Below are 70,899 nucleotides of genomic sequence, written 5' to 3'. Positions count from 1 at the left end.
GGTACCAAGACTGACAGTAATCATCAGTATACTCTCATCTTTGAATACAAAGAACAACTGTGTCTGGAAGATCAGTGCTGCCCAACACAATCCTGTCAATGAGGTTTTCTCATCAAAAGTACCCGCAACTTGGGGCCAGTGCTGTGACATAGCAGATAAAGCCACCACCTGCAGTGCTGGCATCCTATGTGGGCCTCAATTCAAGTCCCAGCTGCTCCTCTTCTGATCCAGCTCTCTGCTGTGGCCTGGGGGAGCAGTAGAAGATGGCCTGAGTGCTTGGACTCCTGCACCCACAAGGGAAACTCGGAACAAGTTCTTGGCTCCTGCCTTTCGATCAGCGCGGCTCCGGCCATTGCGGACATCTGGGGAGTGAACCAGTGGATGGAGGACCTCTCTCTCTCTCTCTCTCTCTCTCTGCTTCTGCCTCTCTGTGACTCTGCCTTTCAAATAAATAAATACATTTTTAAAAATAAAATTAAAAAAAAAACCTGCTCCAATAGCAATCGCAAGAATAATGTAATAAATGGTCTTGCCCATCAGAGCCCTTCCCCTCAGTTTTTTAAGGACTTATTTATTTATTTGAAGGGCAGAGTTACAGATTGAGAAAGTAAGGTCTTCTGCTGGTTTACTCCCCAGATGGCTGCAACAGCTGGAACTGAGCCGATCCATAGCCAGGAGCCAGGAACTTCTGGGTCTCCCATGAGGGTACAGGGGCCCAAGGACTTGGGCCATCTTCTACTGCTTTCCCAGGCCATAGCAGAGAGCTGGAGCAGAAGAGAGCAGCCAGGACTAAAACAGGTGCCTGTATGGGATGCAAGCACTGCAGGTGGAAGCTTAACTTACTACGCCACAGCGCCAGCCCCGTCCCCTCATTTTTTCTTTTTTTACCAAATCCTTTCTTTTGTGAGTTCCTCTATCCTCAAAGTCATTCTCAGCCATTCTTCAATTTCAGATTTCTGCGTGTCATCTTAGTTCCAATCTGCTTCAAACCCAAAAACCACAGTAACTTGTATCATTGTAGAGTGGCTGCTGTGTGCCAACTAGGCCTGTAGCTCTGAAGATGGGTTATGTGCGGGTATTGAATCTTCACAACAATCTTGCTGTGTAGATAGTAGTAGTAGAATTTCCACTTTAAAGATGAGAAACCTGGGGCCGGTGCCCTGGTGTAGCGGGTAGAGCCGATGCATTCTGGGTGGACACTGGTTCCAGTACCGGCTGCTCCTCTTCCAGCTCAGCTCCTTGCTAATGCACCTGGGAACACAGCAGAGGATGGCCCAAGTGCTTGGGCCCCTGCACCGCCTGGGAGACCTGAAAGAAGCTCCTGGCTCCTGGCTTCAGCTTGGCCCAGCCCCAGCCTTTGCAGCCATCTGGAGGTGGGGGTGAACCAGCATCTAGATGGAAGATACTGCTCTCTCTGTCTCTGTCTCTCTCTCTGTGTGTGTGTGTCTCTCTCTCTGTAACTCTGCCCTTCAAATAAATAAATCTTTAACAAAAAGATGAGAAACCTAAGGCTCAGAGAGAAGTGACTTGCAAGACTTTTGAGAGCCAGGAACCGTCTGCAAAGTCTCCACCTCAGCTTTCAGGGCTGTGCCAAAGTCCCGTTTTTCTAGCTCATTCTTAAAAAAAAAAGAAAGAAAGAAAGAAAGAAAGAAAGAAAAAAAAAAAAAGAGCAACAGAGAGATTTATTTATTTTAAAGTCAGAGTTACAGAGAGAGAGAGATTTTCCATCTGTCTTTCACTCCCTAAATGGCTGCAACAGCCAGGGCTGGGCCAGGCTGAAGCCAGGAGCCAGGAGCTTCTTCTAGGTCTCCCACGTGCGTGCAGGGGCCCAAGCACTTGGGCCGTCTTTGGCTGCTTTCCCAGGCGCACTAGCAGGGTCGGAGTGGGGCAGCCGAGGCTTGAACTGGCATCCAAATCACAGGTGGCAATCTTACCCGCCATGCCACAACACTGGCCCCTCCAGCTGACTCTTATAATGACATGATAATCCATTTATACGCGCTCTTGGCCTTCCCTGGCCCATAGAACACCGACAGGAAAGGATCCTGGAGGCAATCTTGCCTGACCCTCACACTTCACAAACAAGGAAACAGAGTCAGCTGGAGTGGGATACTGGTCCAGCTGTGGCCTTCCCGGTTCCGGCGCAGAGGGCCAGGAAACACAGCCTTTGGGAAGTCATCTCAGGCTCTCCCTAACAGCACTGCACGCACCAGAAGACTCTAAGCAGATAACTGATGACTATTCCAGAAGTGAAACCTTCAGTGCAGAACACCTGAAAACCAGAGCAAAGGGAGCCAAGTGCAGGTGGCAGCTCTCTCAGAGAGAAAAAGCAATTCCAGAGGAGTCCCTCGCTGCTGGACCCCAGGGGAAGGCAAGGGTGTTGCTGGGTCTAGGAAGTTAGCACAACAAAGAAAACCAGAAAAGGCCCACTTTGTGGCACAGCGGGTAAAGCCACCACCTGCAGCGCCCGCATTTCCCTATGAGCACCAGTTTGATTCCCAGCTGCTCCACTTCCTATCCAGCTTCTTGCTAATGCACCTGGGTCCAAATGTTTGGGCCCCTGCACCCATGTGGGAGACCCTGATGGAGTTCCAGGCTCTTGGCTTCAGCCCCAGCCATTGAAGCTATTTGGGGAGTGAACCAATGGATGGAAGATCTCTCTCTCTCTCTCTTTCTCTCTCACGGTCTCTTCAAATAAATAAAATAAATCTTTAAAAAAATAAAAAGGAAGAAAAACAAGACTTGTAGAATCACAGCAAAGGACAGCAAAGATCCTGCAGCCTAAGCCACCTAGACTGCAGTGACATGCAACCCAATTAAACAGACAATTTCCAAGAGCTCCACTTTCAGTCCACAGTAACCGTAATGAGCAGAGGACCGACAAATCAGCAACTAATGGTTGGCATTTAGATTTATTACTCAAGCTTGGAGGGCAAGTGACTGCCTTGTTTCAAATGTGTGTAAAAAGTCCTGAATCAGATAAACAGTATGCCTTGCATTGTCCTTGAAAATGCAAGCGTAAAAAGAGAAATTATCTGAAAGCAATAAACTAAGCAGTAAACCAGAGAGAGTATGGTGTGGGTATCATTATTACTGATGCTTATGGACCTTTAGTGTATGACAATAATTGAATAGTCCTTAGAAACAGGAGGGGAGGCTGGGGCCCAGGCTGTGGCACAGCAGGAAGAGCCACCGCCTGCAGTGCCGGCATCCCATATGGGTGCCAGTGAGTCCTGGCTGCTCCTCTTCCGATCCTCTTCCATCCTGCTAAGAGCCTGGGGAAGCAACAGAGGATGGCCCAGGTGCCCTGAAGAAGTTCCTGGCTCCCTGCTTCAGTCTGGCCCAGCTCTATCCATGGTGGCCATCTAGGGAGTGAAACAGCTGATGGAAGATTTCTCTCTTTGTCTCTCCCTCCCTCTCTGTAACTCTGCCTTTAAAAAAAAAATCTTTAAAAAACAAAAAAGGTGAGGGGATGGAGGCAATAGATGTTTGACCTAAGCAGCTGGGATACCCACATCTGAATACCTGGGTTCGAATCCTGCTCTGCTCCCAATCCCAGCTTCTCAATAATGAAGACCCTGGAGACAGCCATAATAATTCAAGTGGTTGAATCCTTGCCACACAATGGGGGACTGGGATTGAGTTCCCAGCTCCCACCTTTGACCCAGGCGAGTCCCAGTTGTCGAGGCCATTTGGGAAGTGAATCAGCAGAGGGGAGCACTCTCTCTCTGTCTCCCTCTCTCTCGCATTCTCTCCGCCTCTCAAGTGAATTAACTAACTAAAAAAACAAAAACCAAGAACCGAATACAGTTCCAATCTCTCTTCTAGAAGAGAGAAATAGTGGAGTAAGAAAATAAAAGCATATAACAGCCTAATTTGCATTTTTATTTTCTGGGTTTTTTTTTTTGGGGGGGGGAAGGTTTTATTTATTTGAAAGGCACATTTACAAGGAAAGAGAAAGAGAGAGAGAGAGAGAATCTTTCATCTGCTGGTTCACTCCCCAAATGGCCAATGGCTGGGGCTGGGCCAGGCCTAAGCCAGGAGCCTAGAACTTCACCTGGGTCCTCCATGTGGGTGCAGGGGCACAAACACTTGGGACATCTGCTGCCGCTTTCCCAAGCGCATTAGCAAGGCACTGAATCTTGAGTGGACCAGCTGGGACTTGAAACCAAGCCCTCATGAAATCTGCTTAACTCATTGTTCCAAAACGCTGGCCCCTGCATTTGTCTTTTCTAAAGAAGACAGCTTAGGGTGGCGCTAATGCTTGTATGTTATTTCTTGTCTCTTCATTATATTGTTAGAGAATATGAAAAACACAAACCATTAAGCTTCCTATATCACATATAACCAAGAAGGGACACAGTGATCAAAGAGCTGGGCTTAATGTCTGCAAGCTTCCCTGGGCTATTTTGGAAATAAATGTGATTCATACAAGGTGATTCATAAATATTCAATTCAAGCATAGACACAAAGGGACTTCCAAAAACTCAAGGACAAGAGAACTTTAAAATAAGTTTATTTTGGTGCAAAAATTTTTTTCAAGTCCATGTTTTTTCATAATATACATTCCCCATAAATTTTTTGAAGTGCTTTCATGTGTGTGTGTGTGTATATATATATATATATGTTTATATGTATGTGAATGTATGTGCACACATACATACATATGTATACATGCACACAAGGGGTCTTCAAAAAATTCATGGAAGTTTATTTTCTCCCTTCTGTTTTTTTAGACAAAATTATGGGAAAATTATGTCTCTCAAAAATGTTTTCACCAAAATAAACATCCCTTAATTCCATTTCTTGCACAAATTTTTCCAAGATCCCCCATATGTAGATCTACATACGTATAGGTGTGTATGTACATGCAATATACAATATATTGAGACCATGCGCCACAGCCGGGTTCTGCGGCTGCTCCCCAGCTGAATCAGGTTGGATCCTCAGCCCTCCCAGCACATGTGCTCGGTTGGCCCAATCTGTAAACACGTAATTATTTAACCTGCCTTCTAAAGTCGCACCACACCCTGGATATGATGCAAAGCCCAGCATTACAAGATAAGCTCTGTCTCAAGTTTCTGCTCGTTCTGGTGCCTGAAGTATTTGCTCATGTGCTCAGGGGCTGAGCAGAAGTAAACAGTCAGGCCAGTGTTATAAGGACACCCATGTTACAAAACCTACTTTCTTATATTGTGAAAGCCATGAATGAAGCTCAGCAGGACTCCTGTGAGAATGCAGATTTGTCCCACGTCGTGTTGGCCAAACAGGACTTCAACCCTGAGGCCTCCCGCCCGACCCCGCCCAGGTCCGGCTCTTTTCCTTGGGTATCAGATGCAAGCTCCAAGTCTTGGGTCCCGCTTTGAGCCCTTGCTCAGTGCTTGAACTCCTCCCCTCTCCAGTGAGACCTTTGAACAGTGCCTTTAGCGTGCCTGGACTCTATCTTTAAAGATTGACAAAAATCTCATCTTTTGTTGATCCATTAATTAAACAAAACATAGGTTCCTGGACTAGAGGCTCTGTACAATTTTGCACTTTGGTTAGGCTTGATTTTTTTAAATATGTATTTATTTTCATTTTATTTGAAAGAGACAGAGAGAAATCTGTCCACCGGTTCACTCCCCAAACACCTGCAACAGCCAGGGCACCCAAGTGCTTAGCCATCATCTGTTGCCTCCCAAAGTGCACATTAGCAGGAAGGTGGATCAGAAGTGGAGTAGCCTGGACTTAACCCAGGTGCTCAGATGTGGGAGGCAAGCAGTGACTGAACTGCTGAGCCAAATACCTGCCCTGGATTAGATTCTTTAAAAAAAAAAAAATCCCTCTATCCCCATCATAGACTAGAAGCAAGAACTCGGGGTACCAGATGGCTAGACTCCGATTCAAGATCCATCACACACCAACTTTGTCTCATTTTCTCTACCTGTAATGGATGGATAAATGGATGGACGAAGCAGCTGGAACCAGCTCTCACAAGGGATGCCAGCATCCCAGATGGTAGCTTAACCTGTCACACCATAATGCTGTCCCCTGTTCTCTAATTTCTAAAGGTAATAAAAAACAAGTATGCTTACAGAAAATATTGGTTAAAATGTATAATGTTATACAAAAAATAATAATCTGATTTGCTGTATTTGCAAAGTCTGGTTGACCAGAGGATTGGGCTATTTCTGACAGCACTCCGCGGAGCTCACGGCTGCTAGTAGCAGTCATTCGCATGTTTAGCGAAGGGAAGTGGGAGAGTTGGCACCAGTTTACAAGGATCATGGCAGAGCACTGAGACTATGATTTTGAGGGAAGAATGAAGCAAGGGCCACCCTCTTCATAAGCAGTACAATGTTGCAAACTTTTAGCCGAGTGAGTGATAGCACATCAAACACAGATGAAATTCAACAGCCGTAAGGACATGTCCTCCTTGGTCGGCTCACTCAACAGTTACTGAGCGTTCCCCGAGTGGGCACTCACGCACTGCCCTGAGGGATGCAAATGAAGCAGTGAGTGACAGTCTCTGCCTTCCCCCAAGCTCTCTTCCAGAAAAGCAAGTTGACTGCACAGCGATGGGAGCATTTATTGCTGATGAAGGAGCGGGAGTTCCCCACAGCGATGCTCCAATCCAAAGGAGTTGTCCTAAAAAGGCAACTGTGTTTCGTGCGGCCCTGTGATACTGCAGACCTGGAGACAGGCGCTTGGCTCTGCCGCAGAGCACAGAGGAGGCAGCTTGGAAGAGGAGAGCGCACGCCAAATCTGACAGCCTGGTTAGGCTCAGACGGGCTGCAGGCCAGGCCTGTCCTCCTGCTGACAAAGAGGCCACAGCCACCTCCTGGAGGCTGACGACTGGTCCCTTCCAGAATGGCTTTAAGAAGCAGCTGGGTGGCCAGTGCCGCAGCTCACTAGGCTAATCCTCCACCTGCGGCACCGGCACCCCGAGTTCTAGTCCCAGTCGGGGCGCCAGCTCCTCTTCCTGTCCAGCTCTCTGCTGTGGCCCGGGAGTGCAGTGGAGGATGGCCCAAGTGCTTGGGCCCTGCTCCCGCAGGGAGACCAGGAGAGACACCTGGCTCCTGGCTTTGGATCAGCGCGGTGCGCCGGCCGCAGTGGCCATTGGCGGGGGGGAGGGGTGGGGCATGACCCAATGGAAAAGGAAGACCTTTCTCTCTCTCTCTCTCTCTCTCTCTCACTGTCCACTCAGCAGCTGGGGAAAGGAGGGAGAGCTATAGCAGCCATAAAAGCTGTTAGCCTTAAATAAGGGAATGAAAGAAGGGAGGACGGGAGGGTGAGCGGGAAGGAGGAAAGGAAAGGAAGGGTATTTAAGAACCATTTGGGCATTTATTCAACCAAAATTTTCATAAATCCTCTCTAATGAAGAAAAGGCACCATGCTAGATACCAGGGAAGTTGGTGGATTTGAGGGGAGGACATGGCTCCTGCCCTCATGGCTCTAACATTCTGGAGAGTTGGGCATTGAACAACTCATTATTTATTTAAAAGTAGAACAATTACCAGGAAGGAGCACCACTGGAGGCTGTAGGAGCTCTAAAAGGGCAAACTGACACAGCATTGAAGACACCTGCACCTCTTCCCCCAAACACACACACACACAGGCATGGCTATGACATCACCAGGCACCTGCTGTCTTCCTCTCCCGAGGGGAGCACTCCGGGGCTGGTGATGCTAAGGGCGCTCTTTCCCTGGCAAACCCATGGCCAACATTCCTGCTGTGAGCTGAGATGCAATTGTATCTAGAGAAAGAATTACTTAGACTCTTATTTCTTCAGAGGTTTTCTAGATCTTTCAGTTGGTGATCCTTGCTCTGTGGATGTTTAATTAGAACGTGCAGGCCTCCAACAGGACCTTGTAGGAGTGGCATTGTTCAAAACACAAATGACTGTGTGTGATTTACAGCACTCACTCTCAGGTATTAAAGTTAAGAGAAACTACAGAAAGTGGAAGATGTCAAAATTAAAATAAATAATAAAAAAGAAGACCCAAAACTTAGGGACAGGCGTTTGGCTTAGTGCTTAAGATCTGGACTTTGAGTCTTGACCCTGCTCACAATTCCATCTTCCAACAGAAAGGCATTCCTGGGAGGCAGGCCTCAGGTGACGCTGAAGTACTCAGTTCCCTGCCAGCCATGTGGGAGACCGAGTTTGCATTCCTGGCTCCCAGCTTCAGCCTGGCCCAGCCCCAGCTGGTGCAATGGGGAGTGAACCAGCAGATAGTACATCCATCTTTCTCTCTCGCAAATAAAATAAATAATTTAAAAATAAAATATTAAAATACAGAATTGGCATATACTGAACTTTGATTGGCTATCAAGTTATTTTAATCAAAACTGTCAAGAGTACAGGCACTGCATTGTGGTGCAGGCTAAGCCACTGCCTGCGATGCTGTCACCCCATATGGGCTCCAGTTCCTGTTCCGGCTGCTCTACGTTCCGTCCAACTCCCTGCTAATGACCTGGGAAAAGCAGTGGAAGATGGTCCAAGTGCTTGGGTCCCTGCACCCACTTGGGAGACCCAGATGAAGCTCCTGGTTCCTGGCTTCAGGCTGGCCCAGTCCTGTCCATTGTGGCTACTTGGGGAGTGAACCAGTGAATAAAAGATCTCTCTCTCCCTCTCTGTCTCTCCCTATCCCTCTGTAACTCTGCCTTTCAAACAAATAAATAAATCTTTTTAAAAAATTGTCGATGTGAAAAAAAGCATAAGAAAAATAAAGAACACTGAATTTGACAAAGCACTGAGCTAGGCAAATTTTCTCACTTTTATTTACCTAAGTACAATATGTTTGTGATAGACAAAAATTAGAAAATAGACAAATACATAGAAGATACATATACAATCATTTTTAATAACCACATTGCCTTTTGGTGAATGACTATATCAATTCTTCATTATTGGGTTTTTATGACTTTTCAGTCTTTAACATGTTGCAGTTAATACCTTTATACACATCTCTATACATACCTCTGATTATTTCCTTATGATAAGCTATCAGGAGTAGAATTTCTAAGTTGGACAGCATTGAGATGTTTGAAATTAGAATTAAAGAAATTCAGTCACCTTAATTCCTTTTTTTTAAAGACTCATTTATTTGAAAGTCACAGTTACATAAAGAAAGGAGAGGCAGAGAGAGAGAGGTCTTCCATCCGATGATTCACTCCCCAGATGACCGCAACGGCCACAGCTGTGCAGATCCAAAGCCAGGAGCCGGGAGCTTCCTCCGGGTCTCCCACGTGGGTGCAGGGGCCCAAGGACTTGGGCTATCTTCTACTGCTTTCCCAGGCACAGCAGAGAGCTGGATCAGAAGTGGAGCAGCCAGGACTCGAATCGGTGCCCATATGGGATGCTGGCACTGCAGGCAGTGGCTTTAGCCGCTATGCCACGGCCCCATTCCTTTTTTTTTAAAGTTGCTTACAACACCTTCAAAATTAGCACGCATTCAAAAATTGAAAAAGAACAGTCTTTATTTGCACATCAAAGTCAGTAACAACAGCACATGTATATGATCTCAGGACGGTGACATTTCTGAAAGCCTCCGCGAACAGTGACAGGCAGCAATCCCATCTGGTTACAGACTTCTCAGAGACCAAGCCTACTTCCAGTTGCCAAACAGCAAACATGGTAACTGACTGTTTCATTTCTGAGTCTAAAATGCTGCACAAGAAACCAATCACGCCAAACACACAGGATATACTGTAACACACACAACTGCATAACTGCATTACACACAATAGCAGAAGCACTGCAATATATGTTTCTCCATTTGGTTCCAGGGAGCGCCATCACCTCTCTGGGTCTCGGTTCTGAGGAACCAGGGTTTCCAGATCCCTGAGGTTTAACAGAGCAATTAAACTAATCAAACAAATCAGGGAGGCACTAACAACCAACATAGGGTTGCCAAGGAAATAAAAACAAAAACAAAAGAGCACTACCTACTAGCACATCATTCATAAACAGCGTTCACATCAGGGGAGAGAAAGCAGCGTTTAGATTGCAAGGATTCGGCTTGATCTTTTTAAGCCACGTGCCCCATGGCTTACATTTTTCCCATGTCACCCTGGAGGGTGAAAACTACATCACAGACCCACACTTGTCTGCTGAGGCCCAACTACAAGCCACTCCTCTCCGTAACCCCTAAATCCTTCTTCGCTCTAAGGTGCTGGGACCGTGACTCTGAAGTTTGACTTGGGCTCAGGGCATCAAAGTTGCACAGTCTGCCCTGCCTACCTCCTCTGCCACAGGAAGGCCAGGCTCCCCCCACACCTGGAATGCGGTGGGCTTTCTCCTCGCCCTGCTGCTGCTTCTCCCTGCAGGCTCTCCCTGCTACTGCCCGCCTCTTTCACGGCCTTCTTGGCCTGCAATAGCCTCCCTGACCGCCCAAATCCGTGCTTACCTAGCGCTCGCCACGTGTTTTCCTGAGCAGCTCTCCCAAGCATGCCTCCGTACAGTTCTCCCACATCTGCTTCCCCTCTGGCAGGAGGGCCCCAGGGCGGACCCACAGCAGGTGACGGATACACACTGCAGAACAGAGAGAGAAAAAAGATAGTATTATAAACGATTTCTTCAAGCACTTCATTCTCCCCTATGCTTTGCTTCAAAATAATTATGTCCTAAGTACAGAAAATTTGCTCATCATTTCAAGTCAGGCCCAGTAGTGATCAGGAATCTACTATGTACCTCCAGGAGCTGGGAGATGCCGCATGAACAACACAGACCAATCCTCCACTGGAGACTTCACTCTGGAGAAGGAAATGGTAAATGTCATGCATAAGTAAATTACACAGATTATTTAGAAGGGGCAAAGGGCAATGAAAAAATATAGTGGAATAAGTTGGATTGGATGAGGTAAAAAGAAGAGGAAACAAACATCCATTCATTGTATGTTAAAAACTAGGGTGGGGGCCGGCGCTGTGGCTCACTTGGCTAATCCTCTGCCTGTGGCGCGGGCACCCCGGGTTCTAGTCCCGGTTGGGGTGCCGGGTCCTAGTCCCAGTTGCTCCTCCTCCAGTCCAGCTCTCTGCTGTGGCCTGGGAAGGCAGTGGAGGATGGCTCAGGTGCTTGGGCCCCTGTACCTGCATGGGTGACCAGGAGGAAGCACCTGGCTCCTGGCTTCGGATCAGCGCAGCGCTGGTGTAGCGGCCATTAGGGGAGTGAACCAACGGAATGAAGACCTTTCTCTCTGTCTCTCACTGTCTATAACTCTACCTGTCAAAAAAACAAACAAACAAACAAACAACTAGGGTAGGAGGAAGGGGACAGGTAGATGGCACAGCCAGGAAGGCGCTACTTGGAATACCTGCGCTCTGTATTGCAGTGCCTGGGCTGAAGTCCCCACTATGCTCCCGGTCTGCTAATGCGCACACAGGGAGGCGGCCGGTGATAGTTCAAGTGAATTGGGTCCCTGCCACCCACATGGGAGAACTCTGAGTTCTCAGCTCCTGGCCTTGACCTGGCCCAGCCCTAGCTGCTGTTGAGTATTTGGGGAGTGAATGAGTAGATGGGAGCTCTTTTTCTTTCTCTCCCCTTCTCTCTCTCTCTCTCTCTCTCTCTCTCTCTCTCTCTTTCTCCTCCTCTCTCCATCTCAATAAAAAAAATCAAGAGAGAGAAGACAGAGTATTTTGTCCACATGGGGAAGGGAAAGTAATCTTTTCAAGTTCTTTTTTTCTTTTTTAAGATTTATTTATTTATTTGAATGGCAGAGTTAGAGAGAGGCAAAGGCAGAGAGAGAGAGAGGTCTTTCATCCACTGGTTCACTCCCCAGATGGCCATAATGGCCAGAGCTGAGGCGATCTGAAGGCAGGAGCCAGGAGCTTCTTCTGGGTCTCCCACGCAGGTGCAGGGGCCCAAGGACTTGGGCCGTCTTCCACTGCTTTCCCAGGTCATAGCAGAGAGCTGGATCAGAAGTGGAGCAGCCGGGACTCATGGGTGCCCAAATGGGATGCTGGCTTTACCCACTGTGCCACAGCACTGGCCCCTCTTTTCAAGTTCTGGAAGACCACATTTGTAGCCACATAAAAATTTAGGAGGGGATAACAGAAGTCATCACCTACTCTAGATTCATACATTTTATAACTTAATAAACAGTTTTATTTTGGAACTGTTTTGCATTTGAAACCACTTAACATTTCGACTCAGATTGCAACTCCTAATTATGGACGGAAAAAGCAGATAAACATTTCGGAGAGATGAAACCCACTGAGCCAGGGGGAGGCGCAGGGAATGAGTAGTTGTGTGCGCTAGTGCAGAGTGCAGAGCCTGACGTCAGATGAGCATGAGTACAAATTCTGAAATTTCTCTGTGCTTTAGTTTACTCATCTATAAAATGCTGGCAACAACAGGATTTGCCTCATGGGGTTTTTATAAAGACCACACTAAAGAATTCACACAGCACTCTGAATGTGCTTCCTGGGGTAAAGCGCTCATCAACGTTAGCTGCTAGAAATACAGAAAGTTGAGGTGGTCCCTTTGTACTTGTACTTGACTTTTCATCGACATACACCCCTACCATCATGGCCTTCCTCTCTCTTACATTCCTGCAATCACATCCATGTTTTTAGGTTACGTTATTTCTTTAAGAGATTGCTATGCTCAATTTGCTAGTATTTTGCTATGGATTTTTTGAAAGACATTGGTTTTCTGGAGTGAGTTTGTTGTCTCAAAATATTTTCATAGATTTCATGCAAGGTGATATGGGCCTCATAAGATGAGTAGGGAAACATTCCCTCCTGCTGTTTTCTAAGAGTTCAGAAAAAAAATTTTTTTTAATGTTTGATAAAATTCGAAAGCGAAGCAACTTAGGTCTCAAGTTTTCTTTGTAGGACTTTGACAAATCACACATTTAATTTACTATATATAAGGCTATGTAAGTATTCTACTTTAATCACATTTGCTAAGTTGTGTTTCCTAGGGAATTTCACCTTTCACCTAAGCTGTTGAATTTATTGACGACAAATTATTTATGATAAAAATTTCTTTTCTCTGTGATGTCTCTAGCATCCACAGAGTGTCCCACCCTCATTCCTGGGATTGGTCATTTGTTACTTCTCTTAATGTTTTCTTAATGAGTCTAGCTAGAGATTATTAAATTTTGTTGAAATTTTCCAGGAACCAGTTTTAGGTCTCATTAACTTTCTTGGTTATTTTGTTTCATATTTCATTGAGTTCTGTTTTGTTATTATTATTTTCTTCTGATTTAATTTATTCTTTTCTGGCTTTTTAAGGCAGAATATTACTGACTTTAGACCCTTCTCCTTTTCCACCATAAGCATTTAATACTATACATTTGCCTTGAGACACTGCCTCAGCTACATCTTGTAAGTTTTTATATGTGTTTTCATTTTTATTCAGTTCCAAATATTTTCTAAGTTCTCTTGTGATTTCTTCCTCAACTCATGTGTTGTTTGGAAGTCTGCTGTTTAATTCCCAAATATTTGGAGATTTCTCAAATAGCTGTTATTAATTTCTATTTTAATTTCATTATAGTCAGAGGACATATTCTATGATTTTAATACTTTTAAACTTGTTGGGACTTGTTTTATGATTAACATATGGTACCTTTTGATTAATGTTCCATGGGAACTTGAAGGGAATGTGTATTCATTGTTGGGGAGAGTCCAACTAACTGATGGTGCTGTTCAAGCTTTCCACATCTTTGCAGATTTTCTGTCTCCTTTCTCTATTAATTAGAATAAAGAACATCCAACTCTTCAACTCTCATTGTGGATTTCTTAAAAATTTCCTTTCAGTTCTGGCAGGTTTGCTGCACATATTTTGAAGTTCTATTATATTTAGGATCGTCACCTCTTCCTGAAGAATTAGCACCTTTATCATTAGGAAAAGTCCCTTCTCAGTCCTAGTAATATTCCTTGTTATACTGTCTGCAGTGTCTAATATTAGCATATTTGGTCCAGCCTCCTTATAATTAGTGTTTGCATAATACATCTTTTCCATCCTTTTACTTCTAACCTATCTGGTTTATATATTTAAAGTGGTCTTCTCATACAGAGCACGTAATAGGATCTTACCTTTTCTTAAATCTAGTCTGACATCTCTGACTTTTAAATGGCATGTTTAAACCATGTCTATTTAACATAATTGTTAATATAGCTCAGTTTAAATCTACTTTTCGCTGTTTTACATGTGTGTGTATACAGATGGTTCCCAACTTGTGATGGGCTCAACTTAAAATATTTTTACTTTGCAATGGTGTAAAATCTATACACGTTCAGTAGAAACTCTATTTTGAATTTTGGTCTCTTCCTGGGCTAACAATATGCAGTGCAGTACTCTCTCAGGATGCTGGGCTCTGGCAGTGAGCCCTAACTCCCTGCCTGCCACAGGGTCATGAGGGTAAATAACTGATACTCTATAGTACACTGTGTTGCTAAGCTATGATGGTCAGCAGGGCATTAAATGCATTTTCAACCGACGATACTTTCAAGGTACAATGGGTTTGGTGGGATGCAACCCCATTGTTAGTCAAGGAGCACTCATTTATTCAAAATCTATTTTTAATGATTGCTCTACAATTTAGGATATGCATTTTTAATTCATAATATGTGTTTAAATCCCATTATACTGTATAATGTAAAACCCTTACAACTATGGGCTTACATTTCTCACCATTCTATCCTTCAAGCTGTTGTCAAACATTTTACTTCTATATATTTGATAAATCTCAAATACATTGTTATTATTTTTGCTTTACATTGTCAATTTGTCTTTCAAGAAATTTAAAAATGAGGAAACAAAATCTTTTCTATTTGCTCACACATCCACCATTTCTGGCAGCATGTATGCCAAGTTCCCACCTGGCATCATTTTGCTTTTGCCTGGATAACGTCCTTGAACACTTCTTGTATATATCAGCGAACAACAAATTCCCTCAAGTTGTGTTTGCCTGATCAGGTTTTCATTTCACTTGTGTTTCTGAAGAAAGTTTTCATGGAAATGGAATTGGAGGTTGATGCTGTTCTTTTGGCATGCTAAAGATGCTATTTCATTGTCTTCCAACCTGTGGAATTCCCAAGGTAAGCCTGTGATCACTTCTACCTTCCTCTGTATATCACACGTTTTTCTCTTAGTGTTTTTCAGATTTTTCCCTACAACACTGGTCTCAGGCAATTCAATTGTGATCTGCCTTAATTTTTATGTGTGTGAGCTTTTCAGCTTTTAGTTCATTAAGCTTCTTGGATTTATGAAATACAGCTTTCATCAGATTTGGAAATGTTTCAGCCATTTTTCCCCTCAACTGCCCCTTCTTCCTTTCCCTAGTCTGATAGACCACTTGCTACTTTCCCATGGATCACTGAAGCTCTGTGCTCATTTGGGTTTTTGTTCGTTTTTCTTCAGTCCTTTTCTCTCTGTGGTTCTCGCACTATGGTTTGGATATGATTTGGTCTTTGAACTGAAGCAGTTTAGTCATCAAAGTCCTATGTAGATGGTACTAACTTAATCCAGTTACAGTTTAAGGTAGGGCCTTTCAGGTAGGGTCATCAGTGTGGGACCCCCAGGATGGAATCCTGTGGCTTTATAAGGAAAGATTTACACAGACATCTGCTCACTCCTATTTCTTACCTTGGGGTGCCCTGTGCCACCTCAGGACTCCACCAGCGGCAACACCATCACCAGGGGCCAGAACAATGGCACCCAGCCAATCTTGGACTATGCACCTCTGGAACTATGCAAATAAAACTCTTTCTTTTTTTTTTTTAACATTTTATTTATTTATCTGAGAGGTAGCGTTACAGATAGAGAGAGGGAGAGACACAGAGAGAGGTCTTTTATCTGCTGGTTCACTCCACAAATGACTACAATGACCAGAGCTGAGCCAATATGAAACCAGGAGCCAGGAGCTTCTTCCAGGTCTGCTATGTGGGTTCAGGGGCCCAAGCACTTGCACCATCTTCCACTGCTTTCTCAGGTCATAGTAGAGAACTGGATTGGAAGAGGAGCACCTGGGACTTGAACTGGTGCCTATATGGGATGCTGGCACTGCAGGCGGACGCCTAGTCCACTACAGCCCCTCTTTCCTTTTTAAAGTTAGCCTGCCTCAGGCATTTCACTATAGTAAAGCAAAGCTGACTAATACGTCTTACATAGACATAAATTGACATATGGATAGGTTCAATAATCTTTTCTTCTGCAGTGAGTATCTAATTGCTGTTAATCCTAACCTAATGAAATTCTCATTTCAGGTGTTGCATTTTTCATCTCTAGAACTCCTACTTGGTTCTTTTTTTTCCCCACAGAAATCTTTTATTTAAGGAATACAAATTTCATAAGTACAACTTTAGGACTATGGTGATTCTTCCCACCATATCTGCCTTCCCATCCACACTCCCACCCTTCTTCCTCCTCTCTCTCCATTCCCAGTCCCATTCTCCATTAAGATTCATTTTCAATTAAATTTATACACAGAAGACCAACTCTATACTAAGTAAAGATTTCAACAATTTGTACACACACACACATATACACACACACTCACACACACACAAAACTGTTTGAGAACAAGTTTTACACTTAATTCTCATAATACAACTCATTGAGGACAGAGGTCCTGCATGGGAAGTAAGTACACAGTGACTGTTGGTAATTTAACAATTAACACTCTTAGGTATGACATCAGTGACCACCCCAGGCTCTTGACCTGAGCTGCCAAGGCCATAGAAGCATTTTGAATCCACAATCTCTGTTAGTATTTAGACAAGGCCATAGTCAAAGTAGAAGTTCTCTCCTCCCTTCAGAGAAAAGTACACTGGCTCTTTTTCATATCTTTTTTTTTTCTTCTGATATTTTCACGTTTTCCTTTAAGTGCCTATACATGATAAAATATTTTATCATCCTTGTCTGTTGCTTTCACTATCTGGACATTTCTGTGTCTGTTTCTCTTAACAGATTCCTTTCCTTGTAATGCATCATTTTTCCCTGCTTTTTAGCCTGTGTAATTGTATTTGAAGCTGCCATTGTTATTGTTATGTTATTTAGTGTCTGCATTGTGTTATCTTCCTTTAAAGAGCAATGAACTTTCCTTTTCCAGGTGATCAGTTAATTGCTAATCTTCAAGACCTGTGTTTGAGCTGAACTAGAGTGATCAGAGCTTTGTGTCCAGGACAGAAGTCATTAGCTACACTGGCTATCAAAATGTAGCCAATCTGAACCGAGATGTGATACAAGTCTGACGGATGAGAAAAAGAAGCCAAACTGTCTCATTAACAATTTTTATGTTAATTATGTGTTGAATTAATAAATTTTGGATATATTGTCCTGTTATTAAAAGTTTGGTTTTTTAAATTTTTACTACATATGGTATGCTTTATATTTCAATTGCACAGCACTGGTCTAGAGCAGAGATTAACAAACTACAGCCCAGAGGTTGGAAATCTGTTTTTGTTAATAAAGCTTTATTGGAACACAGCCATAAACCCACTCACTTATATATTGTCTATTGCTGCCTTCACAGTATAATGAGAGAAGCGATTAGTATGACTGAGACCAGCCGGGTCACAAGTCCAAATATCTGCTATCTGTAAATTTTAAAAAAATATTGACCTCCTGGTCCAGAGCATCCTTTGCTTCAAGGACAGTCCAGCCCTGCATACTAATGGAGGACTGTTCTGGGGTGGCCACTAAACATTCCAGGGAAGAATGAGCGCTTTCCTTCGGCTAGTCAGGCCCAGACATTTTCCACTTCATGTGTGCTCTGACATTGACTTAGCTAACGACTCACTTGTCTGTCTTTCGGGTCTGGCCCTGTGAAGTGTCATTCTAGGTACTTGGTACCTGTGTCCTACTACTCAGCAAAGACTCACGTGTATCATTCCTGAAGGGCTCTCGGCCTCGCTACCTCCTTCTCAGGACTCTGCCCTACTTCTTCTGTTCATCTCAGAGCTGATGGAAGATTCTCTCTCAGTCTTTCTTTCTGCTATTCCGCCTTTCAAATAAATAAACACACTTAAAAAAAATTGGTCCGTTCTAAATCTCAATTAGCCAAGAATGTCTTTCTTACACACTTGGCCGTGGCTCATTTTCCATCCTGAGGCTTCAAGCCAATGAAAACCTGAAAGACACTGCCAACAAAGCAACGCCCTTCATGTGGCATGGTCTTCCCTCAGCTTTCTCACTGTGAAGTGGGTGTACCATGCTCACAGGTGACTGACAAGCTCTGAGTGCGGTGATACACAGAAGTGTTCGTGGCGCAGTGCCCAGGACCACCCAAGCTCCAGGGCTGACTCACGGCTCTCTCACCAATGTCCACCTGTTGTCAATCCAGTTGTGTCCCTACTCAAGATTTGTAAGTTCGAAGCTCCAGTGCCTCAAAATGTGACTGCATTTGGTGATGGAGAGGGTCTTTTCAGAGGTGACTAAGTTACAATGAGATCACTGGAATGGGCCCTAGTGCAATATGACTGGCATGCTTACAAGGGGAAATTTGGACATGGATAAGAAGAGATGGAAGGCAATGCGAAGACACAGGGAGGAGACACAAGGCAAGCAGGAGAGTTCTGGAGCAGGTCCTTCCCTAACAGCCATCAGAAGAAATCAATCCTGCCCATGGCGCCCTAATCTCACACCTGCAGCCTCCAGTACTGTGCAAAAGCCACCCTCTGCTATTTAAGCCCCTCAACTGCAGCAGACCGAGCAAACTCCCAGGAATCAAAGCCCCACGAGGGCAGTGCTGTTTTCCTTTCACTCTATGATGGGCCCCAAAAGCCCAGAACAGAGCCTGTTACATGGCACCTAATAAATAACTGGAATGTCTAGTTCTGAGCTTGACACAGATATTTAGCCAATGAAAATGGTTCTAGGGGCCGGCGCTGTGGCATAGTGGGTGAGGCTGCTGCCTACGGCACCAGCATTCCATATGGATGCTGGTTCAAGACCCAGCTGTTCCACTTCCAATCAAGCTCTCAGCTATGGCCTGGGAAAGCAGTAGAAGATGGCCCAAGTCCTACTGCACCTGCGTGGGAGACCCAGAAGAAGCTCCTGGCTTCAGATCGGCACAGCTCTGGCTGTTGCAGCCAACCTGAGAGTGAACCAGCGGATGGAAGACCTCTCTCTCTCTCTGCCTCTCCTCTCTCTGTGTAACTCTGACTTTCAAGTAAATAAATAAATCTTAAAAAAAAAAAAAAAAGGTTTTAGTTTCCAAAACCAAATCAGGACACAGCTGGGGGAAAAACATAACCTGACTTGTAAATACCTTGATGTAACTTTTATAAAACTTTTTAAATATTGTCACCCTGAGATCACTTAATTGGAAAGGGCAGAATTTCACAAAATCCAAGCTGGTCTTGGGAAAATCCAACTTCAGGTAGAGCAGGGCCTTGTCTGTTTAACATCTAAACTCTTTGGCCTAAATTCAAGCACAGGGCCCTATAGCTCTCTGCTGCCAGTCAACCTCATTTCTACAAGTCCCCCACAGAGTCCACCTGCTGCAGTCGTGCTGGTCTTCACCTCACTTCCAGGCACACCACCGTCCTGGAGGCTCAGCTCACACTCTCCACTCCCAGGATGTGTCCTCATCTTCCAAAGCCACAGTGATGCTGCGTTGTCCCTCAGTGTCTGCAGGGGATCGGTCCCAGGACCCCTGTGGATACCCGAATCCTCAGAAGCTTGGGTCCATCCTCACTTATATATTTTTTTTTTTGACAGGTAGAGTTATAGACAGTGAGAGAGAGAGAGACAGAGAGAAAGGTCTTCCTTCTGTTGGTTCACTCCCCAAATGGCCGCAACAGCTGGTGCTGTGCCAATCTGAAGCCAGGAGCCAGGTGCTTCTCCTGGTCTCCCATGCGGGTGCAGGGCCCAAGCACTTGGGCCATCCTCCACTGCCTTCCCGGGCCACAGCAGAGAGCTGGACTGGAAGAGGAGCAACCGGGACTGGAACCCGGCACCCATATGGGATGCAGATGCTGCAGGAGGAGGATTAACCTACTGAGCCACAGTGCCGGCCCCTGTACACAGATTTTAATTAAATCACTGGAAAGGCAGCAAGCACAGTCGATATTAACACCCAATCCCAGCCTTGACAGTGCAAGCTATGGAGAAGGCATGCGACAATCCAGATCTCCTGAACAAGTTGAGCACAAGTTGTTCTCTATGTCCTATTCAAAGCAAGACATGTAGAATCACAGTGACAGAGTCAGCAGTGCCATGGTGGCACCCAGAGGGTAGGCTGCACCGCTGCACCCGTGTGGTGCACACACATTGGTCCCCTGCCTTGCCTGACACCTCTGGTGAAGGCTGGGAGTTTCCTTTCCAAGGCTTCGGACTACTCTTTCCTCTCGCTGTTCCTGTTCATCGGGTAGGCGCTTGCTTCAGATAACCAAAGCAGCAGCAGGATGTGGAAATGTGTTTTAGCTCTGTTTTCATGGGCTTAGGCAACAGCAGGAGTACGTCTATACAATCATAGGTAGAAGAAATCATGTTAAGAATTAATTTTGGGGCTGGTGCTGTGGCACAGAGGATAAACCTACCACTTGTAACGCTGGCATCCCATATGGGTGCTGGTTCATGTCCCAGCTGCTCCACTTCCGATCCAGCTCTCTGCTATGGCCTGGGGAAGCAGTGGAAGATGGTTCAAGTCCTTGGGCCCATGCGCCCACATGGAAATCCTGGAGGAAGCTTCAGAGGGGCTCAGCTCCAGCTATTGTGGCCATTTGGGGAATGGGCCAGCAGATGGAAGACCTCTCTGCCTCTGCCTCTCTGTAACTCTGCCTTTTAAATAAATGAATAAATCTGTTTAAAAAAAAAAAAAAGGAAGGGAAAAAAAAAACAGAGAAAATGTAACCAAGAAATAAAACAATATTTTTAAAAAAGAATTAATTTTGTTGTCATGAGTGATTTTTCTGATTCATTTGTATGTAATATGAGCCAGAAGGAAAATTCTTTTCTCTTGATTTAATGCAAAGGCTTTAGGCAAGATGAGTGTGATATTCCTCTAGTTGCTTTCTGACCACTTATGCCAACATCACATGACCTTTAAAAATCTGTTGTGCCTATTTTAATTTAATTGCAACCAAGCAATAATGATAAAGACAATGGGGGTTGGGGCTGTGCTAAGCCTCTGCCTGCGGTGTCCCGGCTGCTCCTCCTCTGATCCAGCTCTCTGCTGTGGCCTAAGAAAGCAGAAGATGGCCCAAGTGCTTGGGCCCCTGCACCCACCTGGGAGACCTGGAAAAAGCTCCTGGCTTCTGGCTTTGGATCATCCCAGCTCCAGCCGTTGCGGCCAAATGGGGATTGAACCAGCAGATGGAAGACCTTTTTCTCTGTCTCTCCCTCTTTCTGTCTGTAACTCTACCTCTCAAAAAAAATAATAATTGGGGCTGGCAGAGAGGACCCTAACCTCACACTAGTCATGGACAGCATAGTCTTTGGCTATTTTAACAATTTAAGCATTTGTCACTCAATCCCCAGCCTAACTTCCTCTCCACTTTTATGTGTTGTAATATGACATTTTTCATCTAACTTTTAATGGTAATATTTTAAATGTAATAGTTAATACTACTATTTTCTTTGGAAAATACCTTTCTAAAAACCCCTATTTTGAATATAGCTTGTATTTTCAGGAATAAATATCCCAAAGATACTGAAACAAGTGTATGCAATAATGAATAAAATAGAATTCGGTGGTTGGTGTTTTGACATACCAGGTTAAACTGCTACATCCCATGTGGTTCCCGGCTGATCCACTTCCAATCCAACTCCCTGCTAATGCACCTGGGAAAACAGTAGAGGATTGCTCAAATACTTGGCCCCCTGCACCCACAAGGGAGACCTGGAAGAAGCTCTTGGCTTCGGCCTGGCTCAGCCCTGGCCATTGCACAATTTGGAGAGTAAACCAGTAGATGGAAGGTCTTTGCTTCTGTCTCTTCCTCTCTCTCTACAACTTTCAAATAAATGAATAAATCTCTAAATATATATATAATAATTCATATCAATACAATGTAAATAATAGAATAGGCATCCTTTCTATGGACAGAGAAGTCCAAATGCACAGAGAATTTATAGGAGCAGGCATTTGGCGTGGCTGCCAATACGTCCATGTGCCACATCAGAACATCGGGATTCCGTCCTTGGCTCTGGCTCCTGACTGCAGCTTCCCACAAATGCAGAGTGGGATGGGGAAGGAGGAGGGGCAGCCGTAATACCTCAACTGAATGAATTCCTGCCACCCCCATGGAACACCTAGATTGAGCTCCCAGCTCTCAGCCTCTGTTCTTTATTATTTTTTTTAAGAATATTTTTTTCACGATTTAAAAAATGTATTTATCTATTTGAGAGGCAGAGTTACAGACAGTGACAGGCAGAGACACAGAGAGAGGTTTCCCATCCACTGCTGGTTCACTTCCCAAATGGCTGCAACAGCCAGAACTGGGCAAATCCGAAGCCAGGAGCCAGGATTTTCTTCTGGGTCTCCCACATAGGTGCAGGGGCCCACACACTTGGGCCATCTTCCACTGCTTTTCCAGGTGCATTAGCAGAGAGCTGGATTGGAAGAGGTGCAGCCAGGACCTGAACTGGTGCCTATATGGGATGTTGGCACCACAGGCAGAGGCTTAACCTACTAAGCCCCAGCACCAGACCCAACGTAAATTATTTCTGGCCTTTGGGGTGTGAACCAGCAGATGGAAAAGTCTTCTCTCTCCCCATCTCATATGAATAAAACTAAACTTAAGAAAAGTAACTTTTATAGCCAAGGAAATTAGTTGTTAGAATAAATAAATCAGGGCTAGCGGCTGCTCCACTTCTGATCCAGCTCTCTACTGTGGCCTGGGAAAGCAGTAGAAGATGGCTCAAGTCCTTGGGCCCCTGAACCTACAAGGGAAACCCAGAAGAAGCTCCTGGCTCCTGGCTCCTGGCGTCAGATCAGTGCAGCTCTGGCCTTTGCAGCCATCTGGGGAGTGGAGTGAACCAGTGGATGGAAAACCTCTTTTTGCCTTTGCCTCTCTGTAGCTCAGCCTTTCAAATAAATAAATAAATCTTTTTTAAAAAAAATAACATAAATCTATCTGCTAAGTATAAAGAATTGTGACAGAAACCATAAAAATGACAAAGCCCTTTCCCCAATTTATGAACAACTACCAGAGGTGAAGCTAACGAAACTTATAAACTGTGTAGGGGAAAGGTAACAGTGTCAAATAGAAAAAAGAGCTTTTTAAAAATCTTGGAGGATCTGGGTTTGAAATGAAATTTAAATTATACACCTTTTTTTTCTTTTTTAAAGCAAGTATAAGGGACAGGCTTTCACGACAGTAAGCTAAATGAACCTTGCCTTCCTCCCCTCGTTCCTACCGCCTGCGGGCTAGAAAGAATGGTACCTGGGACTGAAAGGACATAGTCAGCCATGCTCTCAGGCCGGCCATCAGGCACAGCAATCGCTGTCTGACTTGTACAACACATCGCTGTCTAGTCATCTATACCAAGGGGCTCCATTAAAATTTGTTTGTTTGTTTTTTTAAGCATCTAACCATATCTTTTTCTCTGAGGACAGAAGAAAGTCAAGAGAAATATATTAAGAATTGTAGGGGCCAGTGCTATGGCAGTGCCAGCATCCCACATGGGGGCGTGTTCAAGTCCTGGCTGCTCCACTTCCAATCCAGCTCTCTGCTATGGTCTGGGAAAGCGGTAGATGATGCCCTGAGTCCTTGGGCCTCTGCACCCACGTGGGAGACCCAGAGGAAGCTCCCGGTTCCTGGCTTCAATCTTCACAGCTGTGGCCATTGTGGCCATCTGGGGAGTGAATCAGCGGATGGAAGACCTCTCTGTCTCTCTCCCTCCCTCCCTCCTTCCCTCCTTATCCCTTTCTCCCTTCTTCCCTCTCTCTCTCTCCTTTCCTCCCTTACTCTCTGCCTCTCTCTCTCTCTCTCTCTCTCTGCCTTTCAAATCAATAAATAAATCTTTAAGGAATTGTGGCTAATTTGGAGTTGTCATACTGATTTTTATTTTAATTGAGAAGAGAGGGACAAAGAGCTCCCATTTTTGAGTTCATCCCCTAAGGGCCTGAAGGGCCCCAGCCACCCCCACCTCCCACCCTGTGCCAAAGCTGGGAGCCAGGGACTCCAGCCAAGTCTCCCATGTGGGTAGCAGGGACCAAGTATTTGAGCCACCATCTCTCAGGAAACGTATTAGCAGGAAACTGGAACAGAGAGTAGAGCCAGGAATTGAATCCAGGTACTCTGATATGACTTAACACTGGTCCAAATGCCTGCCCCCAAATCATACTAACTAGATCACACTCTCACCTAGCAAAACAAACAAGTCCTGAGGACTGGGCTTTGGAAAGTTCTAGAGTTTCAAATGCAACACAATAGGGAATAGCTGGAGATATCTGCTGAGAGGAAGAGTGTAAAACTGATACTCTACCAAGGGTCACTCTCCTGGGATCTGGAAAAAACTCCCCAGTGGAGACTTCTGTTCCCCTGAACCTCCGCAACTTCCTTAATATGTCCTCACCTTAAAAAAAATGAATTGCATTTGAAAATTTTGCCATATAAGAAAATGAACAAACATGGAAAGGAAGAACAATTTGTGAATCTGAGGGAAAATCTTCATTTTTCAGCTATCACAAAACAGAAAGAGAAACCGAAGATATTGATAGGAGTTTAGAATTCCACCACCGTCAGCATCAATTTCTGATTTTTAATGCATTTATTTGAGAAGCAGAGAGAGGGAATGCGTGCTTCCAGAAACGGTTCACACCTCAAATGCCTACAACCACCAGGGCTGAGCCAAACCCAGGACCGAGAAGTGTCCCGCAGGGGTCCCATTACCTGCGCATCACTGCTGTCTCCCGGGTCTGCATGGGCAGGAAGCTGGAGTCAGGAGCCCAAGTCTGCTTCTTTTGCATCTTCATTTCTCTTATCTGCACCACAGAAAAAGAGGCTAGTCAGGGCCGGCGCCGCAGCTAAATAGGCTAATCCTCTGCCTGTGGCGCCGGCACACTGGGTTCTAATCCCGGTCAGGGTGCCGGATTCTGTCCTGGTTGCCCCTTTTCCAGGCCAGCTCTCTGCTATGGCCCGGGAAGGCAGTGGAGGATGGCCCAAGTCCTTGGGCCCTGCACCCCATGGGAGACCAGGAGAAGCACCTGGCTCCTGCCATCGGATCAGCACGGTGCGCTGGCCGCGGCGGCCATTGGAGGGTGAACCAACGGCAAAAGGAAGACCTTTCTCTCTGTCTCTCACTATCCACTCTGCCTGTCAAAAAAAAAAAAAAAAAAAAAAAGGCTAGTCAGACAAATTTCTATGTAATAAAAGTCAGATTTTGACAGTGATTCTTTCCTTTAAAAAATGAACTATTCTCTTTTTTTAACATCAGTTTTCTCTGCTGTGAGGATATTGGGCAAAATTTTATACTCATTTGTGCTAGATGACTTCTTTATGATGCTATCCTAAAACATGTCTAAATATGTTCCATAAACTTACAAAACTGAAGCTCTAGGTTCCATAATGCGTCATAATTAATACATCTATTTGTAAAAACAGTGAGCGAAGCTGAAATGTAAGTCTTCATAGCTGATGCAAAATTACTGACTAGTTAAAATGTCGATAAAATCTATTAAGCTACACATCACACTGATGTGAAAATAAGCATCCTACACATGGTATGTTTCTTGTTCCTATCAGAACCAAGCCACCTTAAATAGGCAAAGACCACCAGAAAAGTCCCAAAGTTAGAAGTTCCCCAATTTCCCCTTCTCCCTCCTCTTCAAAATTTTCTGGAAATACACAATCTTCAATACCAAATGGAATAAACAAGCATACCTATACATGTTTTAAAGGCATTCACAATTTGTAACAGCACAAATCAATGCATGAAAAAAATGAATAGATTGCATGCCTTTGGGGGTTTGAATGACTTTGTTTTAAAAAAAAAGAGTGAACTTGACTAATTGAGGAGAGAAAAGCTTGGCTCAAAGGACAAGCAGCTGAGAGGGGGTGGGGATGGGGTGACAGAGGACAGAGGCAGGGAGACAAACAGGATGCTGGGAGGTGAGAAAGAAGGGTGGGGAGTGGTGGACAATCTCAAGAGGAACTAACAAGGGCTGTTGCTTACAGTTACCAGCAAACCTTAACACAGTAACAGACAAACAGGAGAGAGGCTAGAATCCCCCAGCTGGGTGCACGCAGCCACCTCTCACACATGCACCCCTGTGGCATACACACTCCGCGGGCTCCAGGAAGTCAGTCTCTCTCTCTCTCTCTCTCCAAATGCAAACTGGAGCTCTATTTGGTGGAGTTTTCTGGCTTTTCTGGTTTTTAGCTTTTTCTCCTTGGGGAGGGTTTCAGATAAAAACATGCCATTTTGAGGAAGAAATCCAGTTTGCAGAAGCCGCACAGGTCCAGTTATTTAAGCAGCTGTTACAAAGCCCAAGAGCCAGTAACTGGAGACGGTCATCTTCTTCTAGAGCCCTCACATCCCCAGCCCCCTCCTCCAGGCCTCCCCCTCTGCAGACTCCCTAACAGGGAATCCTACCTCCTGGCCAGAGGCCACCTTGTCAAATTATGCTTGAGAGTCTGCATTTAAGTACATCTTACTTAGCTATTTTTTTTAAAGATTTATTTATTTATTTATTTATTTGAAAGTCCGAGTTACATAGAGGAGAGGCAGAGAGAGAGAGAGAGAGAGGTCCTCCATCCACTGGTTCACTCCCCAATTGGCCACAATGGCCAGAGCTGCGTCGATCCGAAGCCAAGAGCCAGGAGCTTCTTCCGGGTCTCCCATGTGGCTGCAGAGGCCCAAGGACTTGGGCCATCTTCCACTGCCTTCCCAGGCCATAGCAGAGAGCTAGGTTGGAAGAGGAGCAGCCGGGACTAGAACCAGGGTCCATATAGGATGCCAGCGCTTCAGGCCAGGGCGTTAACCCGCTGCCACAGCGCCGGCCCCAAGCTATTTTTTTTTTTTTTAAAGATTTCTTTATTTACTTGAAAGAGAGAGAGAGATAAATCTTCCATCCACTGGTTCACACCCAGACGGCCACAATGCCAGGGGCTGGACCAGACCAGTGCCAGAAACTCCACCTAGCTCTCTCACAAGGATGGTGGGGGCTCAACCACTTGGGCCATCTTCTGCTGCTTTCCCAGGGATATCAGCAGGAAGCTGGATCGGAAGTGGAGCAGTCAGGACTCGAATCAGTGCTGAAATGGGATGCCAGGGTCTCAGGTAGATGCTTCAACTGCTTTGCCACAATGCCAATCCCCCACTGTGACAGATTAACAAAATTGCAGGGTATTTGTGATTGAGACTGGTTTGCCAGGCTACGGGACAGAAGAATTAAAGCTTGGGGTCCGCATCCCAGTCAGGCACCAGGGAGGCAACTTCATTTTTGCATGGAGGGAGAGGGTTTGAGAAATGCAGGCACACAACTCACTTAGAATGAATAGAAAGATGGCAAGGCCACCTCCCTCAAGTGCAAATCACACAGTGTTGCTTCCCTGGCTTAGTCATGGAGGATGAGAATAGTGTGTGTGTGTGTGTGTGTGTATAGGGCAAGCAAGGTGGAGATGGTACATGAATACAAGTACACACAGTCCTCAACGCACAAGTTTTCAGCTTTACAATGGTGCAAAGGTGATACTCATTCAGTAGGAACTGTACTTTGAATCTTGATCTCTTCCTGGGCTCACGACGTGCAGTACATGAGCAGCTCTCTTGGGATGCTGGGACAGCGGCAGCAGGAGGCTGCAGCTCCCAGTTTTGGAAGGAGGCTCCACAATGACGAGGGGGAAAGAACCGAGCCCCCACAGTGTGCTGCATGGCTGGGCGGCAGGGTAGGGGAGGGCTGGTGTACTCGATGCATTTTTGTGTTACGTCATAAGCTGAGGGGCATCTGCACGGATTCTACTTGTTGATGCACACTCCAAACTGCTGCCTCCTGCTCTGCCAGAACTTCCTAGCACAATTATATTTCATGCCATTTTGATATGCTATCATGCAACTCATCCTTTCAAAAATCCTGTCTTGGTTTCCCAGTGGCCAGTTCCCATTTTCTCTACCACCTGTTCGCAGCTGACCTGTCCCAACTTGTCTCACACCACTCCTGGGTGGGCCATGTGCTCTTTGCCATCAAGCCTCTTCAGATCCAAAAACGTGACTTGCAGTGCCTTCCCCACCAGCAATGGAGTTCTAAAACAGGCAGCACCCCCTCTAGGATGGTTTCTGGGGGCTTCCTGACCTGATGAGATTTATTTTGCAAGCCTATACACTCCTTTAAGACAAAGACCAAACCTTACATGATGACTCATATTTCTTTGAACAAATACATTAACTTCTTGTCCTTTTAATTACTTCAGCAACCTGTGTATTCTCTCAAATTCCTTGAATGCAGGGATCATATTATATATATTTCTTGTACTCCTACTCCACTCCCGACCTATGGTAGAGGTTCAAGCAATACTTAGTGCATTAAATTCAATCCAAGATGTACATATCTATAATTTTTCATGAACACAGAGGACAGGAATAGAAACATAAGGAGTCAACTTCTCATTCTAAAATAAGGAAAGTCGTGGTTCCTACCTGTGGGCCTTGTGTTCTTTCCTCACTCTGCGTCCCAGCACAGAAGAAACCCAGGTGGTCCCCAACTCAGCAATAAACTACATTCTAAAGCTTCCTATGTGCGGGCTATTGATTCAGAAATTTTGAATCATCTCCCTGGGAAATATTATAAATAATGTTTTAAGATCCCTGACAAGTCCCTCACAGCTGATTTAAATTCCCAGTGAGGCAGAAATAATGTTTATAATAAAAAGAGGAAAAATAAATTATTGATCTATTTTACTAGTAAAACAACCAATAAACAGTCAACTATGAGTGATGACAACTTGAACAGCCAGGATGCAAGGCAGCAGAGTTAACAACAGGAGGCAGAGTATTGCTCAGCCACTCTCTCTGGCTGCCAGTGTCCACCAGTTGCTTGGAGATTTTTTTTCTCATGAAATGAGACGTGGCCTGGGGGCTCAGTCTTGCTCCATATCCTGTCTGGCCACCATTTTGAGTAATTTCAGGATCTACCCGGAACTACATTCAGCACCCCACCACTCCTTGCTTTCTGCCCCTCCCACCCTCAGAGGCTTTCTATGCTACCCCTTGGGGCTGCTTCACCTCTGAATGTTCAACTCCCAGGGCCCCACTCTCCAACTCACCTCCTACCCTTCCAAGTTGCTCACTCCGATATTCCCAATACACTCACTCTCCCACCTACTCAGAATAGCGAACTCACCATCCCTTGGCTATCTCTTCAGGAGCTCTTTCAGTTTAACTCTCCTCCTGGATCTCAAGATTGGACATTTCAACTATTTTTGTGCTATGTCCTTCAATCGCATGGTCCTACCAAACAGTATTTACAACAGCTACCTACCTACGTTAGAAACGCTGACAGCTCCTGGGGCACGCAGGGGGCAGATCACACATCCAATACTTTGATCTTCATCAGAACTGCTGGCTACCTAATTCAACCTCAGTATTTCCTGGCAATTCTGAGAAGATAAACAGAAGGATGAATCCATGGATGGATGCATGCATGTATCAATGGATGGAATGCTGGATGGATGGATGGATGGATGGATGGATGGATGGATAATACAGGCAGAAACACATACAGAGGCTGGACTATGCAGATCCTCCATAATGATTTAGAGATAGAATAACCTTGGTCTACCTATATCTCCAACTTCAAAACATGTGACTTTGTTTCCCTTTAAGGTAGATGTACCCATGCTGCTCAAACTGCACCAGCACATGACATTTTTCTGCCTTTGTAACTTTGTCTATCATCAAATGAAGAGGAGAATTTTTACTGGGGAAGGAATAGAACAAACTGTAGAGTAACAAAGGAAGAAGAAATCTCAAGAGTGTGTATTTGGGTATCAGATTGTCTAAGCAGGAAATAACTGAAATACAGCACAAAGGAGAAAGTGGAGATTCGTGGTGGCTGTGCCTGCCAGACCCTGAATCAACTTCAACATGGCGTGCTTGTCTTGGCATAGTGTAGCCAACATCCATTAATCAGCAAACTCCTACGGATCACCTTCTAGTTACCAGATACTGTTCTAGGAGCTTGGGAAAAAGGAGTGAATGAAGCAATGCCCCCAGTCTCAGGAAGCTCACATTCTAGTGGGAAAAAAAGGTAACAAATAAAAAACTGAACAAAGTAACCAGAGTTAATGACTCGTAAAGAGAAGAAAGTAAAAGAGGACAGTAACTAGTAACTGAGTGGGGCAGGGGGCGGGGTTGACCTTACCGGCAAGGAAGTCATCACTGAAGAGGTAACATTTGGGCTGAAAACAAAATGATGAAAAACAACTATGTATATAGAAACCCGCAACCTGGTCTTTCCCTCATGGTGAGGAGATGGCTGCCACAGCTTCACACATCACATCCTCACACAACAACTTCCTAAGCAGGTGTGTGGGTTTCGTCTCATGAGGAAGGAAAATATTTCCCATAAGCCTCGCCCTCTTCCCCCCAGCACAGGTTCCTTCATATTCCACTGGCCAGAACTATACCCCATATCTACTCTCCAATCGTCACTGGCACAAGAACCCAGACTGCAATGATTGGGTGCGGCAACAGGGCTCTGCTGGGACAAGGGTGGAGGAATCCTAAGCCACAGCACCTGCTAGTTGGCAAGGACCAAGCTTAAGTCAGGATTTACTGAACACCTCGTCACCTGTGGAGCACTGTGCTGGCTTTAGGGACAAAAGTTAAGACCTAACCACCACTGAGGCCATCCCACTCTGCTGCTTAAAAACACTCAGGGAAGGGCCGGCACGGTGGCATAGTGGGTTAAGCCTCTGCTCGTGATACTGGTTCTAGTCCCGGCTGCTCCACTTCCGATCCAGCTCTCTGCTGTGGCCTGGGAGGGCAGTGGAGAATGGCCTAAGTCCTTGGGCCCCTGCACCTGCATGGGAGACCAGGAAGAAGCTTCTGGCTCCTGGCTTCGGATTGGCGCAGCGCCAGCTGTTGCAGCCATCTCGGGAGTGAATCAGCGGATGAAAGACCTTTCTCTTTGCCTCTCCCTCTGTCTGTAACTCTGCCTCTCAAATAAATAAATAAAAATATTAAAAAAAAATTTCAGGGACGGGACCTCCCTCTTTTGTCCTCTTCACAAAGCCCTTGGATTTCCTGAGGTCTAGTTCATGGTCACTTGCTATTCCTCCCATCTCTTTAAGTTGAAATGACTTCTTCCTCTCAATCAGGTACATTTACTCACTTGACAAACACTCACCGAAAATGTGGGCCCTGGGTACACAATTTTGCTGTATAGACAAGGTCCCTGCCCTTGTCCAGTTCCCATTCTAGTGCTGGGGAGAGGTCATTCACTAGCCACTTACAAGAAACAGGGGCCAGCACTGTGGCCTAGTAGGCTAAGCTTCCTTCTGCCTATGGGCACCAGCCTCCCATATGGTCGCTAGTTCACATCCTGGCTGCCCCCTCTTCCAATCCAGCTCTCTGCTTATGGCCTGGGAAAGCAGTAGAAGATGTCCCAGGTGCTTGGGCCCATGCAGCCACAAGGGAGACCTGGAGGAAACTCCTGGCTCCTGGCTTCGAATTGGCCCAGCTCCAGCCTTTGTGGGCATTTGAGGAGTGAACCAGTGGATAGAAGACTTTTGTCTCTGTCTCTGACTCTGTCTCTCTGTAACTCTTCCTCTCAAATAAATAAAATCTTGAAAAAAGAAAATATTACAAGAGGTGAAATTCAGGTGGGACCATAGCACTAAGAAGGAGTATCTCAATTTATCCAAAGGTGAGATGAGGGATAGTGGTGAGAGATGTATTTTGGAGAAAATGCCATCCAAGACATAAAGAGTGAATAGGATTTAAGGAAATAAGAGGAAAACATTAGTTCAGGGAGAACGCAGAGAGGCTTTTCCACCTAGAAAAATGAGCAAAGGGGCCAGAGGTAGAGAGAGAGCTGGAGGGGAACAGAGGGAAGCAGAGTTCACCATCACTGGAGAACAGGGTAAGAAGGGAGAACAGGCAGAGCTTAGTCTGTGGTTTAGGCAGAGAGGGGTGGGGCGCTCTTGGACTTTACCCTAAGAGGCTTCTTGTTCAAGGTTTGCATCTTAGCAAAGGCACTCTTCATCCCTTGCCCACATTCAGCCATCTCACATAAAGCTGGAGACATGGTGGCCACAGGCTGGACCAAGCAGTGGTCAAGGAGTGGGTAGGGCCCAGAGCAGAACAGGATGCACTGAGTGACCAGTTGTGACCTGTTAGGGGAGGAGTCAACACGACTTCAGGCAGCCCTGGTGTGGATCCTGGAGGGACAGTGGTGTCCCTCACCGAGTACCCAGCACTGCCTGGATTCATTGTCATCCTAGTGGCTTTTGAGCTGCCTCTGCAGGGCAGGAACACTGTGGGTTCATTAATTAACCTTTTATGGCTTTTCCTCTCCCTAGCCGCCTCCCATACCAAAGCCACTCCCTTCCTATCTTGGACCACACTTCTTTCTCTCCAATAGACCTATTTCACTCTTTGGGTCCTCACTCACATGAGGAACACAGAAAACACAGTTCACACACTTCAGGTTTCATCACTCTGTGTCCTTGGCATGGAATCCCAATTTTCTGAGCACCTACTATGCCCCAGGCACTGACAAGCAAACAATTCCATCAGTCATCACTAGCAGTTTTTCAGCTCCTACAAATACAAGGCAGCTAACCACCACTTAATGATGCCAGTGATCAACGAATTGCAAATAACTGACACGGATCCAACTTTTATGTTTTGCATCTATCTTTGATACACTAAAAAAAAAAAAAAAAAAAAAAAAAAAAAACCTCCATCCCTTTGCATTTTAAAGCTTAATCGGATGGGGCGGGTCGGTGCTGGGGACTCCCCACGTGGCCCTGTGTGTGTGTGCACCTTTTACAGTCAGAAATTTCACTCCCTGAGGTGAATTTTATGACACCGTGTAGTTACACGAAGGGGCTCGGACTAATTTTACCACACCGTGCGGTCACACGAAGGAGCTCGGAATACAGACATCGCTACGTTTCCAGTAGTACCACGCCCGGATGGAGCTTCAAAGTGAGAATGGTGAACTCCCGAGGCCTTTAAAACATCTTGAAGCAATAAGAAGCCATCGGCTGCAGCAAGGGCGTTTTTTTTTAAACACTATACAGGGCTAAAACAATCGAACCAATTTGTCCTTTGTTCTTTTTATTGCATTCTTTATGACATTAATTCTGTTTAAAAAGAAACTCAGAAAGCCATTGGACTCTAGCACCAAGCTCCACAGAGTGCCGCGAAGGGCCTGGCTGGCCGGGAAAGCGCGTGTCCGCCCAGCTCGCGCGCGCCGGGGCCCAGGGGCGCCACGCGAAGGGAGAGGTCGCGGGGCCGAGCCCTCGGCCTGGGCGGGAGGACTTGGCCAAGCTGGGCCGCAGGCCCGGCCGGTGGGAGGTTGGCCCCCGGGGCCTCCCGGCTCTCAGGGAGAAGTCCTCCCGAGGCGGGAGGCGCCGCCTGGGGCACAAAGGAAGAGCGCGCCAACAGGGAGTCGGCGGACCCTTGGAGGCCAGGGGCCATTTTAGGCCGAAGTCCGGCCGCTCCAGGAGCCTGCCCTTCCCCGGCGGCCGCCCGCGCTCTCCGGGACGCGCCCCGGCCACCCGCTCCGCCGCCGCCGCCGCCTTTGCTGGTTTTTTTTCCCGCCCCCCCTCAGAGTTGTGTGTAAGGCTTGGCCCCGGAGCGGCCGCGCTGGCCGCGGGGCCCAGCCCTTCCCGCCGCGCCCAGGGCCGCCCTTCCCGCCGGAGCCGGCGGACGGATGGCCGCGGCCGCCCGGGTCCCCCGCCTCGGCTCGCCCGCGAGCCCGGCTGTGTGTTTTGGAAGCGGCGCAGCGGGCTGCAGCCGCGCGACGCCCCGAGCGGGCAGCGCCGCCCTTCCTTCCCCCCCGGGCCCGGGCGGCCCAGGGCGCGGGGAGGAGCCGGGCGCGCCGGGCGGAGGGCGGAGGCCGCGCACGCCCAGCCCCACGGGCCGCGCCGCGCCTCGCGGGACAGGTTCGGCCGGCGGGGCGGCGCCCGGCTCCGGGGAATAATGAGTGTCTGTGAGGCCGTCCCCGGGTGACTGGGCGGGGCGGGGCGGAGGCGGCGCGGGAGGCGGGGGCGGCGGGGGAAGGGCGCAGGGCGGGGTGCGTGTTTGCGCGAGTGACTCGGCCGACCCCTCGGGCGGCTGCCTCCACCCAAGTGGGTGGGGACCCGCCCAGCCCGGGCGGCCGCGGCGGCTCCCTCTCCCCTCCCTGACCCTCCCACCCCGGGTCCCAGCCTCTACTTACCCCGCCAGCCCCGGGAGGCTCGCAGAGCGAGCGGCGCCGGCGTCATGTGACTGCCCGGAGTTGGTGCCAGGAGCCAGAGGGGAGCCAGGAGCGGAGCCGCGCGGAGCCGGGGCCGAGCCGGAGCGCAGCGCGAGCGCCCGCCGAGCCCTCACCGCGCCGCGCCCGCCGCACGCGCGTCCGTCCCCGTGCCCGACCCGGTCCCCTGCGGCCGCCGCCAGCGCTGCGCGGCCTGGGGCGCTGACACCGCTGCGCTCGCGGGGCTCCGGGCAGCCCGGATCCGGGCCTCCTTTCTCTCCGGTCGCCGGCGCTCTGCACGGCGCTCAGCAAAGTAAGTCCCCTCGCCCTCACCTTGCCTGCGTGCCCCGACTCCTGCCGCCCTCTCCGCAGCTCCGCTGCCTTCGTTCGTTTCTTACGGGTGGGTGGGTGGCGGGTGTGTGTGTGTGTGTGTGCGCGCGCGTGTGTGCTGAGGGGGGGTATGGCCCGTAGCGGGGTGGGTTGGGGTGCAGCGCGGGGGGCGCCTGTGCGCTTGGGAAAGTGCAGCAGCAGCTCGCAGCCGGGAGTGGGGGCGGAGAGGAAGGCGAGGGGAGGAGGCCCCCGGCTCGCGGTTGAAAGTGTGGGATTGGGGGAGACACCGTGCGGATCCAGGGTGCCGGCGAGCGAGGCGGGCGGGGGCTCACCTGTGTGGTCCCCCGGCCTGCGCCCGCCCCCGACTCCCCCCCCCCCCAAAGCCCCAGATCCTCGGTGCGGTCCGCGTGCGGCAGCCTTGTCCGGAGCTAGGTGGCTCCGAGGCCGCGCGCCGCTGCTCCTCCCCCTCCCGCCCCCGCCCGCGCCCCCCTCCCCGGACGGGGCGCGCGGCCGCTCGCCTGGCAAGCGCAAACTTGGAGCAGCGTCTCGGGGCCCTGCGGGAAGAAAACTTGGGGCCGTCGGGACGGCAGGCAGCATCCCGTGCTGGGTCCTGGAGCCCGGCAGCTGCCGGGGCGTCTGGATCCTCGGGGGCCGGGTCGGCAGAGTTCTCCCGGGGGCACGGAGGGAACCTGCCGCAGTGCCTGGAGCGGGGATTGCGGCGTGGCTGGAGGCGGAGAGCGCCTGGGGCGGCAGCCTGCAGCCGGAGGGACCCGAGCCGTGTGCGGACCGAGGGGCTGGCCCACGGGCCCTACCTGACATTTCAGAGTGGCTCTCTCGGAGGTGGTAGATAAGAGCTGGACTCGTCGTGTTCATTTCTTTGGTGGATGCTTTAAATTTTACGGCACTGTGCAGTGCTACCAGATGAAGAACGGGAACGGGACTTATTTTTCAAAGATTAAATGGAAATTGCTCACCTTCTTGCGTTTCATGAAAATAAACATTTCACTGGATCACTGGATTTTTTTACTAACTCAAAATTTATGTTCCCATTAGTATCGCCTGAGACACTTGAAATATATTGATTATATTCTCAAAAGAGTCGGGTGTAATGGGGAAAAGTATGGAGTGGAATTCTGACTTCACTTCGGTTTAGTAGCTCTAATTATTAAGCAAAATCCGGTGAGAAGTGGGCCAGTTGTTCATTATAGGTTTTTTTCTCCCGCAGCAATTTTGTGCTGTCCTTTTGTAAGCGCTTGTCTGTTTGAATTTGAGAAGCATTTTTATAAGAAATCCATCTGGATGGTAATCTGTCTCACCATCGGGAAGGCTTGTTTTTAGAGAAAAAACGATCTGCTAGCATCCACATCTCTAAAGTGTTGCAAGTTGTTAGTATTGTTTAAAGAGTCCACGAATGGTTTCTTTGGCTTGGAGCATGAGGTATGTTATTTGACCTTAGTCAGCTGTTTAGTAGAGACCTGAAATAAGACATTTGATTGATTTAAGCTCCCTAGAAAAACTGATTTCCCAGTTTCCAGCGTCAGTGGGACTTGCTGTAAAACTTGGAAGAGAAAAGCCAAATGCACTTACTATTGGTGAGTTCAGCAGAAGACGCACTGTAAGGAATACTTGGCTTGCATGCAGGGGAATGCAAATCTCAACGTGAGAATAACAAAGAAAAGTGGCTGCTCAGACCACAAAACCTTGTCAGATATAAAACAACTTGCTTTGGGGAAAGCTATTGTTTTCTTCCGCTGCAGAGTTACTAAATGAAAAGCTCAGGCTTATGGGCATGGTGATGCCTTTTTGTTATTGTTACCTGTATTTATGTCTACACACAAATTCTTAAATCTCTGATAATGGAAACCCGAGCTGAGCAGTGCAGGTTAGTGGAGTAGGAGAAATCAGGGGAAGAGATGGTGAGTGGACTCTGACTACCTTAAAAACACTTGTGCCCAGTGGAACATAGGCATTCTAGAGTGGCTTGTGAAAATTGGTACTCTAGCCCATGTACAGGTTGCATAACAATTTTGGATAAAATGTCAGGAACAGAACCTTACGTTCTCAAAAGGTGAATTTCTGGAGTTGTGTGTGGAGCAGAGGAGCAGCTGTCTGCAGCTATGTGTTGGAAACAGTGACAACACTGGCCGATTGTAGGTGTCCCACAGTCCTGGGGCTTGAAATGTAGTTCTGAGGACTCAACTGGTGCAGCGCGGTTGTGTGGGGGCAGCCCGGTTGTAATGTGAGGTCTCAGCAGCAGTGCCTTCCCTTCATGCTCGCGGGCTGCAGGGCTGTGGGTAGCAGAGCCCAGAATTCGATCAGGGCTAGGGACCAGCCACAGGGATGGGGCAGCGAGGGACAAAAGAAACGAGGAGAACTGTGCAAGGGCTCTGCTGCAGAGATAGGATAAAGTCACATGTTCGCTCGTGATGCTGGCTCTATGTGGCAGCCCCTGTTTGTAAACAGGGCAGGTCCCTGTATAAAGCTGGTGTTATTATTCACACCCATAGAACAAACACCTCCACCCCCCTGTTGTTGTCTTAAAAAACTCCAGCTGCTCATGAATATAGGGTCAGAGAGGGCCGGCTAAATGTTTCTCTGTGCTTTCTCTCCAGCACAGCCAGCAGAGCTGTTTCCTGTTCTTTGTTTCAAGGCTGGGGTTTGCGTCATACATTCCAAGTGGCATATGTGTGCTCTTTCCTGTTTCGGGCTGTTTTCTGGTAGATCAGTAGCCCAGACCAGGCCTCAGTCCCTGCCCCTCAACTCCCGGATCCCCACCCAGGGAGTTATCATGTCTCTACACACTTGAGATTGCTCAAGATGCTCCGGTTATGTCATCATGAGAAGTCAGTTAACCTTTTTACATGCACCCTTTGCTCCACTGTGTTTATAGGTGAATCAACACTTTTGCCTTTTTTATTTTTCATTGTCCGGATTGTGATTTTTAAGGGAATTTCTGTGTGGATTGGCAAAGAAATGTAAAGGAGGTTGTGCTAATTCTCCCGTTGAGGGAGGGGGTTGGCAGAGTGTTTGTGTTAAGATAGGCTTTTTGCCCTGAAGCTGTCAATTTTGGATCAGGATTAACACCTTACAGGTCAGAAGATCCAGCATTATCTGAAAGATGCGGCCCGGCCTTGTCCACCCTCAGCCCACCCCCTACCCCGCCCTCAGGACAGGCTTGGGTGTGCAGTGTTGGCAGCCCGGGCTGAGCTGCAAGTCTTGTTTATGTTTTAAAGAAGAAATCTTGAGAAAAATTGAAGAGAGCAGAAGATATATTTAGAAAATCCTAGGATTGTTTCTTTGAAAGGAGAAAGATTTTAAACACCATAATAATTTGTTTAAGGACAGAGATAGTACTGTATTCTAGATTTGATTTCCAAACCATCTTTAAGAATAGAAAGCTCAAAAGAAAAAGAGAACTAGTCATAAGAAATCCATTTAATGGTAGTTTGGAAATTTTTAATCTTGTAGTTTGAAAACAGAAGGGGAATGGCTTTTTTTCTCACAGTGACAAATTTTTTCATAATCCCTTTTAATATTCTCTCAGTTACGGGTTAATGAACTGGGTTAACTGTTTAAAATCCATCTTGACAAATTCTTTTTCTCTTGGTTCTTCAGAAAGTAAGTTTTAAAGAAATGGTTGGGAAAGAAAACTTTCGGCAAGTGTCTTTTTAAAGCGTCTTACTAAATAAGATTTTCTTCAGAATCTACACAGCAATTATCTACAGTGTTCCCTAGTGGAATTAATTCAAAGAGTAGCTGAAGCAGCAAATCAGGGCCTATGCTCTCCCAAAATTGAGGATAAAAGCACATTGGTTGTAAAGATCATATCTCACCATATTCTTTCTTTATGTATAGAACAATATGATAGTATCAATGTGATACTAAGAAAGTTACTAGGATCAAATTGTTGATAATCTTCCTTGGAAAAAAAAAAAAGCTGGGAGCTTTGGAAAGATTTTTCCTTTCTCCCCAGGAAAAAGCAGCTTGAAATATTGAAGCTGACTTGGAGGCCAAGAGGCCTGCAAACAGAAATTCATAAGTAACGATAGTCTATCCAGGTTTGGTGGACATTGTCTTTTTGACTTTCCGCGGTCATTCTTTTCTCTCCTTTCTTAGGGGAGGGGTGGTTAAAAGAGATGATTAAGGTCTGTTACATTCTGTCAGAAAAAATCTGCAAGCTTTTAAATACTGAGTTAAAGCAGTCAAAAAATTATGCTATCTGACAGTTTGTATCATCATTAAAATGGGAAGAACAGTTTCAGCTTTTGGTGTGTAAATCATTAGCCCTAATTTAATTCCATTGTATCTCCATTCCCCATTTAGGTACTGGCCTTCTTTCTTAATATTTCCAAGAGACGTTCTTGCTACAAAATGACAGCTTTCTTAGGAAGCATTTCTTTTTTTTTTTTTTTCTTCCTCTGTTTTCATGCCCAGTTGCGTTTAAGAAAAGTAAAAATAAATAAATACAAGCAAACCGCATCCTGACATTGCATGATTCTGGCAATTGGGTTTCTTTCATTTGTCATTTGTTCTAGCTTTTGGCGGTGGGGGAGGGGGTCCTAAAGCAGTGGGTACCTGGTTTGCTAATATGTGCTGGACACAAATGATGCACATCTTGGAGTGAGTAGGAACAGGAGGGTTCTCGTGGTGTTGAGCACTCTCCAGCCTGATTGGCCCATTCTCAGACCTGGGTTCGCATCTTCAGCAGTCTGACTGGAGCTCGAGACAGGAAACCAGACAGCAGTCTGCCCTGATAAGGGAGAGCATTGTCTAAAGGAGGTAGCCCTGCTCGGCCCCCCTAGCCCCCTCAACTCCTTCCTTGAAATGTAGCAGTAATCAAAGAGACACAGTGCTGTAGACAAAGTTTCTGAACCAGGACTAGGCCTGTTCTTGGTGCCCTCATCTTCAGTGCAACCTTTTAAAAAATCATCAGTATGAGTTGCGAGCTTTGGTCAGGGTGTTGGTAATAAAGTTTTTTCTGTAGCAGAACAGGTTCCTGGAGGTTTCTGAAACTCACTCCATTGTATCGGCAGGCTGAATATTATCGTTTCCCCAACTCATTATTAAGGGGGGCCGGAGACGGACGGACGCAGCAAGTTGTGCATGTGGCCTTCCGGGCCGTGCACTTCCGGGGGAGGGGATGGAGGACCCTGGAGAGCCCAGCTTGTCCAGGGACACACTCAAGGTGGCTGCCAGTCTCTGGAAGACTTGGGGATGCCGCCAGGGCTGGCCCAGGGCTAGTCTCAACCCAGATCAGTGGAATCTAGCCAGATCTAGACATGAGAGATCAAGTGGATATTGAGGTCAGTGCGTTCTACCCTGGAGAGCGACCTATGAATCAGGTGTGGGTTTTTGCTCCTTTGCCCCTGTGCTATTCTTTCCACTGCTGCTGTCCTTAGAGGCTAATCACCGAAGTCCACTCCTTTCTCTGTTCTCGCACTTTATCCCCTGGTGCCTGCCAGAGCTTCGCACTCCAAGCTCAGTTGAGTAGTAAGATCAAGTTCCTCTTTCACCGAGTCTCCAAACAAATGAGTTTTTTTCCCCTCCCAACGTTTTCCCATTTACCCTGCATTTTCAAAGGTGATTTTTCAGGCTGTGACTTCATGGGCCCTAGGACCCATTTTCTGTGTGGGACACCCAGTAACTAATCATCCCTTACCCCTTCGTTGTATCCCAGCATGTGAGAAGCATAGTTTGACATCCATGCATGGGTTCACCTCACAGGTATTTATTGAGCACCTACTCATTACAGCTAATCTGAAATAATGTGCGATCATTATGCTGGGTTATGCCACAGGATGCAGTAGGTCTGCAGGATCTGACCAAATCTTAATTGCCCACTGGAGCCTCCCCCACGGCCCTGCTACACATGGAACCACTCAGCGCTGCACACGCACGCGCTCCATGCTGGGGCGAGGGAGTGAGCCCGGGAGAAGGTGATTGCATCTCAGTGTCCCTGCCACAGCTCGGGCTCAGAAGCAGAACAGAAAGGACCCTGAGTCTGCAGGCAGCACAATTCTGTTCTTGGCTATAGCTCCCACCAGCTCTGTGAATTTGGGCGAGTCACTTCACCTCTGTGCCTCCATTTCCTCATTTCTAAAATGGGGATGAGGACCTGACCCTTCCACCTTTGTATAGTTATTGTGAGGATTTCCGTATTTACTTGGGTGAAGCTGCCAATTTTGCTCCACGGTTTTATGGACCGGTTGCAGGTGCACTGGCTGTGAGGAATAATAGCCTAATGTGGGGCCTTCAGAATGTGTCTTTTGATCTTGTGTCCAAGCATGCACACCCAGAGCTGGGGTAGACAGTGGGGGCTGGGTGCGAGGAGTTGAAATCCCTTTGCTTAAGTAGCCCGACTCTGTTCCATAGCCCCAAGGGACCGATCTGTCTGTCACCATCACTACCCTCCCCCCTTACAGTTTGGGGTGTGCCTGGGGAGACAGCTGAGTAGAGTGCCCCAGCGAGCTGCCTTGAAGCCAGGCTACCGCAGTGGGCATCTTGACTCTGCAACTTCACAGCTGTGTGATGTTGGGCAGGCTACTTGATCTCTCTGTTCTTGGGAAGGCAGTACCCACCTCACAGGCGTTAAATGACCCAGACCAGGTACAGAACAGCACCTGGGTCTCAGTGTTGAAGGTGGTGATTGGCAGGAAACTGTGATGTCACCTAGCCCTTTGCTTTCCTTGGTGAACAGAGCTGACCTTTTGAGAAAACCTATTGTTGGCCCCTGCATGCATGCAAACCACCCCCTCCCCTCCCCCACACCCCCCTCCCTCTACCCCTTCTCTCTTTTTCTATTTTAGGTTTTTAAATGGAGGAGAGACCTTGGCACTAGACTTGTCTGGAAGACCTCACTGTGGGGGGACAGTAATTCTGTGAGGCTGCTTACAGATAAGGCCTGAAGGACCTGTATCAGGCAAGGGTAAGGTTGGGGCAAGAACTGTGTTTAAGGAAGTTTTGTTTGCTAGGTTTCCTTTAGGCTGAGGCCCTCCCTCACCCCCAGGCCTGGTTGCAGGGCAACTGGCAGTGCCTTCACAGAGCCAGGGGAGTGACTGCAGCCCGGTTAGCTCCCTGCCCTCTGGCGAGTGAGGAGCCAGGCACCCTCTCTGCCCTCAGGCCTGGTGGTGGGTCAGCATCCCACTGGGAAAGGGCAGAGACCCGGCATGGCAAGGTAAGAAGAGGCAGCTGCCATGCCGAGTGGGGAGGGCCTTGAGCTGGTCTTTGAAGAATTAGAGGATTTAGATAAGCCGGAAGGGGAGGGGGGCATTCCTCGCCGGTTGCCCAGCATCGGGGCCAAAAAATGAACAAAGGCACGGGGCCGTCAGCGTGAAGGGCACTCACTGGGGCTGGGGGCAGCTGGTGGTGAGGGGGGTGCCAAGCACGAGCACCTGAGCCCTCTGCACGAGCCCCGGGTGGTGTGGGTGTGTAAGGTTTGTAAAAGAAGGATCAGATGAGACAAGGATGGTGGGAATGCAGGTGGCAAGGGGGTGGGGAGGCCAGGAGGGCCTGGCCCCCATTGGCAATGGCAGAAGCGGAAAGAAAAGAAGGTGAGGAGGGCGGCAGAGGTGACCTCTGGGTTTCCATGGTGAATGACCAGAAAATACAGCCAATGGGAGGTGGGGACAGGGCAGGAGCTGGTGGGAGGAGGGCTGGGGTTGGGGCCTTGGGGAATCGCAGGGGCTCAAAATGCTTTTCTGTTTCTTTTTGTTTACTTTTGAAGGGAGCGGGCAGTATTAGCTCATGGGTTTAGATCCCAAAGGACAGTGGCTCTCGGATCAGCTCAAATGCAGGATCCTCAGAGCCCAGGGGATCAACCCCCACGCAGGCAATTCTTTCTGGTTATTTTTAAGGTTCCTGCCATCCCTGTTCAGGCCGGAATTTCCAGGAACTGGCTGCTGCCGGGAGCCAGGCGGTCCCTCCCAGCCTCCCACTCCCTCCAGGGTGGGGCCCCATGGGTGGAGGCCCCGGGCGGGCGGGTGGAGCAGGGTGGGTCCCCAGCGATAGGGAGGGCACCGAGAGGCGGATGAGAAGCCCGTGGCCTCACGCAGCCCTTCTGGAGTTGATTATATAACGCTCCACGGAGGAGCGCTGCCAGGGCCCGGGCCAGGCCTGGTGCGCCCGTGCACGCCGCGCTAGGCGGCCTGTGTGCCTCGCCGCTGAGCCCGGCTGGCTTGCCTTTCGTACTGCAACCGCAAGGTGTCCACACACCTCCAGGAGGAAAACAGGTGTGCAGCCCTCCTGGGCCTGCTGGGGCTTTCTCTACGGAATGGGTGGGATGGGGCTCAGCAGGTGGTGCTGTACTTGAGAGCAGGGCCCCATGGGGCAGCTTGGGTGTGAGCGGCCCCACCCCCAGCCCTGCCTGGCCGAGTTGAGATTTCGCAGGGTTGTTACCTTTGCACCTGTCCTTATTTACATGCAAAATCAATTGCTTCACTCGGTACAGGGTGTGGGCAGAATCTTATCTGAAGCCATGTCCTGTTTGGACAAGTTGGACTCGCCTTGGCAGCTCTCCATGGGGTGGAGCAGATGGGTGGAGGGAGGAAAGTAAAACGGGGTGGCTTGTTGGCAGGGAGGGCGGAGTGTTTGCTCGCTGGCTCGGTCCACTTCATCCGAGATGGGCTAATTCAGTGCTCTCCCCTTCACAAAACGACGGCCGATGCACACGGCCCGTGCAAAGCCTCCGAACCTATGAGGGGCAAAGACTTGGGAGTAGTCCGCGGAGTTTTTCCCCTTTCTAACCGGCCACAGAGGAGGACTGAGGTAGGTGGGACCCTGCGGGTGGCATGGAGGCTGTGGCCAGGTAGGTGCCAGCGTTCAGCTTGTCTTAAAGGAGCCTGCGACTTAAAATGCCCACTCACATCAGTGGCCTGGCCCCTCGTATTCCTGGCCAAGGCCACTGCCAGGAAATCTTCCTCCAGGCCTCGTGGCTTTCGGGGACTTTGGGGACAGCAGTGAGGACAGAAGAGTGTCTCTGGAAAGGAACCGGTGCCAGGGGGCTGTTCCTGGCCTGCCCGGGCCCCCCCGGGCCCAGCCTCACACACAGTTTGTCCCCTGATTTCCTTTGCAGAGTTCGGGGCGGGGTGACATGCTGCCTCCCTGGGAGACGTGCTGGTGGACGCTGGTGTGCGCCCCCGCCCCGTGTCCTCTCCTACACCTGGGGACACACACACCCCCCCCCCCAGGATTGCTTCGGCGGAGCCTCTGGGTGCAGCGAGGCCGAGAGAAGGGAATGCAAGGGACCTTTAGAGGATCTGAGGAGACAACCCAGGCTGTGGAGGAAGGGGGACGAGGGGAGCGAGCAGAGGGTGCGAGGGACAGCGTCTCCCCTCGCACACGCGCGGCCCGCCCCCTCCCCCGCGTCCGCGGCCGGCGTGCTGACGTCAGCGCGCGGCCCGCGCGGGACCCTCCCTCGCGCGCGGCCGCCCGCCGGGCCCCGCCGCCCCGCCGCGCGGCCGCCCCGGCTTCTGAAGCGCCGCGTCAATGATTCACCGAGCTTTTTAATGTGTAACCGCGCCGTTTTGCATTGTGACAGAAGTCGGACCCGGGTTCTGACATCTGACAAAGTCAGGCTCCTGAGTGGAGAGTGTGACGGGAAGTCGGCCGCTGCCCTCGTGGAAATTCAAATGGGGGGCCCCTTCCCCGCCACGTCGGGGAGCTGCGGGAGCGTGCTTGGTGCAGTTACGGTCTATTTTGGCAGTGGGGATAGCCCTGTGTTTGCTTTGAAGCACTTTGATAAGTCGGAGGATTTTTTTTTTTAACGGTTTCACTTTTTTTCCTCTTTTAAATGTAGGTTTGTTATCCTGGGATTGCTTTGTTTAGCTGTAGAATGCATTCCTTGTTAAACGAGTTAAATATGAGATGTAAATGGGTTCATGGTTGAGAAATATTAAAAAAGAAAAAAAAGAAAAGAACCACCTTTGCAGTCCCTGCCCTCCGTGGCGCCCTATGCAAGGGTTAACAGAATCCCTGAGCCCGGTTAAAACCCGTTCGGTTTAAAGACCCCCCCACTCCCCAGTGTGGCGACCTAGTCTCGAATTCCTGTTTTCGGGCGCCACCTACTGGTTCTGCTTCAGATTGCTGTCAGGGCTGTGTAATGGATTTTCTGCAGCATCTGTGGGTAAGGTTTCTTTTAAAATGATGGGGGTGTTCCCAGAGACTGAACTATCCTGGCTAGCAAAGGCCACCAGGCTCAGGAGCCCTCCTTCCAGGGCCTAAGTTACTGCTCGGTTGTATGGGAGGCACTTGGGAGACATTGCAGTCGCTTCTGGTCCTAGACCAGAACACATACACACAGTGAGTACAGACAACTAACGTGGCCTGTTCAGAGAGGTGGACAGAGTACAAAAAGTGTTTGCAAGTAAGTAAGTAGAAGCCCAATTTATGTTCATGTGTTTAATTCTCTTCCTAAATTTAGTTCCTTTAGCTTAGCTTCCCTCCTACTGGTTTTTATTAAAGCTTTTAATTCTAGAATTACCAAACTTACAAGTGAGCACCCAGGTGTGCATGAAGCTGTCCCACCCCCCACTGCCACTCCCAGGGAGCTCCTGGGCGGGCCCTTGTTCTTGTTTCATATCCGGTGACTGCCACTGAAAGGATCATCATTTAAAAGTCGGCTTGGGAGCTACCAAATTAGGAACCGAGTGCTGCCAGACTTGTTTGTGCAAAGACCGTGAGTTTGACTCGTGTTGGAATTTTGCACGGACTTTTTATTGTCCAATGCCAATGCAGTTATCTAGGCGTTTTTTAAAAATGAGGTATTCCAGCTGTGGTGTTCTTTCTTCGCTAGCTGAAATATTTTTTAAAGATTTATTTATTTGAAGGCAGAGCAACAGAGGGAGAGGGAGGATGAGGAGAGACAGAGAGCTTCCATCCGCTGGAATTTGGTTACCCAAATGCCACAATAGCCTGGAGCGGGATCTCTGCCTGGGTCTCCCACCAAGCACTGGGGCCGTCTTCCACTGCCTTCCCCGGTGCAGTAGCAGGAAGCTGGACTGGAAGTAGGGTAGCTGGGGCTCCAGCTGGCACTCCAGTGTGAGATGCACTAAAATGCCAGTCCCTGAACCTACTCCTCTAATGAGAATATCCTTTGTCATTATTTGAATGACTTTGTGGTACAGTTCTGAACAAATAAGCAGCCTTGTAATCCTTGTTTAGCAAAGATTTTATTAGGACTGGTTTTTACCACACTTTGTTTCTTTCACGGTTACAAATCTTGCAAAGCACCCATTTCCTTACACTTAGGTAAATCATAAAAATTAAAGAACGTGATTTGCAGTTCTGAAAGTGATCAAAGATACCACAGGTTAATGGTAATTCGCTTCTAAATGGATTCAGGAGTTATTGCTACAGGCATTAGATAGAGTCATCGAGGGCTGCTGAGCCCAGAGGTGCAATTAGAATTTGAACCGAAAGGAACTCATTCTCTTAAGAGCCCATTCTCTTAATTGATTGTCCTGTGGTGCTAGTCAAGGGGCAAGGTGGCACAAGGTGTGGAGATGCTGGTGGTGCGCTGAGCAGGTGACAAGTGCCACATGGGATTCCACGACTGTTGCACTGGGCTCCATCTCGGCTTCATTTGGGGTGAGAGGCTGACCCTTGAGGCCGGCTGTGGTAGCGAGACGCCTCTCAGGCCGCGCTGCAGAGGCTTGGTGCTGTGTGTGCAGTATGCATGGCCTAACCTTGTGTGTGCCTGCTTGTTGGTGGAAACAATGGAGAAGGCAAAGGGTGGTTTTGTTTGTTTTGCTTTGTTTTTAAGTCTTAATCCTTGATCATCCTAAAGGCTTGAAAAGGAGGAGGAAGGCGTGGACGGGGCTGACCCTGTGAGAGGGGCTGTTTCCTCACACACCTCAGAAGGTAGCGCTTTCATTCAGAAGGCTTTGCCTCAAGGTACTGTCGAGTGAAATGGATGAATCCCTCAAAAGGAGTTCAATTTATAAGGCTGGAGGTGGAGGTGGGGAAGCAGGGGCTCCCGGCGGGGTGGCCAGGTCACGGTTACTAAACTGTCGGACCTCACCTTTTTGTTTATGGTTCGCTGTGCAGCCCTGAACAGCGAGTCTTAGAACCGTGTGCGCCATTTCCAGCTGCTAGCCTGGGAACTGGTAATGACAGAGCCCGAGGAACAAAAGGAGGTTCACCCCTCATCATGAACTTGTTCATTTTGTCGCTGGCTGTTGGAGTCTGGTCCTGCTGGCCACTTGAGACGGTAGCAGCACCATCGGTTTGAGCAGCCTGGCATCCAGTTGCATTTGGAGATTGTAACACACCCTATGGTGTAGGCAGATGTGGTTTCTGAGGCCGGGGCCCTGTGTTGGGACACTGATGGAGTTCATGTGTCCATAGGAGAGCCAGAATGGGCTTCAGCGGAGCAGTGAAACACAAGAAGCGCCGCTAGCGTGCACAGGTGGGTGACGGGTGGTGCACAGGCACGGCAGACCACAGGAGCACCGCCGTGGAGGCCAGGGCAGGGGTTAGGAGTGGACGGAGAGAGCCCACAAAAGAAAACGGTGTGATGGAAAGCAGCAGGAAAACAGAAGAGAAGGAACAAGACAGCGTTGGGGTGGGTATGGCCTTTACATGAGGCTAAGTTCCTGTCAAGGAGAAGCCGGGATGAAAACCAGTGCATATTCTTCCTAAATAAAAAGTGTTGAGAAAACAATAAGATGGCATGCTGCAGGTGACTCAAGTTCTGAACAGGTAGACCTCAAAAGAAGAAATGTAAACAGAAAATTCAATTTCGATAATAAAATCAGTTTAAGTTTAGAAATAGTTTGCCATTTGAAGATTAAAAGCTTAGCCAAGTTTTTGTTTTGTTTTGTTTTTTAAATTTTTTAAGTGCTAAAGTCTGTTGCTGATACATATTTTTGGGAAACAGGTTCTATTTTATTAATGAAAATCATGGAGAGGCTGGCACTGTGGCATAGTGGACTAAAGCTGCTGCCTGTAGTGCCAGCATCCCAAATGGACGACGGTTCGAGTCCCAGCTGTTCCTCTTCTGATCCAGCTCTCTGCTATGGCCTGGGAAAGCAACAGAGGATGGCCCAAATCCTTGGACTCCTGTACCTGTGTGGGAGACCCAGAAGAAGCTCCTGGCTCCTGGCTTCAGATTAGCCCAGCTCTGGCCATTGGTGGCCATTTGGGGAGTGAACCAGTGGATGGGAAACCTTTCTGTCTCTCCCTCTCTCTGTCTGTAACTCTACCTCTTGGATAAATAAATAAAAATCTTTTTTTAAAAAATCATAGAGCGTCTTTGAATGGTGCCTCAAATGCTTTGCGAAGTGTACAAGCATCTCACCCAAGAATTCTCCGTCAGGAAAATTTATCCTAATTACTGGGAAAGGGCATGCAGGAAGATAGCAGGAAGCTCACTGCTGTTTGTCCTGGCGAAAACATAGAAGCAATCCAAGTGCCCAGTGAAAAGGGAGAATTTGAGTCAACTGATCTGTTCACACCGTGGCGTGCTGCAGTCGGAGGGATAATGCTCTCTGAAGAAGACGTGTTTTCACAGCAACCTATGTGGCAGTGTAGGTTCTAACTAGTACCAGTACCATGCTGCCATTTTCAAAATGGGCCAAGTGGGACACAGATAGTAGTGATGGTTGCTCCTGGGTTTGCTTTGGACTGGTCTTTCTCCCCCTGATTTTTTGGTAATGGGTGGAAGGTCTGGAGCAAAGGTGTTTACCAGTACTGCAGTTGAACATAACCATGGCGTTGCACAGCTGCCCCCAGCAAGCGCGGGTGCTCTGAAGGCGTATGCATGGTTCTAGAGATGGACGGGTTCGCCTGGTGCAGTTAGGCCACTAGGCTCCCGTCTCCTCTGGCTTTCATGGTCTAAAATGGCATCTCTCAGAGGGAAAGAGAGAGGTGGGGGCGACAGAGAGGAAGGGGTGGAGAAGGGAGGTTTTATTTTCGCTGGTTTACATTGAAAGTGACCTCAGGCTGTAGGTGGACACTCTGTTTTGTTCCCTAGGCCGAACTCCAGAACACCCTAGAGAGTCCAACTAGAAGAATGCTCATGTTTGACCCGGTGCCTGTCAAGCAAGAGGCCAGGGACCCTGTCTCCGTGGTAAGTTTTCCAATTCTTCCAAGGGATGAGAGCATGTGTGTGTGTGTGTGTGTGTGTGATGTTTTTCCTCCAAATTACTGATGATTTGACAAGCATTTGCAAGGTGAACTTTTCTCAGTGCTCCGTGTAAGAAAGTGAGGTAAACACTCTCCCAGCCATTGGGCACCCTCTCCTATGGGGGACCCATGGCTTCCTGAGGACTAGGGCCCCACATCCCCTGAGAGAGAGTCGTCTGAGACCTGGACCACAGATAAGTCGGGTCGTGACCGGAGGAGGCTTACAAAAACTCTGGCCCTTGTCTAGGGGAAAATGTATTAAGAATAACAATTTGCTTCAAAAAAAAACCGTTGATGACAGCCATATGGAGCCACGGAGCCTCGAATGTTCAAGAAGCCAGCCAGTGAGAGAAAGAACTTGGCCCGGAGGGGGTAGTCTCGTTTTGCTCGGGAGAGTCCGTGGCTGGGTGGAAATTGGGTGCATTGTCCTTGCCAGCACCCTCATGCTCAGCCCGCCCCGCTGCGAGCCCGGCTTGTATCTGAAAGTTGGCAACGACACCCTTGCAGGCTTAGGTCGTCATCCGCACACTCTGGGGCTGCGGCCGTCCTGCGGGAACAGGGGGTCAGGCTGGGGCCCCTGGAGCTGACTTGCCAAGGATGCTCCTTCGCCAGGGATGTGTTCACCAGTGTCGATAGTGAAGGATCCAGTCAGACTGGCTTTGAGGAAGCAGCATGGACATTCCAGCGGGAGAACTGGATAACTGAGTGTCTGCGTGTGATAATAAGAATTTTATTAATCAGAAAAGTAAATTTACTTCTGATGATAATTCAGTGCTGTCATTTCTCTCAACTATTGCATGATCACGGTGGAGGAAAATTAAGGTATAAAATTTCTCCATTAATTAGATCCTTGAATTATGAATGGGTTTTTAGTGCTGGAGAATGTGATTAATTTTATAAATGATGCAGAACCATCAATGATGCGTTTCACTATTTGGTGTACTTCGAGTGCTTTTAATCAAGCGTGAAAATAGGACTCAAGAGCCCAATTTAAGCGAAAATGAAGAGCCACATGGCTAAGTTGGTGTGATCATAATTAAGTGCATGGAAATGCACTTAACCGAAAAAAAATGGGAACCAAAATGAACTGGAAGTAACTGTTAACTTGTGATGTTGTAGCTTGTGTGACTACATGAAGCTAAATCATATAGAAGTATTTTTACAGTTAATCTTTTCTCTCCTTCATGCTCTAGTCTTCAGTCAATACCCATAGAATTTAATTAGATTTCACCAAAAGCGTCGAAAAGAACAAAGGGTTCCTTTCCTAAACAGTGAAACCTCGGTTAACTGAGAACTGAGACATTTGAGGAGTGGGGTGTTGGGATTTCTTTCTTTCTTTTTTTTTTTTTTTTTTCCACTTTAGAAAATTAAATTAGGAGCTTTTGTGTCCACTCTTAAATCTCAACATTTAATCTTTGCTGCCTCCGTCAGTGAAATGTATTGAACTTAATTTGTTCCTCTTGCTTTTTAATTCAGTCTTTGACCTGAAGGTCAGAGTCTTAGCTATTCAAGTCTGTGGTACAAACATGAAGGCACTATGGGTATAGGGCATGTGTAAGTTTTTCCTTAAATACCAAGTATGAATAAAGAGGCTTGAGGGTAACACACCTTCCTGACACAGCAGAAGCTATCTGCTTATGTGGTATCCAGCTGTAGCGTGAGGAATGTGAGACAATGTCATTTCTCCTTCATTCTGTGCTCTGAGAACCCCTGGATTTTGAGGTTTGGGGTTACCCTGTGAAAGTGTGTGGGATGGGGGCTGTGCTGTGGCACCCTGCTGCTCCCCGTCTGCCCAGCAGTAGCAACCGGAAGTTCCACCAGCTGCCTTTTCTTTCTTTCTTTTTTTTTTTTTTTTTGTAAAATACAAAATGTGCATAAAATGCACATAAAGAAATTGTTTTTTACCATTTTCAGAAAGGCTGAAAATTAAAGGGCTCAAGTCAGGAAGTGAGAAAGAAAACAAAATTGTCAAAACAAAGACACCACACTTTTAAAGGTAGTCTTTAGTTCTGTAAGATGACTTGTTCCCTGTGCTCTAACAGAAACTTGGTGACTTCTGCAAGCTAGGCAGGAAGAGAACTTTGCCCCTGTGTTTGCGATGAAGGGGCACACTGTTGGCGTGTGTGTGTGTGTGCGCGCGTGTGCACACGCCACACCTTCCGTGCTGGGAGTCCCACCCTGGGTGTGAAGGTTCCTTGGACTCTGGTTCCTTGGACTCGCCTTTGCCATGCATGCTGACTTTTTTCCATGTTAATGAAGAGTGAAATAGACTTCATGTTTCACTCAGTCACCTCCACCCACAGAGACTGTCTCATGATGGGCGAATGGCTAAAACTCTTGCTAATAAAATAAAAGAAACGATTGAAAGTCCTGCTTGGGCATGGAGCAGTAGTTCTGGAGTTATGTCCCTTTCCCCATCACAGTGCAAGCCTTCTTTTCCCCATTGGTGGTAAAAGCTTGCTGAGAGAGTGCATGGATTCCCCTCGGACCTTCATTAAGTATTTATTGAGCACCTATGTCAGGCCCGGGGGCTCACGTTCCAGTGGGCACCAGCAGTCGCCAACAGATGCACACAACGTAGCCATGTGAACAGAGGAGTGCATGACCAAACACAGGGAAGGAACTTGCCGTGGTAACAGATTGTTGGACAAAGTGAACCCTTCCCCAGCCCTAGTGGGGACCGCTGCGGGAGGGGCAGCCTCCTGTTTGGGCTACTCTGGACCAGGACACAGGGTCCAGGGCGTGCACAGGGACCAGAGGTGCGGTTTTCACTTCATCCACACTGGCCTTTGATTTGAGCCGCTGCAGCCGCGCCTATTTGTAAGAAGATAAGAGTGGCCTGGGACAAAGGGGAAGCAGCTGTTACCAGGGTGTACCACCCCTGGCACACCCTGATCGAACTCTGTATCGGTCCTTCTCCTATGGAGAACCAGATTGTTGCAAGCTGATTGCAGTAGCCTGAGTGCTCCACCCAAATAATTAAAGAAACCTGTCTTATAGAAGGTTCTGGTAAACAAGGAGCTGGCTGGTGAGCCAGTTTGAGGGACCACATTCTTCACCCTTTTGTGAGGCAGTCAGACTGGAAATGGTGAATGATGGTTGGGTGTCGGTCCAGATGCGGGTGCCTACGTTGGCCTTGTACCTTAGATCCACATCGATAAAGGAGCTGGGGGCGCTCAACTGAGAGCAGACTCCCAGTGAAACCGTGCATAATGTTTGTAAAACTTAGCGGCTGTGGGCTTTCTCTTTCTGATGGCTTGACAGAGCTGCGAATATTATTAAATTTGCAGATCTCCCAGACCCTAAGTCCCTGCTTTCCTTACCCTCACCCCACAGGGAGAACAATCTAGCAGCGACAGCAGTAAAAGTATGTCCTCATTTTGCTTCCTGTGTAGCTGCCAATATCTATTGGCGTTCTAATCTAGGTCACAGGGAGGTCTGGGAAGGCTAGGGCTAAAATTAAGGGAGAAGCTGCATTTTGGTCACTGGAAACATTCCTGTCCCCCAGTCCTGACTTTTTTTTTTTGCTGGTTCCAGGACTTTTAAAGAATTATATAAAGCGCATTAAGCTTTAGCGTTGGGAGGAGTTTTCCTACCTCTCTGTTTAATTACTTCCTGAAACTCTCATTATACATGACTTATGATTTTTTTTTTTTTGCTAATGAACTGTATGCCTCTTTTAATAATGGCTGTACTAATTACATGCAGTATCAGCGTTGGTGCCTGTTATGGACCTCTTACCTAGTGTTGTACTTGGTATGCCTGGTTCTGAAGGAAGGTAGAAAGAGTTTTTTCTTAATTTCCACCCTTGATACGTAACGCAAAGATTTTGTTAAAAGCAGTAATTTAGGTGTTCTGTATTTCCTGACTCTGTCCTTCATGTTCTTGATTGAAGCAGGATTAGTGAAAGTTCTCCTCCCGCCTTGGTTGCATCCTGAGTGAGTCTTGCTTCCAAATCATAAAAGTTAGGGCCAAGGACATAACAGTCCTCCTGAGGTGGCCTTCAGTGCCTAGGTGTGTGGGGTAACCGACCCTCCCAGTTTGCAACTGAGACGTCTCCTGGGGTGGGGACTTACAGTGCCAGCCTGGTAAACCAGGCTTGCTGACCACTGAACCGAATACAAGGGGTCTTCGGATAGCTCATGGAAAACGCATGTTACAGGAACGTGCGTGGGGTTTTTTTTTGCATGTAATAAACTTATGTTTAATTGCATTTTGCCATGAATTGCTTTCAAGTACCTTCATCCATCCAAGTCTAAATTACTTTTCAAGTGCCTTGTTGCATGTATTTTTGTCCTAATTCATGTTTCAAGTAAATACACTTACTTGGCTGTTTACAAATGTTGTTTATTTCTTCCTTTCCAATAGTCCTACCCATCTAATTACATGGAGTCGATGAAGCCCAACAAGTATGGGGTCATTTACTCTACACCATTGCCTGATAAGTTCTTTCAGCCCCCAGAAGGCCTGTCGCACGGGATCCAGATGGAGCCGGTGGACCTCACGGTGAACAAGCGGAGCTCGCCGCCTTCCGCTGGGAATTCGCCTTCGTCCCTGAAGTTCTCGTCCTCGCATCGCCGAGCCTCGCCTGGGTTGAGCATGCCTTCCTCTAGCCCGCCCATCAAAAAATACTCGCCGCCCTCGCCAGGCGTGCAGCCCTTCGGCGTGCCGCTGTCCATGCCGCCGGTGATGGCAGCTGCTCTCTCCCGGCACGGCATCCGGAGCCCAGGGATCCTGCCCGTCATCCAGCCAGTCGTGGTGCAGCCCGTCCCCTTCATGTACACGAGTCACCTCCAGCAGCCGCTCATGGTCTCCTTGTCAGAAGAGATGGAAAATTCGAACAGCAGCATGCAAGGTAACTTCCCTCCGCTGAGCTGCACCGGCGTGGTAGACTGTGCACCAGCGTACTGTGAGGAAGCACGGAGCACAATTTCTTCAAAGGAAATACTGGCCTGCCTCGGGCATTTCCTTTTGATTCTGTTGAAGTGTTAATACTGGGAGAGCTCCCAAGGATCGGGCTGTCTGTCTAATACCGTGCAGTAATTACCTTCACTATATGATTGTCAGCTTTGGGATAGTCACGGTCTTGACTTCATAATTTTGTGTTATTGAATGCCAGCATGGTTCTAGGTACAGAAAGGCATTTAGTAAATACTTTTTGATCGTGGTGGTAATTAAAAGCTGCCTTGTACACCAGCTGGTCTTAGCCAGAGGAGTATGGGGTAGAAGGTAAAATCCAAAAATCCCAAGAGAAAGTCATTTTTGGAGAATCCTGAGTCTCTGCATTTGCTGCTTGCTGGCACGGTAATGATCAGAAGCAACGAGAATCCTTCCCACCCCCCCGCCACCACCTAGTTGTGTCCCTTTTATATATAACTTTGCCAAAGGCAAATTGATACTCACACCTCAGTACTGTGAATAGGAACTGCGCAGTAAACTCTGAAGAGCTGAAATTGGTAAATTGTACATAGACTGACTCTTGCATTCTTATTTTTTAGTACCTGTAATTGAATCATATGAGAAGCCCATATTACAGAAAAAAATTAAAATAGAACCTGGGATCGAACCACAGAGGACAGATTATTATCCTGAAGAAATGTCACCCCCTTTAATGAACTCAGTTTCCCCCCCGCAAGCATTGTTGCAAGAGTAAGTATGCTGAGGCCTACCCGGGATGGCCATAGTAGCACACGTCTTGGGACCTGGTGTGGAGGGACCAGATTTCAAATGTGTGATGTACTGTGAATGACCACTGGGCAGTGGCTCAGTATCGCTGGTCAGCATGGGAGAAGTCCTCCAGAAACACTGTGTGCTCTGTTGCACGGACAACATTAGCACAAGTTATGCTGAGTTTCCATCAGTTATGTACCCATGATCCTGCACCCTACCACAGGAATCAGTTTTGGTCTTTTTTCACCCTTCTGGGCTATGGATACATAGTTTCCCCATAACTACAATTCTGGCCTAGCTTGAATTTGATGATCTGGATAGGCAACTTAAACTTGGATTGTGAAAAGTTTTCATGTGGATACATCTAGCGCTCCAAGTTAGCACTTCTAATCAATCAAGTATATGGTTTCTACCATGAGGAATGTCAAAATCTACAGGCCACGTACAAGCCCAAGACAGACACTCCAAAACAAGTTCTATAAACAGTGGTGGCAGCAGGAAGTTGTCCCTGGAGCACAGAGAAGCTTAGCTTTGAAAGAACTCTTCATTTTCTGGTCTTTTCAAGCATATGTGCTCACAGAATGTTCCTTCTGTGGAATGGCCAGCCAGTAGGGGGCTTGCCCCGTATCGGTCAGCATCAAGCACCTGAGTAGGGGTATGCGTTAGGTCCACCGGGCTGGTACCTTGGTGCCTCCCTGAGGTTAAGTCATGTCATCGGTAGGATTTGCCACTGTGGCGCGCTCTGCCGCGCCCCCCCCCCCCCCCCCGTGGTGACGGTGGAGGCCATCGTTATTGATTGTGATTGGTGGTGGTGGTGCTTCGGCATTGGACTCAGCGGCCAGCTTCCTGTCGCCGCACTTTCCCACCTTGACCAAACGTGCCACCCACCTTTCCGCCGGTCTTCTCCACTCCTCTCCCCTGCCCAGTTACCTGCAGCAGAATGTGAATTCTCTGGCTGTAGAGCCTCTCTTTCTAGTACCTTCAAGTACGTTCTTGTCATAGCCACATTCAGCTCAGAGGGGCGCCTCCGTTGTCACTCACTGGTTTGCTGCTGTGCCAAATCGTCGTTCTTTCTTGGTTGTCCCATACTCCCTGATGGATGAAGAAGAGCGTGGATCTTCTTTCCCAGCCACAGCCAGTGGGGAGAGGGTCTGTGTTGCAGTTGTATGTTAGGCTTCACCGTGGCACACAGCCCGTTCCAGTTTCCCAAGTGTTTTCAAAGGAATTCTTGCATGCACCTGTAACAGGCCTGTGGGAGCCGGATCAGATGAGAACCGAGAAGCCAAGCATTAGGTAGCTGGTCTGTAAGCACACTGTTAGCAACCAGGGGGACCCAGGCCCGAGCCCTTGCTTCTGGTACTTGCTCTTCCTGCCTTCTCATCCATTTGCCACCCACGGCCTGTGCTTGCGTGCGAGGAAAAGTAGGGTGACTAAGCAGAAGAGACATCTTGTAGGCTGAGGGACCTCCTGATGACGGGGGTGGCTCTGGCAAGGTAGCTCGCAGCATGACATGCACTTGTAATTGTTCCTGTCCGCGTGAGGAAAAAATACCACGGAGCTGAAGCCAGGCGCCTGCCCGCACAGGGAGGGAGTGTTGACGGAACAGGGATTGTTCCAGAGTCGAGGTTACTGCGCACTGCAGAGCAAAGCACGCCATCTGAAGGCAGTGTGACATGCTCTGAATGCTGCCGAAAGAGAAAACGTTTTTCCTTGCCTGTCCCATGTTCCCCTGAGGATCTCGAGCTCAGTACCCTTTACTGATGAATGAGTCAAGCGCTCATTTGAATGCTGACCTCAGGATGTAGTGTGCGCCTCAGAAAAAGTCAGCACATCAGCCACAAGTGGGGCGCGTGCGCGCTGAGCAGTTCCCTCGCAGATGTCATGAAGTCATGTCTTGGAGTGGGCCCAGTAGCAGCCCACACTGGAAACCTTGTAGCCAGGGAAGTCGCTGGAAACAGGCGCCCCTGCGGTGAGGCGGCCCCAGTAATATTTGCCTTCGCAAACCCTCCTTTCCAGAGGCTGACTTTACGAGACAGCTGTAAAATCCTTTGGTTTGACCCCAGTCATAGCTCCAGCATGGCTGTTTGGGACACTCAAAGGTGTATCGGATTCCTTTTGTCGTATCTTGGCGTATATGTGAAATCTGTGTTTGGAACGAAAAGCTTGGGATCCATTGTCCCTCTTGAGCTGAGACATGACCAAATGGAAAGACCATGGAGTGTGAGGCCCCAGGACCCCCAGCTGTAGCTTCAGCTTGCCCCGGCGTCAGGCTCCCGGGGAGCAGGGCTGCTGACCACACTCCGAATGTGGCTGCTTTGCGAGGCGGATGCTACTTTGAGTAGAGCTTTCCGATCTGACAGCGGGACATTCTCCAGAAAAGCTTCTGCTGACATCAGCAACTAGAGCCCAGCCTTCCAAGTGGGTAAAAGCGTTTCTGAATATCAGAATGTTCACAGCTACCAGTGTGGTGGCAAGGGCTTTGCGTGCATCTCCCACAGTAGCCTTCAGAGAGAACTTTTTTTTTTATCAGCACCTCCATTTCACAGAGTACAGCCTGGGGCTCAAAGTACCTTGCCCTGTGTCACAGAGAGGATCCAGGTAGAGCTGGAAATTAAAGGTGGATGCCGAGCCTGGCCGTATGCCTTTATATATGAAGTTAGACAACCGAGAAAAGTAGTCCGCACAGAAACTGCTGGCTCTCACCCCGTAAAGCCCCGTTGTGGGGGTTTCTTAGACCAGGATCCCAGAGGCGCAGGAGAGGTCTGTCCAGGCATTTCCCAAAGTTCTCTTAATGACAGTGGGACTTCTTCATTGGATGGAATCCAGTTAAAAAGTAAACTGGTAGCTTTTTTCTTTTGGTTGAAAAGTCTAAATGCATCATCAAGCCTTAGAGTTTTTGTACCTGTCTATAAACCTCTCGCTTCTCTGTTTTCTCTGCCTTTGTGTGGGTGTGAACTGAAGTCTTTATTTTCCCCTCACACTACTTCATGTTCCCTTTTCCGTGTATCCAAACCTGGTGATTTTATCACCTGCCCCCTCCTCAGGACATCAGGACAGGAAGATAAAACGGCGCAGAAAACAGTTCTCTTTGCTAAAATTGCAAGTGTGAGCAGTAAGGTTATGAAAACAACTGGTTGGGGCTGGCGCCGTGGCTCAACAGGCTAATCCTCCGCCTTGCGGCGCCGGCACACCGGGTTCTAGTCCCGGTTGGGGCACCGGATTCTATCCCGGTTGCCCCTCTTCCAGGCCAGCTCTCTGCTATGACCCGGGAAGGCAGTGGAGGATGGCCCAAGTGCTTGGGCCCTGCACCCCCATGGGAGACCAGGAGAAGCGCCTGGCTCCTGGCTTTGGATCAGCGGGATGCGCCGGCCGCAGCGGCCATTGGAGGGTGAACCAATGGCAAAAAGGAAAACCTTTCTCTCTGTCTCTCTCTCTCTCACTATCCACTCTGCCTGTCAAAAAAAAAAAAAAAAAAAAAGAAAAAGAAAACAACTGGTTGACTTCCTAGCGTGCCTGAAAAGGCTACTGACCAGGGAGGTGGACTCACGTTTTTACCAAGCTGAAGAGCAAGGTTCCTCTTAGGAACACTTCCTGATGTCTGTGATCTCACAAGCTTGAGTGTCTACCCTCACCAGTGCATCACTGCTCGTTTTGTTCTTCCCGTACACACGTGAATAAAACTTCATGCCGCATTTGGAACATCTTAGGAGCTGTAGGACCAAATCTAAAAGAAATCCATTACAGTTGAAGGCCAACGACAGAGGATTGTGATGGGCTGAGTAACTAGTCATCCAGGAGCGCGCATGAGCAGATGAGAACTTTCCAGTTGCTTACGTTAATCAGCAGGGGAACCTGCGCGGACTTACGTCACAGCTGTCCCCCATGTACCTCTTCCCCAGCACCTTCCTCTCTGCAGAAGCTGCTTTGTAGTAACGGATGCCTAGCAGGCTTTGATTTCCCATCCAGATCATGCAGCCTGAGGGATGTGAGAGAAGGCAGGGAGACTGGGAGAAAGGCTTCTCGTGAGGGAGCTGGGCTGCTTCAGGGCCGGCGTCACCTGACTGCCCATTGGTACTGTGCTGAAATCCCCCCCACCATGGGGGATAAGGGTGACCTTCAAGTTTGCATTTGGGAAGACAGCAAGGCCAGCTTCCTCCTTGAGCAGAACCCCCGACCGAGAATCAGCTGTGTGTTGGCCATCTTTAGGAGACACAGGAAATGCCAGTGAAGTACAGGATAAAATGAAGTCGCATCCTGCCTTCTCCGTTTCCCCACAAAAGACCGGCAGTGATGATCAGGGCCGCCTGGAGAAGGCGGGGTTCGGCACTGCCTGGTGCCCCAGCATCCTGCAAGCAGGCCAGTGTGTGCGCGCAGGGAGTGAGCCTCAGCTGGCGCCCGGCACCTCCGGCCAGCGTAGCTCCTGACTTCCTGCTGTCCTTGCTTCCCTCCCTGTCTCCTCCCCTAGAGTGTGAGCTCCTCCAGGGCAGGAACCCTGTTTTTATGCATCTTTGTGTCCCAGTGTGGGGCACAGTGCTCACCTGGCTCATGCTAGGTGCTCACTAAATGTTTGTTGAATGAATACAGCAGTGCTGCTCAGGGTGAGCAGCTCAATTCTTTTTGGTTTATTATGTTGGGTTCTGCCCAGTGTTGTGGGTGCTTTTAGTAGACTGGAGAAAAGAAAGCGCCTTCTCTCAACCTGTTGTATGGAATCTTGGCTTTCACAGGAATCACCCTTCAGTCATAGTCCAGCCTGGGAAGAGACCTTTACCTGTGGAATCTCCAGATACCCAAAGGAAGCGGAGGATACACAGATGCGATTATGACGGGTGCAACAAAGTGTACACTAAAAGCTCTCACTTGAAGGCACACAGAAGAACACACACAGGTGAGAGGAACCCCCAGCTCCCTCATCTCTTCTGAGAAGGGGTGGAAGGCAGTGCTTGGCTCCCAGAGGTTACTCCGGTGATGGTTTTCCTAGCGTCCTGAAAGCTATTACTGTCATCTACAGATGTCTCTGCCCGTCATCCAGAAGGAAGTTTTGGGTTATGATTTACCTCTGTAATAAATCAGAATAGATTCAGAGTGATCCCTGTGGCCAGGCCCCTGACACTGACTTGGGAGTCTGCACTTTCCAGCGAGGGGGTGGGGGAAGGAGTGGCGCCGCCTCTGCTGGACAGAGTGAGTGCTCTTGGTGTCAAGGATGTGGCCTCCATAGGAGCTGTCATTACACACCCACACACACACACACGAACGATCAGAGTCACCACAGCAGACAGGCTTTATGCAGAGCAAATAAACACAGGAGTTGAGTAGGAATGGAGTTCAAATAGAACACTTGGAGGGAGTGAGCGATGAAGAAATGGGATAATTTGGACTTTTCAACTTGAGAAAGTCCGTGCCATTGCCTACCCTATTTTTATTTATTTATTTATTTTTTTGTTTCTGAACTCAGAACCTCAGCTCTCGTAAGGAATCTCGTGACTTGGAGTTGCTAGTACGATTATTTACAGAGGGACTCGGGGTTTGGGAGGGAAAAGGAAAGCCAGGTGTCTGCAGTGTGAAAGTGAGCCTTGGCCAGGAGGCAGAGGGGAGGATCGCCCTGTGGACGGCAGGTGCCTGCCTCAGCGGAGCGCTGGCCTGGGCAGAGCAGAGGGTGGTAATGTGGGCGTGCAGAGCGACACCCTGACAGCGGTGCCTGCTCCTCTATCGCTACATTCTCGGGGCATCAGTGGACCCAAGGAGGTGGGTGTAAGCAGCTTCGAACCTAAAACCTAAAACCCAGTACAAGCTTGGGTGGCAAACAGGAAAGCGCCGCTCTGCATGTGTGCCGAATATCACGTTGACGTGCCAAGGAATGGGAATCCTGCAAGGTTTCTAGAGCACGGGGGAATTAAACAGGAATTAATCTGTGATACCCATTATTACTAATTTAGGATCTGTGACTGCCGTACATAGCTTTGAATGCGTAAGCGCCTTCTTCCTGGCTCTCCCTGGCGTTTTCCCCCAAGGGCCCTCTTTCTCATCTGTAAATGATCATCCCACAGGAGGCTTGCCTGTGGGCTTCGGAACCCGTACAGTTGCCCCTCTCTTCTCGGCAGAGAGCCAGCTGAACGCCGGGAGCTGTCATTTGTCCCCCTTGTTTGTGTTGTGGCAGGGAGCAAACAGGTGAACTTCTCTGGGGGATTCCGCTGGCGAATCTTCACCTCCATTCTCCCCTCCATCTGTTCCGCAGGAGAAAAGCCCTACAAATGCACGTGGGAAGGGTGCACGTGGAAGTTTGCTCGGTCTGATGAACTGACAAGACATTTCCGAAAACACACTGGCATCAAACCCTTCCAGTGTCCAGACTGTGACCGCAGCTTCTCCCGCTCCGACCACCTGGCCCTGCACCGGAAGCGCCACATGCTGGTCTGAAGGCCTCTGCCGCCCACCGCAGCCCCGCGCCCGCTCTCCTGGCTCTCGTCTGTCCTCCCTCCCATTGTCTAACTCATTTTTTACATGTACATTTTCATCTGGATTCAGCTGGTCTGAATCTCTGAATTTATATCATTCAAAACTTCCGTATGGTCAGTAGCAGACACTCTAATCCTCCCTCTCCTTACCACGGGTCAGACCTAAAGAATGTGAACACTTTTTTTTTTTTTTCTGGGGATGCTAAGCAAACCCTTCTTACAGACACGTTTAATGTCATGAGAACAAGGGAACATGTAAACTAACACGACCAGTTGTCAGTTTGTCCGTGTATGCCTCAAAAGAATGTCAAAGTAAATGTATTAGAAACACAGTACGCAGCCTGCTAATCCTTGCCAGAGCCTTCGTACCTCTGTGCCCTGTGATCGCAGTGGATGCCCGGCAGCGCCAGGAGGGGCGGTCCCCTCACCGGTTAGCGCAAGTGCAGCGAGATGTCAGAGCTAGTGCGGTCAGCTCTTCCGGTGTCCTTCGCAAAGCCTGCTGGTCGGCCTGGAGTTACCACTGCTTCTCATCAAGGTCTTGGCCCGACTCTGTGCCTGCAGCTCAGACGGAGTTCTCTGCCAGCGAGGGGAGACGAGCCAGAGCTGCCGATTTAGGTGGGTGACACGTAGAGTTCAAGGGATGGATGCTGTGCTTCCGTAGCCTGGAGTAGAAGCAGAGTGGCGTTGAGGAGGGAAGGGGGGCGGGCACAAAGGAGGAAGGCGACAGTTCCTCCCAGGATCGAGGTTGTCTGAGGCTGCAGCATTTGCTTAGCTGTGCAGTGCAGTCTCCCAGCCTGTCTCCGCACTCAGCTATGCAAAGCCACGCAGCCAAGCCGACACCAGTGGGGTCATCCATGCAGCGATCTCCACTGCTGCGTGATGCCGTGGTAGCAGGGAGTCTGCACACACATGGGCTCCACAGCAGTGAAAAGGCTCTAGGGGAAGAGTGTGGGTGGTCTTTCTCTTGTACCCTGTTCATGGCTTTGTTTGCAAACAGGGAAATGTTGAGTGGTACTTATATTCCCATATCAAGTTAATTGCCTACTTTGGATGCAGAAGCTCCTCTCTGTGAGCTGTAGGGTGCCAAATCGGCTGTCATTTGTGGTCATGACAGACATCATGGAGAAGCATCTGCTGACGCTCTAGTCAATCCATCAGGGAAGGCCCGAGTGTCCCTGTTTGCAAATACAACTCATTGTGAAGCACACAGATCTTTATTTTGAGAAATGTAGATTTATGAAAAATAGAGAAAACCACAGTTCAGGGATTTATATATATGTAGCTCAAAAAACTCCCAAAAATTTATTAGTGGAGCTAGCAATTTCCTATCATTATCAAGTATACTGTCAGAAGAATAAACTGAAAAAAAAAAAATCATAATAATGACTCGTGTTTATGTTAAATATAAATAGCACCATTATTGGGGGAATTTTTTCAAAAGCAGGCTTTTGAGCACCATGAGACATCTAAATGCCAATAAAAATTCATACACATAGATGCCATTGATCCTAAATTTGAAGAAAGTGGGCGACGGTGGTCGAGTGTGGGTGCGTGTAACCGAATGCCCCTTCGTCCCTCCATGGAGGATGGAGGAGGAGAAGAGAGAAGAATGGAGTCCTCAGCCCAGCCACAGCTTAGGATCCAACACGGCTTTGAGTGGGAGGAATGCGCTGTTGCATCGTCTTTAAAACATCCGTGGACGAGTGATTCTGGAGGCCTGTGACTTGTGGGGGGCTTGCTTTGATGGCACTGTGTTAATAAGCGTTAGTCCCTAAGAGGCCCTACTCACCCGCCCTGGAACCAGCCGAAAGGAAATGGAGTTGAGAAAAGGCAAAGAAATTTGTTATCTTGGCACTTGGGTTTGATTTTTTTCTTTCTTTTCTTTTTTTTTTTTTTTTTTCAGCACTGCAAAATTTGTTTAGAATATGAAAACATTGTAATTGGACTGTTTCTTTTTTTCTTTTTCTGCAACTATGACGTGAATTGAGGAATAAAAACGGCTCTTGGAAAAATAGGTATTGTCTGTATTGTAAATGCTTAGTCACGTTCCTGTCAAAATGTTCACCTCTTGAGATAGTTTTTCCACTGCACAGCAAGAATCCAGCTGGCATGCAAGGAACACTTGTCCTGATAGAGGTGACCAGCTTGACCAGCTTGCGTTTCCAACCCGGGTCGAAAGGGAAAGGGGCCAAGGAAGGGTAAACTCACCTTTGAGTCAGCTTTGAGGGTGAGTCCAGGTAATAGAAACTTCATGGATTCTCAGGAGATTTGATGTGTTTGCTATGACATAGGTAAATTTTCTCAAAAGAGCAAGCAAGACCCTGCAGACTGTATCATTCACATTGTTCACTAACAAATACCCATTTTAATTCTGAAAGGAAAGTAACCCAGAGAAGCTGTTCTCTGTTCCCATGCTGGTCAATATCTTTAGTATGCAATTGGCCTTTATCAAATTTTTTTCTTATATGTTTTTGTATTTTGCTATAATAGTTGAAAAATTTAGTTTCTTAGTCACTTTTAGCTGTTCTTATGGAAGCTCAAATACAAGATGAGATGCCCTTGAACATGTGGCTTCAATGATATACCACACTACTATCAATGGTGATTTCAATTGCAGTATTTTAAGTAAATGAAAATGATTTGGTGAACGTGGAGTTGGTCTCATGTACATTCTATTTGTTAGAGATTTTCTGCAGTTGTTACTCCAGTGTCATCTTGGAGAAGAAGTTAGAAAAATCCAGTAAGAATCCATCATAGTTTTGAAATGTGAATCTATATCATAAATGGGCATTAGCATTCTAAATCACTTGGTTTGGAGAACGTGTTAGCAGCATGGCTACACTGAACTAAGGAGATGTTAAATACACAGAAGTTTCAAGAGCCTTGGAACAGAATGAAAGGGGACTATATATATGTGTGTATATCCTGTTAAACACCCATCTGCACTAGCAGTATTGCACTAATGTGGAATTTGAAAGGCTATATTACTGATACTGTATATCTGCACGCCATTCCTGATTTAGATTGTTTTAAAGACAATCTGAAAGATCTAAGGTTTTGAAAGAATTTGGTCTGAAAATATACAGTTGTCTTGAAGGAATTGCTATCATACATGAAGTTACTCAGTTTTTATTCTCTTCTTGGTCAAGGTTAACAATTTATAGATGATTGCAAATTCACTTAAATAATACATTTACAAAGCCATTTTACATGCATTAAACGAGGGCTACAAAAATATCATTTTACGAATACTAGCACTTTTTTTCTCTGTTATGTACTTAGTGTTAGAGGGTCAAAGTAATCTTTCTGCTTAGCATCTCTTAAACCATACCTGCAAGTATAGCAGGGTTATTACATTTACAGTACTTTAATACTTGTATAAACTATGCAGAAATTTTTAATAAAGTGTAATATATTTTATAAGCTAATAAGACTGAATGGGTAAAGGTTTTTAGCATGCATTAGTATACTTGCAAATACTGAAACATTTTGGTAATCTTTCTTACTAAAGATGTGAATGTTTAATGTACCTTCTCTGTTTCTACTCTGTAGTCCAATGGGAATTCAGTAATGACATTTTGTCATGTCAAACTGTGAACATAAATTTGTACTGTACAGTCCTCATATACTATATACAGTATGCAATATATGTATTATATACTTGTTAATAAAACCATCAGAATATTAAATGTGATCATGTGGTTACTGTGGATCCCTGGGAGCAGATCCTACAGGGCAATGTAAGAGACCCCGCCTTGGAATGTCAGGGTAAGTCACTCAATCATTGTTGATGGAGGGAGGGAAAAAAGAGATCTAACTGGAATCTTAATTCAGCCCCAAAGCCAACAGGAAGTCTAACCTCAGACTATAAAGCTGCTGGCACCCCTGCATGACCACACTCATGAGTGCATTCTTGGAATATTTGTTGCTTATGATCTCTACTGTAAGGGTTCCCCTAACCCATGCAGACGTTTAGTTCCAAGGCCTGATATTCAACGGGTTAATGGTTGGTGCATTACAGTGGGAACTTGGTGCACTTGTGGTGTCTGAAGGCGAGCCTTTGGGAGGTGATTGGACGGTATTAAGCTGCTAGAGTGGGCCCCACAGTGGAATCCTTGTGGCTTTATAAAGAGACCACAGAGGGTAGAGGAAGTGTGCTCTCCAACTACCTCCTGGCCTGCCTTGTGCTCCTCCCTCTGCATGAGTCTACCCTAGCCAGATACTAGGCTAAGTGGGGCTGTCCAATCTGGGACTGCTTACCTCCGAAACTGGAAGCCAAGGTAACATCTCCTTCCTAAGACTCTCCTCTCAAGTATTTTAGTTAAAGGGATGAAAAGCTACCTGCTTCCAAATGTAATTTTCAGCCTTTGTAGCTGTTTGTTGTTTGTGTTCCCCAAGAGTGAATGTGTTGGAACTTTCAATTCCTGAAGGCCGCAGTGCTGGGAGGTGGAGCCTCATGGGAGGGTTTGGCTCCAGGAGGCAGAGTCCTGATGCATGGATTATGCCCTTGTTGGCCTGGGCTAATTCTGGAACTGGATGAGTGACCATGAGAGCAAGCTGTAAAGCAAGGCCACGTCCTGTGTTTCGCCCCTTCTATACAATCCCCTTCCTCCCCCCCCCCTTTTTTTTTTAAAGATTTATTAATTTGAAAGAGTTATGTAGAGAGACAAGGAGAGGCAGAGAGAAAGAAGTCTTTATCCGCTAGTTCATTCCCCAATTGGACGCACTGGCCAGAGTTGAGCTGATCCGAAGCCAGGAGCCAAGAGCTTCCTCTGGGTCTCCCACGCGGGTGCAGGGATCCAAGGACTTGGGCCATCTTCCACTGCTTTCCCAGCCCAGAGCAGAGAGCTGGATTGGAAGTGGAGCAGCCGGGACTCGAACCAGCCCCCATATGGGATGCCAGCACTGCAGGCTGCGGCTTTGCCCGCTATACACCACAGCACTGGCCCCTCCCCTTCCTTTCTGACTTCGCTGTGTTAGGAAGCAGCACAGAGTCCTCATCAGATGCAGCCCCCTGAACTTGGACTACACTCCCTTATAAATAACCCAGTCTCAGATAACCGTTACACTAACAGAGAGGACTAAGACACTTGTCTTAAAAGTATCGTGTGAAGGACACTAAATTTGTGGCTAGTGTGAAAATCAGGAGTCATGATTTGGGGAATGGAGTGTCCAGACAGTCGCAGCATTAAACTCCATCTGGGTAGCCATGATCATTTCTCCAGGCCGAGTATTTGTGCCCATGGACGCTAGTCCGCGGCGCCCCAGCGGACAGTGATGACTACGGATTTAGAGCTCTTGTTTAAGGCAGGATGTACTGACTTCTCCCTTTCTCCTTCTGACATAGTTGAAACTCAGATACAGCTGGTTGGGTCTCAGCAGCTTCCAGCGCCCTGGACTTTGTCTTGGCAAAACACAAAATAAAGCCTGACCGGCCCTTGACACAGGACTCGCCTTGAGTGTGGGGGTGGGAGGAGGCTGGGAGAAGACCGAATCCAGCCTTTGGAGTATTTCTTCATCAGCTGTCCGCAGGAAACCCCTCTGCATTTACCCCGAGGGAGTTGACTACAAGCTCTTTCAAAGACTGTGAAGCTCTGGTAGGCTTGCACTTGTCCAGCTGGCTGGTGTACTCCTCCCACCGTGTGCTATTCTGCACGGATGATGTCCGTGACCCTCACCCACCTTTCTAGGGGAAGATTATGCTACAAGCTGGATTCTGCCTGTGTGAATGATCAGGGCGGTGACAAATGTGGATTCTATGAGACACAGGAATCTTTAAGGCGGTAAGGAGATGGGGCACACAGCAGGAAGACATGGTTATTGCCCAACGTTTTAAATGCTGTCAAGTTGAAAAAAGTAGGAATAGGAGTCTTGCTGGGGGCAAGTTATTAATTAGATGTGAATGAAGGGAAAGAAAGGACTCTTCCGGGAAGGATGGTGTGGAGAGATAAACTCAGGTGCCTTGGGACCGGCGTTGTGGCGTGGACATGCTCATAGCTTCGAGTGCTTCTGCTCACAACGTCCCCGATTTTGTGTTTCCCACAAGCACCCTGAATGCTTGGGGTTGACTTGGAAGACAGCAACTGGATCTTTAAGCTCCTAGGTCACGGTGCTTTGCTACTGGATTCTTCCTTCTGGCAAGACTCAGGAGCTCTGTCAGCACAGGACTGGGTGTCTCTAAAAAAGTCCAGGCAAGGGGGCACTTGAAGATGTCCAAGCACCTGTCCTTGACCTGCCTCCCTGACTGCTCGTGCCGGCCCTCAGTCCAGCCCAGATCCCCTGCGTGGTCACACCAGCTCCTCCCGGGTCACCGTCAGTGCCCACTCTCCTCCACCTACTTGGCCCTCCTTCCACTCCTGAGAGCGCAGGTGTGCGTCCACCAGAATGAGAGTCCCCCGGCTACTCTCTGGGGCTTCTCTGCTTTTGTGTCCTCAGCACGACGCACAGGAAAGGATCCTGGGATAGTGGCTGAACAAGCAGACGAACCCGAGCCGTACCGCTAGCTGCGGTTCCAGCCTCTCTCTCACCCTCGGGCATCCAGCTGGCCACCTCTGCAGGCCCTCCCGAGCCTGACCTCCATCCATTGCTGCACCTGTCCCAGCTCAAGCCGTCCTTCCAAGACTCATATCTCATCACATGACTGCCCCTCTGCGGAAAATCCTTCCACAGTCCTCACTGACCCTGAACCTGGTTCGTCTTGATTCCATCTCTTTCCCTTTAAAGCCTCATCAGTCATCAGTCATTGAAATTTTGTGGTTTTGTTGTTGTTATTTGTTCTACCCACCCCCACCCAAGAACCTTCAAACACTTCCCAGATTCAGCAACTTTGGTGGGTGACAAGACATTCAGGGAGAAATTCATCAAACTCCTACTTAATGTCTCATTACCTCACTCAAAAGTCACCTCTTCTGGGGCCAGTGCTGTGGCATAGCAGGTAAAGCCCTTGCCTGCAGCGCCAGCATCCCATATGAGTGCCAGTTCGAGTCCCAGCTGCTCCTCTTCCGATCCAGCTCTCTGCTATGGCCTGGGAAGGCAGTAGAGGATGGCCCAAGTCCTTGGGCCCCTGCACCTGCGTGGGAGACTCAGAAGAAGCTCCCAGCTCCTGGTTTCGGATCAGCTCAACTCCGGCCATTGTGGCCATCTGAGGAGTGAACCGGAGAATAGAAGACCTCTCTCTCTCTCTCTCTGTCTGCCTCTGCCTCTCTGAAATTCTGCCTTCAAATAAATAAATCAATCTTAAAAAAAAAAGTTACCTCTTCTTTGTGCTTGCCTTGGGTGAATGCCACTCTCCCACAAGAGGTGCTGTCTCCCTAATTCCTCCCATGGCCCCGCAAGCCTGTGTTTCTCTCAATCCTTAATCATAATGGCCCTGCTTTGTCATCTGCCTCCTTTCCTCACTACATCTCAGACCCTCCTCATATGCTATTCCAGGTGCCCAGTGTCCAATCCCTAGGGCCCGGCACAAAGTAGGCCAGGGTATATGTTCAGCAGTGTGGCAAAGAAGGTGTGTTGAATTAGCAAATGGGCAATCAAAGCTAATGTTAATCAATTGAGTGTGTACTACGTCCTTTGCCCTATTCTAAGCACTTTGCAGGCAATAATTAGTTTAGTTCTCAACACTGTAAGCCATGTGATGATTATCATTCTGTTATTTACGATTAGAAATTGAGGCACAGATAGTAATTTATCCAAGGTCACAAAGATAGAAAGCAGAAGAACCAGGTTCGCATTCAGGCTGTCTAACTCCAGAGCCTTCTCCCTGGACTACTGTTTTTTGTTTTTTGTTTTTATTTAAGTTTTACAAGTTTCATGTATTTCATGTATACAGATGTAGGAACATAGTAATACTTCCCGCCCCACCCCCAACCCAGTCTCCCTCTCTGAATTATTACATGTTCTCTGGTCTGGGTGGGCTCCAGGCCATTTTGATGCCTCATTTCAAGTTTTAACCCACATGTGATTGCCTGTGCACTTGATCCATCTTCCAGGACGCCCTCCCCCTCAACCCAGGCCCCCCCTCCCCACGCGCACACCCCTCAGCTAGAAACATACTACTCATGACTCAAACATACTACTCGTGACTCAAACATACTACTCGTGACTCAATACTTACATACCTAGAATGGTTTCCATAAACAAGAGTCAATGTATTTATTTTATTTATTTTTAATTGAGAGACAAAGAGCTCCCATCTATTCATTTGCTCTCCAAATGCCCTCAATGGATGGAGCCAGAGTTGGGCAATCAATCCAGATCTTCTACCTGGATTGTAGGAACCCAATTCCTTGAGCCATCACCACTGCCTCCCAGGGTCTGCATCGCAGGGAGCTAGAGTCAGGAGCCGGAGCCAGGAATTGAACCAACCCAGGAACCCAGTGCGGGAGGCATCTTGACCACTAGGCTAATCACCTGTTCCTGGTGTACTTTTCTATGTCAGATATGTTGTAGAACGTACAAAAAGTAAAATTATTCCTTTTAATGTATGCACACAATCAGGTGGTCTTAAAATCGCCTCATGTTCCTTTGTAGTCAACCCCCGTCTCCAGTCTTATTTTATTTTCCTGTAGTTTTGCCTTTTGAATGTATGTATGTGGCCTTTTGGGGCGTGTGTTATTTGAGTCTCTCACAAGCTTTATGTATTTGAGATTCCTCCGTGTGGAGACATGTGTTAGCAGCATGTTCCTTTAGTTATTGAACATGGGTATCACCACAACAGGTGTGATATTTAAGGATATTTGGATTGTTCCCGGTGTGAGACAATTACGGATAAAGCCACTATACATATTCACATACAGGTTGTGTATTATCCTTTCTTTGCTCAGTTCCTGTTTTTGTGTTTGCTACTACTGGGTACATACTTAAGACTGGGATTGCTAGATTGTAAGAAAAATACTATTAAGGATGTGCTCCTAGGTGGATAAATGGTTGGCTCTTTAACTACTTGCCAGCGCTCCAAAGAGTAGCTGTCACCTTTCGCGCTTGCACCAGCAGTGTCTCAGCTCTCGGTGCTCCACCACCGCAGCAGTGTTGACACTGCCAAGCACTGTGTTTATCCAGCCGCACAGGTGAGCAGGGTCTCAGTGGGGTTTTCATGTGTGTTTCCCTTATGACTTACGATGCACATCTTTTCACGTGCTGATTTGCTTGGGTGGAGGGTCTGTTCAAGTGCTCTGCCGCTTCTGCGTTGGGTTGCTTCCTCGTTGCTGAGTTCAGACATCTCTCTGTGCTTTGGCTGTAAGTCCTATTTTGCCCGTGTGCCCTCCCCATCCATGGTTTGTGCCCTCCCCATCCATGGTTTGTGCTTCCATCCTCTTCTCAGTGCCTTTTGAACAGGAGATGTTTTTAATTTTGATGATTTAATTTACCTATTTTTTTCTTTTATGCATCATACTTTTTGTTTTCTAAGAAATCTCTGCCTAACCCAATGTCACAAACATTTTCTTCTTTTTTTTCCTTTTAGAAGCCTTGTAGTTTCAGAGTTTACATGTAGACCTATGGTCTATTGGGGGTTAATCTGCATATGGTTCAAGGTATGAGTCAAGTTCAGTTGCATGTTCAGCCATCCCAGCACCATTTACTGAAAATACTGTTCTTTCTCCATTACATCGCTTTTGTATCTTTGTCAGAAAAAAAATCAATGAAGCACGTACTCGTGTGTGGGTCAATTCCTGGGCTCCTTGTTGTGTTCCATTAGCCTATGTGTCTTTCCTGTCATTAAGACCACCCCATTCTGATTATAACAGATTTATACTGAACCTTGAAGTTGGTTCTCCACTTTGTTATTCTTTTTACAAATTATTTTTTTCATTTCCTTTGCTCTTCCATTTAAATTTTACAATCAGCTTGTCAGTCTCTAAAAGAAAAAGCCTGCTGGGACTTTGATTGGGATTATATTGAATCTATAGATACATTGGGAGGACTGGCATCTCAGTAACTGAATGTTCCCGTCTAAGAACATGGTCTGCTCCAGCATCTATTTGAGTCTTTTTTGGTTTCTTTCTTTGGCATTTAGTCGATTTCATGTACAGATCTTACCTTTATCTAATTAG

At 47.8% G+C, this 70,899-nt stretch overlaps 1 protein-coding gene across 6 annotated transcripts; it reads left to right on the top strand.

Annotated features, from left to right (window-relative positions):
- Positions 1–34,476: 34,476 nt before the first annotated feature.
- KLF3 (KLF transcription factor 3) lies at positions 34,477–62,745 on the top strand. Of its 6 annotated transcripts, none has more exons than XM_062213121.1 (7): positions 34,477–34,590; positions 41,414–41,532; positions 48,577–48,672; positions 53,097–53,583; positions 54,227–54,377; positions 59,123–59,283; positions 60,631–62,745. In XM_062213121.1, exons 3-7 carry the CDS (start codon positions 48,616–48,618, stop codon positions 60,810–60,812), a joined length of 1,038 nt encoding a protein of 345 aa, XP_062069105.1. In that variant the 5' UTR covers positions 34,477–34,590; positions 41,414–41,532; positions 48,577–48,615; the 3' UTR covers positions 60,813–62,745. The 6 variants fall into 6 exon arrangements, 5 of the variants coding, with proteins under 5 accessions (XP_062069105.1, XP_062069104.1, XP_062069106.1 ...); XR_009868192.1 differs by lacking the exons at positions 34,477–34,590; positions 41,414–41,532 and adding an exon at positions 43,171–43,370 and having other exon boundaries at positions 60,631–61,465; positions 62,347–62,745; XM_062213120.1 differs by lacking the exon at positions 41,414–41,532.
- Positions 62,746–70,899: the final 8,154 nt, after the last annotated feature.

This window comes from Lepus europaeus, chromosome 16, assembly GCF_033115175.1.
Source record: "Lepus europaeus isolate LE1 chromosome 16, mLepTim1.pri, whole genome shotgun sequence".
Classification (NCBI taxonomy): Eukaryota; Metazoa; Chordata; class Mammalia; order Lagomorpha; family Leporidae; genus Lepus; species Lepus europaeus.
Note: the sequence above shows the minus strand (reverse complement) of the source record. Positions and strands in the feature narration are given on the sequence as shown.

Excerpts from the sequence above, each read along its gene's own strand:
- KLF3 (XM_062213117.1), top strand. The coding sequence starts at position 43,299 with ATGAGGGGCAAAGACTTGGGAGTAGTCCGCGGAGTTTTTCCCCTTTCT. Across the intron at positions 53,584-54,226 it reads TTCGAACAGCAGCATGCAAG|TACCTGTAATTGAATCATAT; the intron begins GTAACTTCCCTC and ends CTTATTTTTTAG. Across the intron at positions 54,378-59,122 it reads CCGCAAGCATTGTTGCAAGA|GAATCACCCTTCAGTCATAG; the intron begins GTAAGTATGCTG and ends TGGCTTTCACAG.